The following is a 72089-nucleotide window of genomic DNA, read 5'->3' on the forward strand; positions in this document are numbered from 1 at the left end:
ATACTTATTTAAAATAAAATATTTTTAAAAATACCGACGTCATCAAAATATTTCTAAAACTACCCAACTTTGACCCGTCAAATGCATATGTGAGCAGTCAAAAGAGACACGTAAGCTTTGACTGCTTATGTGTCCGACGTCATCAATACAGTAAACATAGATCGACATGTCGTCTGCCACATCATTATTTTACCGTGTCATCTGCCACATCATTAAATGAAAAAATTGAATAATTTTTTTTAAAAAATCAAAAAATCAGATACATTTTTTATTACCTAATATCTACAATATTGGACATTTATCTTTAGGAAAAGTAATAAATTTTATGTCTCGAAGCCTAAAAATTATTTTAGAGTTTAAAAATACAATTTATTTGTATAATTTTTATCACATTATTTACAAAATATTAAATTATTAAAAATATATATTAGTTAATTAAAAATCTTACAACACCTTTTATTATCAATTAAAAATATTTATTAACTAAAAAAATATGAAAATTTTACTTGAGTTTAAAAAATAAATGTACCGGTACAATTTTTATTACCTTATATTTAAAATAATAAGTTATAAAAAATCTTACTCTTACCATTTTAACACCTTTTTATTATCGATTTAAAAATTATTTTAATAAAAAAATTTTGAAAATTTTAATTTTGAGTTTAAAAATCAAATTTATCAATACATTTTTTTTCAAATTTATTATTACCTTATTTTTAAAATAATTCAAAATAAAATAAATATATATATAATTAAAAAATATTACTCGTACTAATTTAACATATTTTATTACCGATTTAAAATATTTTTTAATTGAGAGGGGGGCATCGAGGGCGAGGTCTGAGGCCGAGCGTTGGGGAGCGGCGGCAGCAGGCACTGCTAGAGGGGAGAAGAGAGGAGGCCGAGGGCGAGAGGAGAGGAGAGGAGGTTGAGGCCAAACGACGACAGCGAGAGGAGAGAGGGCAAGGCCAGAGGAGGCCAAATAGTGGCGAGAGGGTGAGAGGAGAGGGGGCTAGAGGGTGAGAGGAGCGGCTGTGAGAGGGCAAGAAGAGAGGGGGCGAGAGGAGAGGGGAGGAGGCCGAGGTCGAGTGGCGACGAGAGGGCGAGAGGAGAGGGGGCTAGAGGGTGAGAGGAGCGGCTGTGAGAGGGCAAGAGGAGAGGGGGCGAGAGGAGAGGGGAGGAGGCCGAGGCCGAGTGGCGACGAGAGGGCGAGAGGAGAGGAGAGGAGAAAGATGAGAGGGGACACATAAGGCATTTAAAATAACTTATTTTGAAAAACAATGCGGTGGAATATGGTGAGGATTATTTAATTTTTTGTTTAATGACGTGGCAGCTTATGTGGCAGATGACGTGGAAAATAATGATATGGTAGACGATGTGTCAATCTGTGTTTACTGCACTGATGACGTGGCAACACATAAGCAGTCAAAGCTTACGTGTCACTTTTGACTGCACACATAGGCATTTGACTGGTCAAAGTTGGGTAGTTTTAGAAATATTTTGATGATGTCGGTATTTTTGAAAATATTTTATTTTAAATGGGTATTTAAGGGAAATTGTCAATTCACACTTTATCTATCTTTTTAATTTCATTTATGAATAATTATTTTAATTTATGTTTCTTATTCAATGTTTTATTTCTTGGTATTGATTTTAACTAAGTTTAGATGAGGCAAAGGACAAGTAGTGTCCCATTTCGTACCCAATTGCCTTTATTAAACTCTACACTTTCAACCTCCAATGGCCCTCACCATGGCCGTTTAACCAGATTTTGAGCCCTCCTGTAATATAAAAAAAAATGGGTTTTTGTTAAGGGTTCCATAACCCTAGAAAAGAAAAGAAAAAATAATAATTTAATTATTATTATTTCTAAACATAGTTAGTTAAAATGAAATAACCAGAAGATTTTTTTTTTTTATTTTTTAAATAATAATTATTTATTTATTTTTCTTGGGACCCTCAGGGAAAAGAGAACTTGCCAATTATCCATGTGAAGTCACATGGGTCCCACATCTTTGCCTATTACACGTGCATTTTTGTACGGGCTCTACGGCTGCCGGAGACGAAACGATTCAAATGCCGCAACCCAAGTTTCAAGCTCGACGAGCCGAGCCTGAGCCTGAGGCAGTGGTAACCTAGATATTATGAGTAAACACAGGGTCTTTTTGAATTTAACGGTTTTGTTCAAATTGAAAGTGTTTTACGTCCGTCTCTCGGCCAATTTCTCGGGCCTCTCGTGCGAAAGAGAGTCAAGTATGCGGGAAAATAAAATAAAATAAAAACTCAAAAGAGGGCCAAGAGCTACTGCTCGAGAGCGCGAGGGTTCTTCTTTCTTTCCGCCAGACTGTTCCGATTCGCCGGTCTCTGGTCCGGGAGAGCTGCGGCACGCCGGCGAGTACCTCTTTTTTCCGGCTTCCTACTCTTGGAGAGAATTCATGCGGAAGCGCCACCTGGAGGAGGTATTTTGGTTGCGCCGAGTGTGTTTCTGTTTGCTATTTAAGGAGGGTTTTGCCCTAGGTAATGAGCCTACGAGGAACCGTAGGTTTTAAGTTCTCGCTTATTAACGGCTGCGATTTCGTCTCCGGATGGAGGGAGGTAGCTTCGTGGAACCCAACTCTTTGATGTTGCTTTATTTCATCTTTTCATTTCTTCTTCGCTGTACTTAATTTTTATTCACATCAAGGTTTGTAGTTTCTACTACTAGTTGTTAGTAATATGAAAGAGACGAGGCCTTAGGGTCTACCGTTTTGCTTTTGTTAATGGTAAGTTGCGGGAAGTCGCTTCTTTTGGCATTTTCGAGCTGGTTCGTGGATATGTAAGATTGGAAGGATTGTTCTACTAATCCGTTGTAGAGATTGTTTCTCTAGTAACAATTTAGCTTATTTGTGCTCCATGATGGGACTACGGGTTGGATGACATTGTCTGAGCGAAACATTAAGTACTGCTCTGGGATTTCGTAAACACTATTGTGCTTAAACAGTTTTTGGAATTCTTGACTTCTGGAGGCTCTATAGTTCTATACTTCATTGATTTTCGGTCACTTGTAGTGTTTCATAGTGCAAAAACGAAATTTTGTTTTTGTATTTTGGGCTTGTTGTCCTCTCCTATTTACTTTTTTTTTTCTTTGTGATTTTCTTTTAATATGTTTTGCTTTAATGTCTTTTCATTTTAAGACTTTGAAAAGACTATCGAATGACTATATTTCCCTGTAAAGGGGATTTAAGGTCTTTTTTTTATTGTAAAAAAAGATATTTTCGGTGCTCTTCCTTTTTGTTCTTCTGCCAAAAAAACAAGAATATCTCTGATATTTTTGTTACAAGAACCTAGAAAATTTCATGATTTGTCCACACTCCCATCAAACTAGTTTCAAACTTATGGCCATCTAGTTTGGAAGGTGCTTCAAAATTCTCTATGTTTAGAAGATTTTATTTAGTTCAAATGTGAGATTCTGTTGCCATTTTAAAATTCATATGAATAATGCTTTCTCTTCACTGGGTTTGGTATGATAATATTCCAAGGCGCAGAGAGATTTGTGAGAACTTCTATACTTTATTCTGCTATAAAAATAAAAAAGATAGGTTTCAAAGTGTCTGTTACTTGTCATTTGCTGGACTATACCTGATCAGTTAATGAGACAATGTAATTTAGATTCTACTGTCTCAGTTCCTTTAGTGACTGTTCCAAAAGCTTGAGTTCCCTTTGGAGATTACTGAGACTATCTTTTTGTTTATAAAATTATTGTTTTACTTCTGGCATAAGCAACTCAAATTCCAAACCAAATACTGATGTTTCCCTAGGCACTTTTCATCATTTTGAGAAATTGAGGCGTTGAGGTTACCGTCCTTGAATACACTTTTTAACTCAGTTATTATTATCTATTTTTTGTGATGTGAATGTGAGGCTGCCTTTCTTTCAGTCGTTCTCTATGACATGAGAAGTTATTTACTATGAGTTTAGTTGGTGAGTATTGTTAGTCTACTTATAAGGTATGCTGCTTGCCTACATACATCTCACAGTTTTGGATTTTTCCCCTATACTTATCCCTGCATATATGATGGACTACTGTTTCTTGGTGCGAATGAGTGCTCAATGATTTCCTACCTGTGAAAATTTGTTTTAACCATAATATTGTTTTATTTGCTTGTCATGGGCCATATCATGAAAGCATATTCTACCTTCAGCTAATTGTATTTCAAATCAATTAGCTAAAGATGGTGTCTCTTGGAAACCCCTTGCTGTTTGGTCCTCCTTCCCTTGTACTACACCTGGAACTTTTCCTTCCCTCTTTTATGCATTCCAGTTGCTCTATAGTGCAAAACAATTTGCTATTTAAGGAAAGAAAATGATTTCTTACCTCTTTTCCTTCATGAATTGTTGTGTCGCGGTATTTGTATATTGATCAATATGATTACATAGTCCAAGTTATCATTGTTAAGAAAGTCAAAGAACTTTTTTGGAGGCATTATTCCAGAAAAAAAGAAAAGAAAAAGACTGTCATATTATGTGGAATGTGACATTTGGTATGTATATCTTATCCTTTCTTAAGTGGTTGTTGATCCAACATTATCGGTGGAGGCTTTAATTTGGTGTTGTAAATATGTTCTCTTTTGGTTTCTTCAGGGATAAACTCATGGATTATGATGACAATGATTTCCAAAGCCAAAATTTTCATCTAGTTGGAGAAGACGCCAGTAAATTTCCCCCAAGCTTGAGATCATACACACTTCCCAAGTATGATTTAGACGATAATCTTCAGGTTCACCTAGGATTTGGGATAGACGAAACAGAAGTTTTACTTGGAATTCAGAGTCAACACGATAACCATTGGATTGAGGATTTCTCAAGGGGAAGCAGCGGTATAGAGTTTAGTTCTAGTGCTGCTGAGTCTTGCTCTATTGCCAGGCGTAACAATGTTTGGTCGGAGGCCACTTCCTCGGAGTCTGTTGAAATGTTACTGAAGTCTGTGGGGCAAGATGAGACAATCACCAAACAAACCATTATTGAAGAACCGGTTGCTTCTGAGGGACATCGTAGCTTAAACAACTGCATGGATTCTAGTCTGAATAAAGATCAATCTCTTCCAAATACGATTGGGGATCTCATTGATACAGGTCCAACTGTTCCTCCTGACAAATACATGGAAAGCATAGAGAATCCTTGTGATGGACTTGGCAGCTTAGAAAGCCAAATGGATTCCAGTCTTGACAAAGATATATCTAATCAAACCAGTGCAGGAGGCTCTGCTGATACTAACCTGATGGTGCCTCCAGACAGGAATGTCAAATCTTTACCAGAAACCAGTGAAGTTGTTCCAGGAAATTATCCTCAGGTTGAGAATACTTCTCACTCTGAAGATAATGAATCTACTCCTCAAGCCACGATTAATAATGATCAGGTTGCCTCCACGGAATGTACCTTGGAATCCCCAAAGTTAACTTCATTAGTCATGTGTGATAGTGATGATTCTACCGAAAAGAAAGCCGAGAATGGGTGCTCTTCAGGACCTAGTGAAGTGGTTAGTGGAAATCCAGGAAATCTCACTGTAGTGAACGTGCAAATTGATTCTTCTGCCTCATCTATGCCAAGTCAAGGTGCAGGTGTTGTAGATCTGGACGAGCAAAAGTTTCAGTTGCTGACAGAGGGTCCCAGTGGCGTTTTAATCTGTGATAAACCCGATGTCTCTGTTAGCAATGATGCTGAGGGAGGGAAGCATGCGCTTTTAGGCACTGACCAAGTGGACGGTAAACCTGACCAAGTGGAAAGTGTGGTTTATGGCATAAATACTGTGAAAGATGATCCCTTTGAAGGTAATATGAAAGGGGATGAAAAATTTCAAGAAGGTCCTGCTGATGATTTGGCAAATGATTTTTCTGTGAAGCCGCAGGACATGATGAAAATTGTTGATTCTGGACTTGATAATGAGGCTTCTTCATCTGTATTGGAAGATAAGCAAGCTTTCAAGGGTGAAAAAAGTTACACTGATAAGGGTAACCATTTTAGTTCAGTTGTAAAGGTATATTCTCCTGCCGACTTGATTCAGACAACTGGGGAGGTATCCAAAGTAAAAGTTAGTAACAATAACTTGGGATCCCATGCAGCTGAGTGCGCTTCCCAGGATCTGGAATCTCCCATAGTGGTCGAGAAAGTATCAGAGAGTGATCCTCTGGTTACCTTTGATGGGTCACTATTAGACAAACCACTTCCTACAACTATTGAGATGGGAAAGTCTGCCGAATCTGTTGATGACAAAATTGAGAAGGTTGGCTCTTCTACAGAGAAGATATTAGAACCCATCACTCTCGGTGAAGGTGCCAAAACAATGCCACTGGAAATTCAAGGACTGCTGCCTGATGCAAAAGTTGCAGATAAGTCAGGTATTCTGCTTTTCCTATTGAGTGCTAATTCTGGAAGGGAGAACGCACTGGAGTTTAAGATATAGGAATTAGGTTGTTTTTGGTATGGTATTTTTAATCATCTAGAGCATCTGTACCATATGGGTATGTACCGATTACAGAATCAAGATTGTGTGAAAGAGGGGTTACCATCTTACACGTTTTGATTTCTTCATTAATTTTCAAAAAAAGAGAGGGCTAGTTTGTCAGATACTAATGGAGCTATCCAATCTGTAGGTCTCCCTTGTTTGACTCTGTTAGTTTTAGTTGTAAGCAAATTGTAACTTGTTCCTATTTGTGGTTTTTATATAATCACAGGTTTTTCTTTTGGTTCATTTCCATAATGTGGTTTGATTTTTGCCCAGAGTCTTATGATACTGTTTTTTTGCAGTATTTGATGGGGCTGTTTCAGGTGATGTTAAAGAGTTGAAATCCTCCAATGAGCTGGTTGTTGAGCATCAGTTTAATTTAAGAACCAGCTCATATGTGGACAGTACTGAAAGAAATGAACCTGACATTCCAAATTTGCCTGCTTCTGATGTTGTTGATTTTGATAAGAAGCAAACATCACTTGATGGGTTCTCTGGTTCTTCATCAGATCCTGTTTCTAAGGGTGATACCGTTATATCTTGCAGTATTGCTGTAGACTTACCTTCTGATGTTGTTGTTGGGTCTTCAGCTTTGCGGGAGTTCACTGGTAGTACTGATAAATCTCATTTGTCACAAACTACTTTAGATGCTCAAGAATGTGGTAAAGACGTGCCTGAGGATTCAACTACACCTGCTTTTGTTATGCAAGTGGAATGTGCTTCGGAAACATTGGCTTCAAGTACTTTAGGTAATTACTTCAAATAGGCTTTTCTATTAAGATTTATTGTTCTTTAATTGATTTTCTTTGCTCTTTAAATTTCTTATCATTATTTATACATGAGCTTTTTTTTTATTATTGATCTTTGCCTTTGCACCTTGTATGTGCTATGTGTTGGTGTTCTTTGCAGCTGTAGTGGCTAGTAATGATGTTCATATACAAACTATAACTTCATCTTTAGATGGTTCTTGTCGTGATAATGACCAGAGTGCTAGTGCTAAGAAAGATGGTGAAGCTACTGTATCATCTGGAGAGGACAGTGGCAGGCAGGTACTTCATGCAAGTTCAGAAGGTAGGAGGTTTTTTTAATTTGTCGTATATTTATTTTTAATTTAGGTATTTGAGTCTTGTAAGTAATGCAATCTTAATGTGGGATCCTGCAATATGTGATGTGGAAATTATTGAGAATTGTATATTAGTGTAATAGAGAATAGCAAAAGTAAATATTGCAATGAAACTTTTATGCTGTCTTGACAGGTGATATTACAAATAAGTATGATGAAAAGTCTGCTAACCTGTTGACTGAAAATGTCACTGAGCCTGATGCACTTGAAGCTAATAATTGTCCAGAATCTGCTGAAGCTGAATGTGGCTCACCAACTATCATCAGTTCTAATGAACAGTCCCTCATTGAAACAGAGCATCAAGAGGATGGTGGAAGGTCGATAGATAGGAATCGTTCTGTTGGAGATGATCCAGGTTGGGTTGCTTCTACTGTCAACAAGCTGCCTGATAGTAGTAAAGCTACCTCAGCTGATCTTTCTCCTGAAGGTGATAGAAGCTTCACCTTTGAAGTTGGTCCATTGACGGATTTATCTGAGAGAGAAACCAGCAAAGCTTGGAAACCATTTCCAAGTCTTGAGTCTTTTGATGTGGCCCAGGTATTTAAGAACTCCTTTGCTCTTAAGTAACACATGAAAGTCATATATTTTAAAATTATCTTTGTTTCTAGACTCAAGATGTATCTACTACAACATCTGGTTTATCCCAAACAACTACTATCATGTCACAAGATGCTCATAGTGGAAGTACGGAGGTCCCAGACAAACACAAAGTGCAGGATGGAGCTGTCAAAGTTAGTGGGATGGATAAACGTTCTGGTAGTTCATCTGCAAAGGGAACCTCCACGAAGGGGAAGTCAGTAAAAGACACGTCTTCTCGAAAGCAGAAAACTGAAAAAGATGCCAAACTTTCTAGTCCTCCCTCTATTTCTGCTGGGGCCATAAGCATGGCATTGCAAGTTGAAGAGGTTCGGCTGTATCCATATAACGAAGGCATTACTGTGAAACCTTCCAATACTCCAACAGTCCAGGCGTCTAACTTACCAGATTTAAACTCCTCAGCTTCTCCAGTTTTATTTCACCAACCTTTTACTGACTTACAGCAAGTGCAATTGCGTGCCCAGATATTTGTTTATGGATCTCTTATGTGAGTTTGATTTCTCTATTCATCATCAATTTTTCTTTACTGGATTTATGTTTTCAGTATTTCTTATGCATATTATCTATGACTGCAGTCAAGGAGCAGCTCCAGATGAGGCTTGTATGGTATCTGCTTTTGGAGATTCAAGCAGGGGTTTGTACAGATCTACCTTTAAACTCTCTTTGTGCTTGCAGATCTTCTTTTTGGTAGAAAGTCTTACTCTTTTAACTGTTACTTTAAAACAGATGGTGGAAGGAGTATGTGGGAAAGTACATGGCGAATTGTTGTAGAGAGGCTTCAAAGAGAGAAGTCACCACTTGGTAACCTTGAAACACCCTTGTCCTCTCGCCCAGGTTCATGCTTTGCTTTTATATTTAGCTTATTTTTTTGAAGTCTTAAAAAAATTCAGTTGCCTTAGATAATGATGTTTACAGGTACCAGGATTTCTGAACAAGCACCAAGGTCTGAAATCCTTCAAAGTAAACCTCTGAACACCCCAACTGGTCGATCTGCTAGCAAAGTTGGAATCTCTTCACCTGTCTTAAATCCTATTGTTGCTTCATCATCACCATTGTGGAATCTTACTACCCCTTCCCGAGATGTGCTGCAGTCTGGTAATTTGTCTAGAGGCTCGATCGTGGAGACTTATCAGTCACTTCCTTCATTGAATCCATACCAATCTCCACAAATGAGGCAATATATGGGGAACACTACTCCTTGGCTATCACAATCTACAGGTGTTGGGTCTCCATGGTTAGTTTCTCCTCAATCCTCAAACCTTGATGCAGGTCAACAGTATTCGGCTCTATCCATTGCAGAGACAGTTCAAGTAACACCAGTCCGAGAAACTTCTGTCCTACATACCTCCAATGTGCAGCCGGCACCTCCAAATCCATTACCGCCTATAGTTGGCCCCACTAATATTTCCTCATGCCCAGCTGTGCTGATGGATGTAGATAGAACACTAACATCATCATCTGGCAAGCATGTTTCAGCAGAACAGAAATCGAGGAAGAGAAAGAAGAATTCGTCCCCCCTTGAACTTGTTCAGATACCTACAAGCACTCAACCTCGAGCAGAGCAAACACCTGTTGCTGGTGCGAATAAGCATTTGACAACAACTGCAGGCATCTTATCATCTCCTCAAGCTATAACATCTAGAGTATCTGCTGGTAATTTTGCATCTACCGTTACTTCTGGAGGTTCTTCATCCCAATTACAGGTTGTAGCTGGTAGGGATACAGGTAAGAGGGTTAGCTTTCCAGAGGATACATCGAAGAGTGTTGAGCAGGCTAAGCTACTGGCAGGTGATGCTGCAACTTATGCTGAAGCTGCTGTTAAGCACTGCCAAGTCGTTTGGAATGAGCTTTCCCACCAAAAGAACTCAGGATTAATTAAAGAGGTTGAAGCACAGCTGGCTTCTGCTTCAGTTGCAGCAGCAGCAGCTGCTTCTGTTGCAAAGGCTGCTGCTGCAGCTGCAAAAGTTGCATCAGATGCTGCTTTGCAAGCGAAGCTAATGTTTGATGATGCTTTAGGCATTGGAAGTTCAGCTCAAGGTTTTGACAGTGTTTCATCTGATGGAGGGTGTAATTTTGGTCAGCTGTCCCCTTCATCAACTTTGAAGGGCAAGGATAAAGGCAACAATTCAAGTTCGATTCTTGTTGCTGCAAGAGAAGCTGCTAGAAGTCGGGTTGAAGCTGCTTCGGCTGCTGCAAAACGTGCAGAAAATTTGGATGCAGTTGTAAAAGCAGCAGAAATAGCAGCAGAAGCTGTGGCAGAAGCGGGAACTATTATTGCTATGGGAGATCCTGTACCTTTGCGATTGAAGGAACTATTAGAATCAGGTCCTGAGGGTTACTGGAAACTACGGCATCTTTCTGGGGAAAACAGAGGAGAGCAGAGCTTTGTTAATGTTGATGAAGTTGGTAGTGGGAGGACCTCTGAGAAGAAAGATACACGAGAAAAATTAGACGAAGAGAGGGAGCCTCTTTCTGATGAATTATCTAGACTGCCAGGGGAGAACTTAAATGGTCAGGTAAATGGGTTACATTGGGTGCCTGTTGGAAGCGAGAAAGGGTTAGAGGGGCAAAAAGGGCATAAAGTGTCTGAGCTTGCAAAGACCATAGGAGTTGTCCCTGAATCAGAAACTGGGTCAGGAAGTTCTCCCATAGCTCGAAATGATGAATGCGATGGAGACCAGCCATTGGTGGCATCAAAAGGGTGTGGTATTGAGGAGGGGTCTGTTGTTGAGGTATGTGGCTGTGATTGCTCATGTTGATTAATATTCAAAAGGTTTGAAACTTATGATCCACATTATTTAGTAACAGTGATTTTTTTTTCTTAGGTTGTGTCTGATGAGAATGGAGTTAGAGGGGCCTGGTATTCAGCCAAGGTACTTAGTGTGAAAGATGGGAATGCTTTTGTCTGCTATGATGAACTGTTTGTAGAGGAAGGTACTTAAAGATCATGTCATTTAATTTGAGAGGTCATTGAGAATTTAGTGCTGGAAATGCATTTTTCATGTAATGCATCTTAGGATCTATAATGTTCTTTTAGGCTCTGGTCATCTTGAAGAGTGGGTGCCACTTCAAAGTGAGAGTGATAGACCACCCAGAATACGCATTGCGCATCCTATGACAGCTATCATTAAATTTGAAGGAACAAGAAAGCGGCGGCGAGCAGCTATTGGAAATCATACATGGTCTGTAGGAGACCGGGTGGATGTATGGGTGCGTAACAGGTATGTTTTCTGTTCTCTTGACTTATATATTGCTGCATGTGTGGGACCCTGCATGTGCATGTGTGGGTCAACTGTTAAATGTATTCTGTTGTTTAATACAGTTAAGTGCACTTGTAGTTGTACATGCTAAGTGTAAAGATCATCATCCCTTCTGTTATTAAAAAAAAGGATCATCCTGTGTTTTTTGATTGTGCTAGTTTTTGTTCTATAGCAGTTTTTTAGAGGATGTAGGGATCAGCTATGTATTTTGATCTTTGTATAGTCTTTGATCTGCACATTTAAAAAAAATAGTATTTGATCTGGTATTTTTTCTTCGTGAAGTCATAGAGTGATCAGGTATTAGCAGCACTAAACTTTAGAACCACAGTAAGTTGACAACAATACTGATGCAAATGGCATACCTGGAATCGAACAACTTCGCATAGCTTTGTTAAACTGGATGACATTATCTTCCTAGTTATTGAAGGCCTTTGCATTTTCTTTAACAGCATGACCCTAATAATTGAACTACCTAAGCTAATCAAAGATCTTTGACACTCAGAATTACTTGCTTGTGTTTCAAATAATAATAATAACAATAACAATAACAACAACAACAACTATAATAATAATAACAATAATAATAATAGTAACAATAATAATAATAATAAATATAAATAAATAAATAAAGAATAAATAAACAAACACAAAATAAAATTTACTCGTATGTGTAGATTGTGGGTTGGCTTGATGATAGACATTATTTTTGACCCTCTTTCTAGCTAATTTTGTATTTGATTTTGATCAACTTGTCTCTGCACATCTACCTTGCTTTTTCATGTTCTTCTCATCCATCTGTACATACATATGTCCATACATTGATACATAAGTATATACATGCCTACTTGCCTATGTACTTAAAAATGAGTGGTCTCAAGCTCCCATATGTTACATGCACCAATTTTTGAACTCATTTTGTGCTATTCTACATATTTTTTTTCCTATGTATTTATGATTGTTGTTAACTAGAGATTTTTTTCCGGTTATTTTTATTTTTTAATGATTAAATGACGATAATAGTTCTTGTGAAGAAATCAAGTGTTCCATGGATGAATTTGAGTGTAGTCAAGGTTGGCTGGATTCAAGTCCAGCTTTCTTTTCTTTATATGGTGTATGTGTCTGGGTTTGTGTGTTTGTTGATTCTAAGTACCTTTTTTGTCTTTTATACTTCTTTCTCATTTTTGTTAATTGGAAGTGTTATAATGTGGATGTCCTGGTTTTAATGGTGGTTAATTCCATTTCTGGTTTGCTTGAACTGTTCAACTTTCAGTTGGTTGGAAGCAGTTGTAACAGAGAAGGACAGAGAAGATGACACAAAGCTAATTGTTCAATTTTCAGGTCTTTTTTTCTTTTCCAGTTTTTTCCCTATAGTCTGCTAGATTTAATAGCTTGCTGTTATTATATCACTTACTCTTCTGGTTTAAATTATTCATGTGTGGAGATAATATGCCATGCATTTTTTTGATTGCATAATTTGAAATATTGAATTTCTTGTCAGCTGATGGACAATCATCAAGTGTAAGGGTTTGGAATCTCCGGCCATCTCTTGAATGGGATAATGATCTTTGGGTTGAATGTTCAAAAGAAAGGCATCACTGTTCCATAGAGGTTTCTTCCACTGTTTCTTTGATATATTTCTTATTTACTAGATGAATGTTTCATTTTTGTTTGTCAAGTGATTGGGTCTAATGATATTGTGGTAATCAGGGTGATAGTCCCCAGGAGAAACGACAAAAAATGGGTAGGCATGAAGTTGGAATGAATTCTCAAGTAGTGAACAGGAATCATGAAACATTATCAAAGGATATCAGTGTAGAAGATTCAAGAAAGCCTGAAGAGTCTTGGTCACGTATGTTAAGTGAAAAGGATAAAATGTTCACTGTCGGGAAAAATGTGGTCGAGGAAAATAATTCTAATGCACTCAAGGTGAAGCGAATTGGGCTACAGACTGAAGGGTCAAAGGTCATATTTGGGGTTCCTAAGCCAGGAAAAAAAAGAAAATTTATGGAAGTAAGCAAACATTATGTTGCAGATAGGCTTCCTTCCAAGCCAGGTGAGGGAAACGACTCCATGAAATTTGCAAAGTACCTCATGCCCCAAGGGTCGGGTCGTGGGTGGAAAAATGCTCCTAAAGTTGATTTCAGAGGAAAGCAGGCTCCAGCCCCCAAGTCCAAGGTGCTCCGATCAGGGAAAACTCACACCATACAAAATAAATCTGCAATGGAGAAGGATAATCATTTAGTATCAGCTGATCCTGATCCTATGCAAAGTGCCAAGTCTTCTGTTGGCCATGAAGATAACAATGATGGGAGCCAAAGCTTCCTTGAAGTTGGGTCTGTGCCTGCAGCTGTGTTGGTACCAGCAAATGCTCCTGTGTCTAAGAAGAAGTCATCTTCAGCAGCTGAGGCAGACAAGGGAATGAAAGGAAAGCTAGGACCTGCTGTGAAGTTGGCTAGAGATGAGGAAAAATTTGCCACTGGGCATGATCATTCTGCAAAGCCTGTGACTGATGCTGTTGAACCTCGAAGATCTAATCGCAGAATTCAGCCAACCTCTAGGGTAAAAGCCCTTTTCTTTTTAACACCAAACTGTAAATTTTCTGTTACCATTTATTTTTCTTGGCTGCATTTATGGTGCTTTTAATTGTCTTTCTCGTTTTTGAATGGCTTGATGTGTGCTTTGGGTGTTTTACATTTTAGTAATAATTGGAAGTAGTAGTCCTAATGCTACGGAATAAACTAATACTATATAGCATGTTCTATAGTAACTTTGAATGTATTAAACTTTGCAGCTATTAGAAGGTTTGCAGAGTTCTTCTTTGATGGTTGCAAAGATGCCTCCCGTGTCACATGACAGGGTTTCCAAAGCTCGGCAGAAAAATACTTTATCTTCGAAAGGTAGTGAGTTCAAAAGCTTTTACTACTTGATTCCCATTTCATTGTTTGAGGATGACTCTTTTGTTGCAGCAGGGAATAACCAGGGCTGAGAAGATGGCGTTGATGGAGGTTAGGGGGCGTCCCCCCTTGGGAAGAAGGCATTCGAAAGGCTATTTCAATGGGTTAGGATGTAATTTAACTGCTTAGGAATTCCCCTCTTGTAGTGTTAGTGTATATAGTCATAGTACTTGATGAAATTAAACAGGTCGTTGTCATTGAGTTCCAGATGTAATATGTCATAGATGTCAATATTAAAATTTATCCGCTTCACTATTGTGAGCATTTAGTTTTCTCTAATGTTTCTTTTTGGAAGGTTGTCCAGTTTCATGTAGCTGACCCCGGAGTATACGGAAGTAAAGCTGTTATAGAAGGTCAGTATTGTGGGGATCCCTGGTTCACCCCTTTCCTGTTAGATTCTCTTGTTTTAGCCTAATAGAATTTTATCCAGAAGGCATTGCTGAGGCTTTGGGGAGCTGACTCGTCTTTATGCTGCTGGGTGTTCCGGTTGGGTTGCTTTAAATTTGGCCTTCTTTTTAAAATAAGTCGATATCTGTATGACATAGAATTGCTGTTCCGTTTCCATGTTATGAACTGAAGATGAATAGAATCTTAGAGCAAATTGCATGGCCAGGCCATACGCCTTTTTTTGTTTAGGGTAAACTATTGGATTTTGGATGCTTAGGGTCTCTGTTTGGAACCCATAAAAAAGAAAAGAAAAGAAAATGAAAATTTGATTATTATTATTTCAAAATTAGTTAGTGATTTGGAGAATTTGATTATCATCTTTTTTTTATTAACTATTATTAAGTCAAATTCTCATGTTTTTTTTCTTTTCTTTTTTTAGGGGTTCCAACAGATCCTTAAGTGTATGGTAAAAAGGTATTAATCAGATGATTTTATGCAGTCGATGCGTGATTTAAAAATGTGGAACGCAGTTCAGAAAATATGTTTTTACTATTGACCAAATCGTATTTAATTCATGGTCATTTAATACCCCATTTGTTTCCCTGATGTGTTTTTGAGACTCGTTCTGAATCCGTCCCTTGGACTCGAGGGAAGCGACTGGACTGTTTTCATTCAGGTTGTAAAACCTTAATTTAGTTATAAATTAGTATTTGAGAAAAAAATTCTAGTTATACTCTTCATGTAATATGAACCTGGTCAACTAATCAATCAAATGCGTTTTATTGCTCGCCCTGACAAAACTCACATTTTCAGTTCTCAACCTGGTGTAAATATGGTTGCGAACGGTTGGCGGTTTCCGTATGGAGGGAATGGAAAGGTATGATGTGAGGTCTAAAAATGTGTCCATTTATAAAGCTCAAGCTTCAACACTGGAGCGGCATGCAGCAGCAGGCTGTAAGGTAACTGTTGGCCTGAGATGTCAGATAGAAAAAAAGGAAAAAATCTGTTTATGGAAGCATGAATTACCAAAGAGAAGCAATTACAAATCAATGAACAATCTATTTTCTATTGTCATGGAATGATTTTAGGAGGAACAATTTGTAATTTACGAAAGTCACTCGTATTTTACTATATAAACGTTATAAGTCAAAGAGAAGATCATCTAGAAAATTAAGAATTCTTAGTTGATTTTTCGTGTTATCATGGTATCAGGGTAAGTGTTGGACGTTGTTGTCCTCCTCTCTCTGTCATACACAAAAGATCGATCATTTTTTATTGAGATAGACATCTCTTCTTTCCCGTGTGTTCTCCTTGGCATCACCGTCCTAAGAAGACGGATCTTTGATTGAGATAACAGGTATAAAAAATACTTTTCTTTATGGTAACCTTGAAGAGGAGGTCTACATGATATCCTAGTTGTGGTAATAAAGCAATTATTGATATTTCTCATAACCTAGTCCAACATGATCAAACCAAACACATTGAGTTGGATAAACATTTCATCAAACAAAATCTTGAAGACAAGATAATTTGTTTTCCATTTGTTAATTCTGAAGATCAATTGGCAGATATACATACAAAAGTTGTTTGTAGCAAAACCTTCTACTACTCACTTAACAAGTTGGAAGCATGAGTTGTCAAATAGAACCAATTACAAATCAATTAACTATTTGTTTTCTTCTGCTACGGATTGATTTTAGGAAGAACATTTTGTAATTTACGAAATTAATTCCTTGTACTATATCGATGTTGTAAATAAAAAAGAAGATCATCCAAAAAATAAAGAATCCTCAGTTGATTCTTCATGTTATCATGGTATCAGAGCAGGTGTTGGATGTTGTCGTCATTTTCCCTCTGTCGTACACAAGAGATTGATCTAGGCCCTCTTTCATCTTCGACTGAGATAGACAGATCTTCTTTCCCTTCTATTTTCCCGAGCATCACTGTTGTGGAGGATATTGTGCCTGAATCAAAGGCATAACAGAAGACTATGCCGTTGCTGATACTATGCCTGAATCAAAGACATAATAGAAGACTATGCTTCAATCTAAGGCCTAACTGAAACCTAGAAAATCTCTCTATAATATTTCCATTTATACAAGATGTAATCTATACGAAATTATATATAAAATTAAAATTACTCATCTCGATAAAATTATATACGAAATTAGTGGTGATTGCAACAATCTTCTCATAGTATCATGAGTCCTCCTGGATTAACACCCATCGAGATCCCTTCATCTTCCCTTCCAATGACTGTCGAACCCTTCACCACGTCTCTCCCTTTTCACACCTTAATCCACATGGTCACCATCAAACTCTTCTCCACAACGTATCTCCTATGGAGCAACAAACTCCTACCCTTTTTTGATAGCCAAAATCTCCACAACTTTGTGGATGGCACCCTTGCGCCACCACCTCGATTTTATGTTGTTGATTCTCACACATCAACGCCTCCTAAGCCTCCTCCTTTCCTCCCTCATGGAGGAGGCGATGGCCACATCTGTTGGCCACTCCACTGCACGCGAGGTCTGGCTTGCGGTGGAAAATGCCTTCAGTCACTGGTCGAAGGCTTGAGAAATCCATCTCAAAGACGATCTCCAACAGCTGAAGCACGGTACCCAATCTGTTGCCGCTTACACCTATATGCTTTCAAGGGTCTCTGTGATCAACTTCATGCGATTGGTAGACCTGTTGATAACATCGATAAACTTATCTGGTTTATTTATTTTTTCCACCACACAAATGGCGCTCACACCTCTCTCTTGTTTTTTCAAACTCGTCTTCAAAGTTGAGAGCTTTGAGCTCTTCCAGAAGTCTCTTGAGATTGTTCTTCCACAAGCCTCAATGTTCATTACTGCCAACTGTGATCCTGGTCGGTCGACCCAACATAGCTCTTTCTGAAATTCCCATGGCTGAACCAATGGCTCTGGTCGTAATTAAGCCAATCGAGGCCACACCCATTCTGGTCAAGGGTGTTACCTTCTTCACCGCAAAATTCGTCATCTTGATGGTCACTATGTTAATTGTTGCAAACAACGTTATGCCCATAGTGAGTCCAATGATTCTCACACCCATCTTGTTGAGACTTTCACTATATCATGCTCTCTAAATGGATCTACAACCTTTGATTGGTTATAGGAAACTAGGGCTTCGGCCCAAATGTCCAAGGACTCATCCATTCTAGATCAGTCGTGGGTAAAGACTCAGTAATTGTAGGGAATAGTGCTTCCTTACCTATTTTACACACTGATATTTACTCTCCTGCCCCAAATATTTATTTGTTACATATCTTAGTTATTTCTCATCTCACAAAAAATAAGTTAACGTCTGATTTTCCTGTATCTGTTATATTTTCTAAAAATATTTTCACTGTTTAGAATAGTCTAAACAGGAAGGGTGGTGGTAACCGGTAAGAGAGACGGAGACTTATATGTACTGGATCATGACAACTCTGCTTTTATTTTCCCTTTTTCTTAAAATTCAATAGGTTTTTTCTTGTCATGAAATTCGAACCTAGTGCTTTTTAGGACGGGCCGAGTCAGGTTTTCTTTGAACCCAACTCAATGCCAGTAGTCGGTGGATTGATTAACTTGACGGGTAGATTGTGCGATTTGCCATTTTATAGGTTAAACCACACCTATTATTCAACGGGAAAAAAATAGGCCATTTTTGGTGATTTCAAAACAGAAAAACATGTGACCACTGGCACGACCCGCTGATGTGGTCCGAAATTCGCTTGTAATAAAACCCAGTTGGCCATTGCTGTGGGCTCCATTAAGTCAATTGGGTCTGGCTTGCACTTGTCTCCGTCTCCACATTCTTTCTAATAGGGGAGGACACGTGTGAGAGGGGGAAGGCTCTTCAATTATAATAACAGATCATGAATTTAGTTTATTATGTTTAATGAATCTTATTTCAAGTCTGAGTTTAATTTATGTTTATATAAAAACTGAATTAAACGGAGTTTTTTTAGCTGAGTTTGAGTGATTTGGGTATCAATTTATCTCACTCCTATTTTGTTTCAAGGATTGTGAGTTTAAAAATGAAAGACGAGGTGGAATGAAAATCTTTAGAAACGGTAGAACGAGTTCCCTAGTTTGTTTGAATACAGTGGTGAATGGGATGGTTTTGTGACATGATGACTCTGGATTCTAGTTATATTAAACTGTTCTAACTACGTTTTATCAATCTGTGTACAGGCCTAGTCTCCAAGGCGCCGCCTGGATCATCCTCTTATGGGAGAGAAAAACACAGGACGACGGTTTTTCTTCTCAATTAGGGGGAGGGAGCATGATGAGAGTGAAATTTCTAAACCTTCTTTTTGTCTATCGCCTACTCCTATTAATCTTTGAGGACATCCATCGCCCTCTTTTCTTATCCCGGTTGCTCGAACACGAGTCGTAGGATGCCATGGAAGCTTTGTTCGGTTCTTACTGTGAGTTGTTCCTCCTCGTAATTACCAATCTCAGTCTAGGCTAGCTCTTGCTGCGCCCCCCTTTCCCACAGAGGAGAGCGGCGTTCCAGCCACGGCGGAGTCGGCTATCGGAAATGCCCAAGGCCGAGGACTGAACGAATCCAGTGCAGCGGTCTTGACACACATTTTCAAGTAAATGTGTATGTTTGATTAACTAAGAAAGTGGTAATTGATGTACTTAGAATTTTGTACGCACCCATTTTAACAAAAAATTGGTCATCCATTATTATTTCACTCTGCAGGTTCTGGCTCTGGCTAATCCTACGAACACAATGCTCTCATTCTCCTTTCCTGTTGCTTGTGAGCAAGGAAGCTGTTACATTCTCTTATAGGCTTCAATTGCAGGTCTGAAAATTGACAAGTTCTCACGGGCCAAGATGGATGCAACTGCTGATTTAAACCGACTCTCAATTTGTAAGATCGATTCAGCAGGGCAGACTAGTTATCTGCTACAACCACCACAATGTTACATGCATATGCTACAAATTTGTAGTTAACACTGTCCAATATTAAACTCAAAAACGGATCTGTGCACTCTTCGAGATCACTGCAGAACTGGAACAAACTTTGGACTGCCATATGCTACAGAACTCTGGTCCAACTGCCACTTAAGCCATTTTCCAACGTGTTGTAGTTGGAGATATCCGGCTAAACTGGAGTCACGCTGTTGAATGTATACGTCTGTTGTTATCACCGAAGGCAAAAGATGAAATGGTGTCCTATTGAGGGTTAAGATGCAGAGAAACAGGGCAAGTGGACGTCTTGGCACAGCTTTTAACCCTTTCATGGACATCCACTGCATTGAAGATGTCCTCTGCCACCAAATGATTATTCCTAAACACGTGTTACATTCACCACCCCTTCATTGTAAACAATGCTTTGTATGCTAACCATCCTTTCTGGTCTTAAATCGTTTAGTCCCGCATTCAAATTTGTTTGATTGGAACTGTCATTGTAAACACTAGGTGGTGCTTGACATACACATGAGTAAGGAAACTCAAGGAATTCACCTTTCCCTGGTTTCATCTCTTCTGATTCACCCATAAAATCTTTCTGACATGCCTTGACTTTCTTGGAAAATGTCTCCCAGTCCATTGTACTCCGAGCCATGAACAGTGAGCTCAGTTTCTTTGCGTTAGGTCTGATTGTTCTTTTGTGTCCCATGTATCTCCTGAGATTCATATCAACATAGAACATAATCAACTCTAAAGAAGCACATAATTTCACGGAATTCGGGGATAAAAAACAATATCTGATCTCCTGCGCTACCACTCATAGACGAACAAATAATGCTCCTAGAGAAGTAATAGTTTCCATCATCTCTTACTAATCCTTCACCAGTTTGTGAATCTCTCCACAGACAGTAATCTGTATGCCTCATCAGCTCATATAGTGTAGCCACATGACAAAAAAGGGAATTGGTACGAAGGAAACATGGAGCCTTACCTTTGACCTGCTAGGAGCTTGGCCATGTTGCCATTGTTATTGGTCACAAAGACATCACTTTCATTGCAAACAATGTAATCAATGGCGGCAAGTTGGGAAGAGAAGGATAGAAAGGGTTTCATTTCTTGGCCAGCAAGCATTTCTTTTGTGTAGAAATTTGGGAATAGCTCTCGCAGTGGTCTTAGAGTTTCTTCTCCACCATATATTTCTCCAGATGCAATATAAAGAAGTGTATCATTTCCAAAGCCAAGAGCCCTCAGCATTAAGCCCATTTCGTGGGGAGTGAGTGGACACTTGCCACGTTTCCGCTCTTCAGCTGGACTCGTTTCCTTTTAAAGATCAAAATAATGTCATTAACGAATAAGAAGAAAGAAGAGAGATTGCCACTTAGTTAACATGCCACATATTTGAATAATCTTAACCCCCTCAAATACAACTGAATTACTAGCTAAATCTAGAACACAATAAGCAACAAAACTTAAAAGAGATCGAGATGCATAAACAACTAGACGGAAAAAACTAGATCAACCATTTAAAAGCAATAACATTTAAAAAAATAGTATTACTCTAATTAACTTTAGAAGAAGGATAATTATCACAATTTTGGAATACCAGACATTCTTTAAAAAGTTGACTATTCAGATAGGACCATGCTGCCAAAAAAGATAAAAGCTTAAAGTGTTGAACCTCCCTCAACATGGCTACTGGCAGGAATCTGCCCAGACAAGCACATGCCTCCTCACAGGTTAACCTACATGTTGAAAAATAAGAACATGGGTATTTCAGTCAATTTATCTTGTCGTTATTTATATTTCTTGATGTAATCTTGTTCGACATGTCCAACTATGTCTATGGACCACAACTCATGCAAAAGAAGACATGTATAATAGGAGATATAGAGAATTAGGGTTTCAGGGTATTTTGTAAAATGTATTCAACCCTTATTATTAATAGAGGTTGGGGGACGTGCAGGTCCCCCAACGCAGTTCAGTTTCTCAATCTCTCATCTCCACATTCTCTCGCTCTCATTCTCTCTCTTCAACCCTCTTTCCTAATTTTTTCATAGTATCAGAGCAGTGCATCACATTTGGGAAGACCTTTTGTCAAGTTTTTATTTCTTTTGAAGCAGATATCTACATAGAAGGAAGGGATCTTTCTTCAGTTTTTCGGCTATTGGTTAGTAAAAATTCAATTTTTTCTCATTTTCTCTCTACCATAACCCTAGGGTTACTGGTTCTACTATTCCAAGAATAGATTATGATATTTAAACTGTCAAAAGAGGCTTTTTTATGTTGATCTCGAGATGTGCACCAAATTCCAGATCTGTCACTGCTGACATCATCTATTGATGTCAGTCCTAGTGCAGCTTTCAGTGCACTATATCTTCTAAATTTTATCCCTACGTTGGATTTTTTGGATTTCTTGACCTGCACACATCATCTATCTGCCCTAACTGTGATTTTACGTGGTAGGACCCACTTAGCTGGTTGATTTAGAATTTTTTGGAAGGTTTATTTGATCTATTTGGTATTCTTATATATCTGATATGGCTAATTCTGGTGAGGTTTATACTCCATCAAAGGAATCATATAATCTGGATAGTAAAGATATTATTAATATCACTTCTGAAAAGTTTAATAGTGATAATTATCTTACTTGGTCCAAATGTGTTAGAATGTACTTAAAAGGGCAAGGAAAAAAACTGAAATTTATTAGGGATAATCCTCCTGCCCCTCAAGGTGATGTTTGGGAGGCTGAAAACAATCAAATGATGACTTGGATTGTCAACAACATGGAATCTAATATCAAGAGCCATGTTATGAATTTTGAAACTACCAAAGCCATGTGGTTGTCTTTGGAAGCTTTTTATGGACAAGAGAGCAATTTTTCCAGGGTTTATGAGCTATATGCAGATTTCTTTAGCTTAAAAAGGGGTAATAGAACTGTGACAGACTATTATAGTTATTTTCTGAGTATTTGACAGGAAATTAATGTCTTTCATCCATTTACTACGGATGAACGAGAACTCCGAGAAATAGCAAAGCCAACTTCTTGTGAAAAAAATTCTAGATGGTTTGGGTGTTGAATTTGACAAAATAAAAACAAAAATTCTGGCCTCAGATGAGATACCTAACCTCTCTATTATTATTAATATGATATAGAGAGTTGAAAAGACTATTGTGTCAAGAGCTGTAAAGAGAGTTGTAGCTCTAAAACTACAATCCCACCTGGTGCTCTAGAAGAATTACAAAAATTAATCCAGCAGTAGCAACAAATCTCACAACGCATGGCACAACTATCTATTCCTTCTGCATCCTTGGTACATACGACTGCTCCCACAAGTATGTCTGCTAGGGATGGCATCGAATCGAGCCAAACCCGAACCTACCTATGTTTGAGCTGGGTTTGATTTAAATATATTGAATTCGAACTCAAGCCAAGCCCAACCTCAAGCCTAAAATTTTAATCGAGCTCCAACCCAATAATTTTAACCAAGTTCAAGCTCGAGCTCCAACTTCAGGATTTCATAATAATTTAACTGAAATCTATATAGTTGGAGTCCTGCATATATATATATTGGGAATTACTCTATTTAATAAATTGAAGGGCCTCCATACAGACCATTTTGACCTTCACAACAATATAAATACAACTCCCTTCTCATAGGGAAATCATTTTGACCAGATTTGTAAGTGATTAACATTAATCATTCACATCTCTATCATATGTAAGAAAAAGTCATAATTTCCCTTTTTTACAAAGATTCTTTTAAGTCAATTCCACCACAAAACAAATAGTTCACACTGTTTTTGCGTGAACACTAAGACTAATTGATCGACAAAAAATAAATTTGCACCTGCTAAAATAAAATATCCGACTTCTATTAAATAATCAAACACGAAAAAATCATTGAAATAACATAACTACTAAAATAGAAGTCGAACTAACTTTTGATTACGCAAAAATCTTTGACGAGTTTACGAAATAAATAGAGCTCAAGCCAGATATGAGCCACATGCATCACCCGATGAATTTTTCTAAAAAAAAAGCTCATTTTTTATAGTTGAAATATCCATTAAGAGTGGATAAAAACTGATTGCCGGGAACATAAGGAATCTGGCATATGTTTTCATCTCCTCCATGGTATTCAATAAAAAATGGGTTTCTGGGCAATGTGTTCAAATGAATCAATTTTTTTAATAGATAAGAAATTGAACGAATACGAGAAGCAGACTTGCAGAGTCGTCGTCCTATTCGAAACATGCATTTGTTAAAGAAGATGCATCCACACATTTAACTACTCCATCTTTTTCTCATTCAGTAAAATTTTCTTTTCCGCTTTTTTCATAAAGGCTTTCTTATACTGCATAGTATCAGCAGGGATTACATAAGAGACAAATAGAGGTCGGGATTGGAGAACCTCGGAGAAGGGACGTGAAGAAGTGGTTGAGACATTTTCAAAGCAAGAGTAAAAGTTTTAGAAAGATCCAGCTTCGTGCCTTCAGGCAGCTTCCAATCGAATAGATGTCAGAGGAGAGATAATTATTCCAACCTTTTGTACCTTTGGATTGTGGATTTATTGACTCTCGGTCTTTAATTCCAGCCCATCTTCCTCTTCGGAACCTGAAACCTCACTTTCGAATGTTGTTTTGATGATTGCTAGGTAAATGCAAGCAGCAATGGAGTTGGAGTTGGGAAACCAGAGCACCGTAAGCGGAAGGAAGAAGATCGGAGAAGAACATTGAAGAAAAAAAATGCAATCGATTTAATAACCAAAACTTACCTAAACAAGCAGATTTCAGTCCGATTTTTCTCGCCAACAGCAGCTGATTTTCGTTTGATCTTCTCGAGCATGAAATCCCCATTTCCCTAATTCCCAAGCTCGGAGTTGCCGCTGCCTGCTCCATATCTCCCTCATCCCTGAAATTTCTCAAGCCCTCGTTAAGTTAACGAGTTGGCTCGCGAGCTTCTGAACCGAACCACGGTTCGCTCGTGATCTCAAATTCAATTCAAGATCGAGATAAATCAAACTAAACCAAGCCAAGCTTGAGCTGCACACGAACCGGCTTGGTTCAATGCCACCCCTAATGTCTGCACTCTCAGTGTCTCATTCCCCATCTTGGGTCCTTAATTCTAGTGCCACAAAACACATGTCAAGTATGTCCTCACAATTTTCTAACTTAAAAGAGTTCACTCTCGTTAAGCATGTTAATCTTGTTGATGGGTCAGTTTCACAAGTACAGGCAATGGGAAGTGTTACTCCTATTCCTTTTCTTTCCCCTCAATTTGCATTGTTAGTTCCAAAATTTCCCTTAAATTTGCTATTCGTCAGTTAGGTGGCTAAGTCCATGAATTGTTCTCTAACCTTTTATCCTATTCATTGTGTCTTTCAAGATCTCGTGATGAGAAAGATGATTGGTTCCGCTCGTGAGAGAGAGGGACTTTACTATTTGGACAACCACAACCCAGACGATACTTTGCATGCACTACACACTGTTGAAGAGAAAATATGGAAGAATCTTACATGACTCTCACAATAAGAAGTCTTACAAACACACAATTATTATGGAAGGAGATCTCACAGAAAAGTTTCAGTTTAAAGGTGTTTTAGTTATGTTAGTCTTCTATTTATGTTGAGTTATTTAATTATACTAGGACTTATCTTTAAGTGTTAGAGTTTGGATGTAATTTGGACAAGGGTAGTTTAATTTTAATTGGATTCTACTACTTTCCTCTATTATAAATAGGGATTCATGTACTCTTGACACATTAAGTCAATGAAGTATTTCTCTTTTCCATAAATTCAATATGGTATCAGAGCAGGTTCTGTGAGTTGACTAGGTCAACCTACAAAAATAATGTGATCCTTTTCTGATCTATTATCTCTAGCAGTTTAGGTTTGTATCTATTTTTTTTCTCTTTTCAATCCCTATACCAGTTGTTTGCTTAAGAGTTTTCACCTCTATACTGAGTTTTTCATATTGCATATCATATATTAATGGAAAGATATTTGAGTCTACTTTCCATCGCAAAACAAATTTTGGCAATCGGAATTTTCTACAAAAGGAAATCAATATTTTCAATAACAGAGGTCAAACTACAAGAGAGGTTCGAGCAGCAGCAGAAAGTTGTTATCAAAAAGTCCGTATCAGAATACAGAATCATCAACAACTTTGTTATCTGATACAACAGCTATCTGTTCCGAGTTACCTGTGACTTCTACTTTTGTTCACTACAACGGTTGTGTTGCCAACTATTCTGATAGCATCACTAATCATCCGAGACTATCTCTACCGGTATTATCTCCGACCGTTATTGGTATCATTATCTTCCAAGCCAGCTGGTGGATTACATCCTCTTTGGCTTAATCACGATACTGCTAGCTGTTTTGATAAATGGATTTTCAGCAACAAAGCATTCGAAAGTTGTTGGACTTGGCTGATTGATTTCCAAACGTTACTGCTTCTTTGAGATCTTCTGCTATCTTTGAAAAATCTTTGTTGTTTAACCACTGCAAATATAATTTTCTATTATCCAGGCGAAGTATCTACAAATCCGCGTTATTATCTGTTGTTTTATTGTTGATTGATTTCCAAAAATTTGATCTTGATCTTACAACTATTATTTCGAAAACTCCTCTATTGTCTTCTTCGTATCTGCCTGGCCATTAGTCCTGTCATTCCGCTTGACTCTGCTGCTTGGTATCTTGCCAACGTGGCTGATTTCCCGGTATTGTTTGGATGACTGCTATATCTATCAAGATAGATCGAGTCCTTAGCGCCGGTGATTGCGTAGAGTGATCTTTTCTAGAGCCACGATCTTTGCTCTGTTGCGTTGTTTTGAATGTGATCTTCTCTGCTGGTAGGTTTATTTCGGGAAGATTGTCGAGAATATATTTGCTCTGTTCAAGAAGATTTACTACTGGTTCTTCGGGAGATATCTTCTCCGCTATTTTCTGAAACTCTGCTGCTGATTGATCTCCTTCGTCTTTGCAAATCCACGAGATTATTTTGTGTCGGTAATTGACTCTCTATAGGATTGAATTATTTTCAAAAAGATCAAGTTTATGTTAGTGTTGCCATCTCTGGTTTTCTGCTTTGTTTGAAAGCGAGGACGATGACTATTGCTAAATTTAATTTCCTAAGTTGGGAAGCACTGGATTAAATCCGGGGCATGCCTATCCTGACCCAACCCGGACCAGGCCGAGTTAACCCAACAACCCGAGAGTTGATTCCTTCTATTCTGTCGAGTTAACTCGGGCCAACTCGGTCCGGGCCAACCTGACTCGACCCACTTATTTTTTGCCTCGGTTATATGTGTTCGGGTCCCGAGTTCTATATATATTTCTTTTGCGACTCAATTATATTAGTCTATTATTTGACTCAGTTCGACTCGGTTCTCTATCTCCGGCTGGATTATAATCTTGGATTATTACTCGATTCCAACATACTATTTGGTGCAACTTATTTATTGATGGAGTTGTTGCCAGACTATTTCATGTGTCCTTATTACTCTTAAGGACTTTCATTATTTACCGGTTATCTACTACTATACTACTGCAAATTTGGTACATGTTATTTGGGCATTGGCCCATTTCTGTTGCAGCTATTGTGTCTCTTTGATTGAGATATTATTTTTGAAGAAAAACTCCTCAGTTGCTTGCCTTGGGTTCATTATTTGCTGACTATTGTCGGCATTGGTTTGTCTGATGCAGAATTTGAATTTCTTAGAAAAATAAAGCACATGATGGCCTCAACATCTCATCTTCCTCTTTACCCATTACCCATTGGTAATTTGGCAACCTTTCTCCTACCATCCATTATTTGACTCTCACATACCCCTTTGGGCCAACCTCTCGTGTATTACTTACCTTTTATATATATATATATATATATATATATATGTTTATATATTGGTGTTTAAGTTCATTGAGACTTTTTATATGTATCTGTAGGTCTTTTATTGCTGTCTTGTGAATGATAGGCATTACCCATGAAAAATAGGTGATTTGGAGAGAAAACAGAAAAAGGATTTTTGGAAGAGGGGCAGCTTTGCTGCTTTGGAATACGAGCCAGAAAGGCCCTTCCTGCTTTTTTATAATCAGTGTTTAAGTGAAAATTTACAAAAGGACAAAAATGCCCCTCAATACTAAAAATTACATATCTCCTAAAATACATGTCTAAATTGAATGAAAATTTAACTAGAGATAAAATAAGACATTCTCTATCCAATAGCCATACCAAAAGAGAAAAATGTAATATTAAAAATATAAGAAATGACCAAAATACCACTGAACTTGTATTTTAACAACCCACTTATCATCCATTTCTACCTTTGAGAGTCGGTGTCCTGGTTGGGACACCATGATGAAAGAGCTTATTACTACATATATGTTATTTGGTTCAAGCTGGGATCACTAGAGGGGAAAAGTAAACGAAGAAGCACAAGAAAGAAGTATTTTATTCCAAATGTTGTGGTAAGTTTTATGTGACCAAAATATTCAAAAAAGGGGGAGCACAAAAGACAAAGTTTTTGCATCTATAAAGAAATGTAATTATCAAAAAAAAAATTCAGGAAAAGAAAATTGAAGACCAAGAATCCTTTTCATTGCAAGCTGAAGTTATAAACTCCACTTTGAGGGGGAGTGTTGAAGAGCAAATATGGAAGAGTCTTACATGACTCTCACAATAAGAAGTCTTACAGAGCCACAATTATTATGGAAGGAGGTCTCACAGAAGAGTTTCAATTTAAATATGTTTTAGTTATGTTAAAGTTTTCTATTTAAGTTAAGTTATTTAATTATGCTAGAACTTATTTTTAAGTGTAACAGTTTGGGTGTAATTAGTACAAGCGTAGTTTACTTGTAATTGGACTCTACTACTTTCCTCAATTATAAATAGGGGCTTATGTACTCTTATTACATCAAGTCAATGAAGTATTTCTCTTTTCCATAAATTCAACACACACAATTGATTCACTTCTTCAGTGGCATCTCAAACTCGGTCATCCATCTCCCACAAAACTGATTCAAGTAGTTCCAAACTTACCTTCTAGTATTACTTTTCAGTGCAAGTCATGTCAATTGGGCAAGCATTACCGAAGGTCCTTTCCTGTTTCATCTGATAAGACAAATAAACGTTTTGAGCTTGTCCACTCAAATGTCTGGGGTCCTTGTCCTGTGACTAGTCAATTTGGTCATAGGTATTTTATTTCGTTTATTGATGATTTTAGTAGATGTATGTAGATTTATCATGTGAGAAAAATCTAAAGCCTTTGATGTATTTCAACTATGTTATAATAAAACAAAGAATCAATTTGCAATTTCTATCCATATCTTTCGTACAGACAATGGTCTTTAAGTTTATGAACCGTAAATTTGACTGTTTTTGTCAATCACAAGGAATCATTTATCAGACTTCCTGTGTGTTCACTCCACAACAAAATGGAGTTGTTGAACGCAAGAATCGTCACTTACTTGAGGTAGCTTGCATTATGTTAATTCATATGAATGTCCCTAAGCCATATTGGGGTGATGTTGTTCTTATTGCATGCTTTTTGATAAATAAAATGTCGTCTTTTGCTCTTGATGGTAAGATTCCTATTCAGATTGTTTTACCTACTACACCTTTGTTTCCTATATCATCTCGTGTTTGGGTGTGTATGCTTTGCACATATCTTTGATCCTTCTAAGGATAAATTGTCTCCACAGTCTGTTAAATGTATATTTTTGGGATATTCTTGGGCACAAAGAGGGTACAAATATTACAGTTCGTCTATGAGAAAAACATTTGTGTCTACAAATGTTACTTTCTTTGAGGATTTTTCATTTTTTTAATCTTCCAAATCTGAGTCAGTTCCATCTGAACCTTGTGTACGTAGTCCAGTTATTCCTATTCCAGTTGATGAATGCATTTCGACCTCACGTGATGCTCCTACTAAGAAACCACTGTTGATATATCAACGACAACAAATCCAGACCCCCTTCTCACACCAAACCATGATTCTTCATCGTTCCATGATCCTGAGGTAAGTGATCTTCACCTTCCTACAGCCCTTCGGAAAAGTGTTCGCAAAGGTACTCTCCACCCTCTATCTCATTTTGTCTCCTTTGATTCTTTGTCTAATAAATTATCGTAAGTTTGCTCTATCCATCTCCACTTGCACTATTCCTTCTTCAGTGCAGGATGTTTTGTTGACTCCTCATTGGAAGAAAACCATAGATGTTGAGATGAAAGCATTAATTGATAAAGGGACTTGGGAGTTATGTGATTTACCTCCAGGTGTTGTTGTGGTTAGCTGTTGGTGGGTCTATACTATTAAATATTTTTTATAGATCTATTGAAAAATACAAGGCTTGTCTTGTTGCCAAAGGGTATACTCCGACATTTGGTGTGGATGTTTTTGAGACTTTTTCTCCGGTTGCCCGCTTGTCTTCTATTCACATACTCATTTATGTTGTAGTCCACCAAGACTAGTCTCTGTTTCAACTGAATATTAAAAATGCATTTTTATATGGTGATCCTGAGGAGGAAGTCCATATGGAACAACCTCCAAGGTATGTTGCCCAGGGGAGACATATGTATGTCAACTCAAGAAGGCTCTTTATGACTTAAAACAGAGTCCACAAACATGGTTTGAAAATTCTAGTCAAATAAATATATACATGAGATTTCATAGAAGCCATTGTGATCACCCACTATTTATTATGAAATTATCGTCTGGAATAATTACTTTATTGGTATATGTAGATAATATCATCCTATTTGGGAGTGACAGGTTAGGCATTGAAAAAGTTAAATGCCATTTGGTGAATCACTTTCAAACTAAAAATTTGGGTCAGCTTAAATATTTCTTGGGTATTAAAGTTGCAAAAAACAAGGAAGGCATGGCTTTGACTCAGAGGAAATATGTCACTGATATACTTCAAGAGTATGGACTTTTGGGAGCCAAACCTACGGATACACTAATGGAAGTAGGACTTGATCTTCATGATGATCAAAGTCCAGAATTGAAAGATAAAACAATGCATCGGAGACTAGTAGGCAAACTCATTTATACTATGGTTACTAGACTAGACATTTTATTTGCAGTGAGTGTAGTGAGTCAGTTCATGAAGCATCCACGTAAGATTCACCTAGAGGTTGCACAGAGAATCTTGAGATATCTAAAAGGAGCACTAGGAAAAGGTCTTCACTTTAAACCTAATAATCACTTGAAGATTGAGGTTTTCTCTGATGCTGACTATGTAGGTTCCAAGCTTGACAGAAAATCAACCACTGGATACCGTGTATTTCAGGGAGGAAATATAGTCAACAAAAAGAGTAAAAAATAGAATGTTGTTGCTCGATCCAATGCAGAAGCTGAATATAGAACAATAGTCCACACTATCAGTGAGTTAATGTGGGTAAAATCTATTATCCAAGAATTTGGCCTCGATCAGAAGAATCTTATGACTATGTATTGTGATAACCAAGCAACAATTTTCATTGCAAGCAATCCAGTCTTTCACGAAAGAACGAAGCTTATAGAGGTAGATTGTCATATCATCCGAGATGCAGTAATGAGGAAAGAGGTAATTACTCCATATGTTCGGTCTGGTGGTTAACTCGGTGATATATTAACTAAAGCACTGGAAAAATGTGAATTTCTGAACTTCTGCTACAAGCTGGGACTATTCGACATATACTATCCAACTTGAAGGGAAGTATTGAAAAACAAGTACAAGAGTATTTTGGTCATTTTACCTTATCATTATTTATATTTCTTGGTATAATCTTGTTTTACATATCCAACTATGTCTATGGACTAAATTTCATGTAAAGAAGACATATAGATTAGGAGATATAGGTAATTAGGGTTTTTTACTTAAATAAGGGCATTTTTGTAAATTGTACTCAACCCTTATTATAAATAGAGGTTGGGGGATGTGCAAGTCCCCCAATGCTGTTCAGCTTCTCAATCTCTCCTCTCAACTTTCTCTCCCACTCATTCTATCTCTTCAACCATTTTTCTTCTTAACTTTTTCATTATACTTTGCCATGAAATTCAACAGAATGCTTTTAGAAAGGCGCTTTTATATCATCCAACCATAACTCTGGCATCAAAACCCAGATGTCCGAAACAATCATAAACAATTTCAGTTTATGCACAAAAGCTTAAAGTTACTCACAGGCAGATTAGGCCACTGTTTCCGGATTTTAGTCAGCTCACTCCTTTCTTTGTCCCCTCCACCATAATAACAGCCGGAAAATGCAAGCATATCAGGTTCAAACCTGTCAAGGCAAAAAATGAAGTAAAAAACTTGTCCTAAGATCTAATATCATCCACAAGATATGAGGAGCACTGGAACTACATTCCGGGGCTATAATATGCAATTTTTTTCTCAGAAAATTACTTCAGAGCAAAGGATAGATGTGGAATTAGGATTTGGAGGAAGCAAGCAAAACATTCCCAACAGAAAGAAATCTACAGTAAAAAAGTTAAAAGTGTAAACAACAACACTGGATTACGGTGACTAAAATATAAATAAAAAATGTTTTCCCTAAAGTTTCATCCACTATTGGGACAGTCATTGAGAAATCTGTCCGTATGGGTCTATCCTGGACTCGCAAGCAAATTCAGTGACTACGATGCTGCTATCTTACGACAACTGGAAAACAGTGGCTGGTTTTACTACACAGATTAAATCAGAATGTTGAATGGGCACCCCCTCCAGTGGGCATCCTTAAACTCAATTTTGATAGAAGTACATTAGGAAATCCTGGATCAAGAGTGAGACGGGTTTTTCGTAATCCCTTACAAGGAATCATCTTATATTGTGAGAATTTCACCATGCCACTGATTGTCAAAGGCGACTCCAAGATTATTATAAACTGGGTGAAAGGGGAATCTCATCCACCATGGCAATTTGATTGACAATTTCATCAAATAGCAAAACTAACTCAAGCTAGACAAATTAGCTTCATGTATGTACTAAGATCAGGTAATACATTAACTGGGTGAAAAGGGAATCTGATCCACCATGGCAATTTGACCGACAATTTCATCAAATAGCAGAACTAACTCACAGACTAGACAAATTAGCTTTATGCATGTACTAAGATCAGGTAATACATTAGTTGATACTTTAGCAAACGAAGGGAGAACACATCAACAACTTATTATCGCTAGATCCTGATATTGTGATATTCTTTTTGTTTTGATGTGAATGTTAGATTTAGGATCCCATGTAACAAGTAATAAATAGAGAGGAAAGAGTTATAAGAAGAAGAGAGAAAGAGAGAGTGAGAAAAGAGTAAAGGAGGATTAGGGTTGGGTCACGTACCTAATCCTCCCCCTTCACATGTATTTATAATATTGTACAACTTACAAATTACATCAATGCCCTTTACCCTAAGACAGTGGAAATGGACAAGAAATAAATATAATTTATATCATTGCCACTATACATGGATTACATCTTTCAACAGTGAATTTTGTATATTTATTATTAATAAATATCCTGCTATTTAAGAAAAAAAAAAGAGAGAATGATGTCTTGTGAAAGAATGTCTGTACCCAAGACTGCAGCATCTGAATCAATAACACATAAAACACTTGGAATGACAAAAAGACAATAGGAGAATACACATCACATGGAAAAGTGATAAGACTGTTCTTGATGTAACATTCCCTTTATATGGTATGTAAGAATACAATTGGAAACAATAATTGAACTACAAGCACATAATAGTGATATGCGAGAATTCAAAGTCCTCTTTTAATCAAATCCTAACAGAACAGAACCAAATTTCTATTTTCTGAAAAAAAAAAAATAATAAATACCTCAAGTGTACTGCAATGAAACGTGGGCTCATCTTCCGCGTTTTCTTTACGATCTTTTGACCGATCTCTCTTATCGGTTTTACATATCTCAAGGCATGAAAGTTTACTCGGCAACGTAGCTTTTGCAGTTCCTTATCAAGAATGTTTGAGAGCCTGTAATCAAACTTAGTCAATTGCACAACCTGCTAGACAAATAATTAAGGTCATCAGTATCTATTTGTATGCCCAAATACACATAGTACTACAGTGTGATTTGTTTTTTAAGGTAGCATTTAACAGAAGGACATTTAAAATACCAGGCTGCAGAAACAGGACTGCTTCTGAAACTCACATATAAACTGTAAAAAAGTTCAAGCAATTTTTTATTTGATTTACGAAACATAAACTAATTAATTTTCTCTTTGAAGTATAAAAGAGTGAGCAAAAGAATGCAAATTTACACCAGACAAAATTATTGAATGCAAGTCCAAATATGGAAGGGACAAAATTTTCTATTTGTTTATTGTTTTTCCCACATTTATCATTAAAACAAACAGCCTTTTTAATTCTTCAAGCAAAATGCCAGAGTAGCTCTATGGAAATTATATTTTGTGATGCTAATGACCAAGTTAAACAATGAAATGTGATACACCACATCCAACTTCAACAGAAAAATCTGAAATGAAGAGCAGGTAATAGCCTCCTTACAGTCCTCCTCAAAAGAATTGGCAGCACTTGATCTAGGTAATACTCAGGAACTGATCTCCTTGGAACACGCATAGTGTATGGAGGTTTCTCCATAGATCTCATGACCTTATCAGGAACTCTTTTGACAATAGTAACATCCTTCGAGAGGGCCAAAATGAACCAATCAACATCAAAAATGTTCGAAAAGTCGCTGTATGTCAAGAATGGCTTTTGTCATGACAATGATAGCAGTAAAATTACTACGAAGTCACTTTCAAAAGGGAAGCCAGAATACCTATCATCCTTCCAAAAGGAATAGTGATCCAGCTCTGGCACAACTAAAGTGGCATTCAGAATTCGAGCAACAACAACTGCATCTGTTATCTGTATGCAGAAATGCTGATTAACATCATTAAATAAAAAACATGACACTATATAAATTGAAGATGAAAACAACAATGAACATTTTATTGTTGTAATCCATCATAAAAATGTATTTCATGACTGAAAATAACCATTTGAACTTTAAGAGTTGTTGCTTTGCTAACACAAGATGCATAAACATCAATATAGTATTAGTGACGATTGAGAAAGGTTATACTTTTGTAGTCCCATGTGTTTTCCTGAGTAATTTAGAGAATGAATCCACATCCATCATATCATGAGATAAATGTTGGTAAGAGATTGGATTTGTTTGACTCAAAACTGCCGCATCATAGTCAAATATTTCTTTGCTTGTGAGTGTATGAGGTTTGTTTTACTGAAAACCATCTCAGATCAGAAATCTCAAATCTCAAATACACATGAAGTTTACTCACCCCAGTTCTTTGTTGGTTTAGTCCTCCACTTGTTGCAATAAGCAAATAGCCATTGGAGAATCTCTCATGGACAGCAGCTATTAAAGATGATTTATAAAAAATAGGAGCACCAAATGATTATAATTAGCTTCCCAGTAAAGATAGTAAAACATTTAAGTGAAAAAGAAAGACCCAAAAAGCAAATCATACCTAGGATTGCTAATGTGAAAAGAAATAACCTTGAAAACTACCCAGTAAAGGCTACAATAGTGACTTGAGCTTTTAGAGATCTTTCAGAACCGATAGACCATTCACAACTCCGTTTGAACCAATCCATAGATGAAGAGGAAAAAAGTGTTTAATTGGGCAGTCTCCTATTAGAAGAAAAACAATTGAAAGGGATGAATGTGATGAAAGCAAATATTGGTGGTGAAAAAGTATAAAATTGAAGAGTGTAGAGAGAGGAATTGAGAAGGAGAAGGCGAGAGAGATGAGAAAAGGGAGAGGTCTGGAATGACTCTCGTTGGGGATCGTGCTCGACCCCCATCTCCTTTATTAAGTGGATTTAAACCAGATTATAGAAATACCCCTATACACTTAAACCCTTATGAAAAAGTTAAGAAGAGAGAGGGTTGAAGAGAGAGAATGAGAGGGAGCTCGACCCGCATCTCCTTTATTAAGTGGATTTAACTCATATTATAGAAATGCCCCTATACACTTTAACTCATCTCCCTATTTCAGATCTCTCCTTCTCTCCCTCCCATTTCTTCTTCTTCTTCTTCTTCTTCTAAATTATTCTTCTCAATTCCCCTACTTCTCATTCCCAACTCTTCTCTCTTTCTCTCTACTTTCTTCCTTCGTTTTCTAATTCCGTCAATTAATCGACATTTACATACAACAATTAAAATTTGCGCCTCATCCTGCATCACCTGCCTTGCTTCTAACTACTTCAATACCCAAAAAATACTTGAATAAACCCAAGTCATCAGTCTGAAATGATTTAGCTAGATGTACCTTTACCTCCTCAATGCATGTCATATCATTACAAGTAAAGATAATGTCATTTACATATATTAGTAGCATCAAAATACTAGACAATCTCTTCATGACAAAGAGTGAATTATTATAGTGACTTTTGGAAAATCCAATAGACATGACGACCTAACTAAATTTCTCAAACCATGCTCTAGGACTTTGAATGAGGCCATACATAGCTTTCTTGAGCCTGCATACCTTGTCAATCTCCCTAGAGCAAGTTGACACAATGACTACCCCTGGTTGATCGTTACTGATATCAAGCTCCAGACAGAAGATAGTCAGGCAACTAGAGAGAAGGTCTCAAACACATCTACGTGTAGCCCTTGACTACCAACCGAGCCTTGTATCTCTCAATAGATCCATCGGTTTTATACTTCACAGTATATACCCATCTATACCCAACAATTGTAACACCGAGGGGCAGGTCATGCAATAGTCACGTGCTTCCTATTCAGTAGTGCTTCCATCTCAACATCCATAGCCTACTTCCACTGAGAAGAGGAAAAGAGTGTCCTACATAGAAAAAGGAATAGTGCAAGAGGACAATGACAAGACAGACTGTTTATACTGGTCAGAGAAAGAATCAAAGAAAACAAAGTTGGAGAGAGGATAATGAGTACCTTTTTGAACACCTTTCCAAAAAGCAATAGGAAGGCGTAGATCACTTACCTCGAGATCAACAGACAAAGGGGGTTTATGGTTTGATGTGGGAAGGGAATTGTTGATCTTTCTATAGCAGCATCAAATGGGAGCAAGGACAACAATCTCTGGACCTATAGTAGATGGAGACACATCTATGGAGGATGAAAGGAAAAATGGATTATCTTGCGAAAAGTCACATCAACAAATGTCTTCTTAGTAGAAAGACAAAAACATTTGTATCCCTTTTGTGTACGTGAATATCCCAAGAAAACACACTTCACTATACGAGGAGATAATTTATCACTGAAAGTACCAAAATCATGTGCAAACATATGCAACCAAAAACCTGAGGAGACAACGCAAATAATGTGATAGAAGATATTAACAATTGTATAGGGATTTCATCACCTAGAATAGAGGAAAACATCCTATGAATGAGAAAGCAAGCAGTAAGAACCACATAACCCCAATATAATTTGGGTACATTCATATGTATGAACATGGCACAAGCCACTTCTAAGAGATGACAATTCTTACGTTTAGCGATACCATTTTACTACTGGGTAAAGACATAGGATGATTGATGTATAACACCATGATTCTAACAAAATAGATCAAACTTCTGATTCATGAATTCCACGACATTATTAGTGGGAAGTACGCAAATAGAGGCAGCAAACTGATTTTTTATTTCATTATAAAAAAGTTGGAACATATCAAATACTTTAGATTTCTCTCGTAGGAGATACACCCAAGTACATCGACTAAAATCATCAATAAATGAAAAAAAAATACTTATAACCAAAAACACTTGGCATTGGACAAGGCCCCCAAGTATAAAAATGAACAATATCAAGCAAGTGGCTGCTTCTGGATTGACTTATGGGAAACTGTATCTAGTAATGCCAGATGATAGGAGTCACATTGAAAGGAAAGACTAAATGGAAATGTAGGAAAGAACTGGATCAACTTCGCCGAAGAAGGATGACCTAACCATAGATGTCACTGTAAAGGTGAGACTGCATAATGCAACACTTGTAAAGAATCCTATGAGTGGATCTAATAGTATAATCCACCTTTCTCATGCATGAACCAATCCTCCTCGTGAGATCTTGAAAACACAATGAGAAGGATTAAAAAATGTAGAACAATTCAGGATTTGGTAAGTTGACTAACTGACAATAGATTGAGAGGAAATTTACGAACGAATAGCATAGACTGAGGTGAAATGAATGAAGATGGAACTAATGTACCCATTCCTCGAACTGATGAAATGGACTCATCAGCCAAGGTGACATGTGTAATAACAGCAAACTCATTTAAATCAGAAAACAAAGAGGACATACCTGACATGTGGGTAGTAGCTCCCGAGTCAAGAACCCAAGTGGAGGAAGGATGTACATGAAATGCAAACATACCTGAACTAGCCAGAGTGGTTGTAAGAGTGGAAGATTGAGCCATAGATGTTGAAGATGAGGCAACAATGAACTATGCCTTACACTAAACTAGTTGTTGCATTTCACCAAATGCCCCAGGTACAATATTCACTATAAGTCCAGTAGATGCTTTTGTGCTCTCATGAACAAGAGTGTTAGCCCAGATAGGATTTCCTAAATTTGCCCAAAACTTGTCAAAAACATGGTTGGAACAGCCACAATGAATACATTTTTAGTCAGGCCTACTAGCACCCTACCTCTGCCTAGGCTATCTCTTCCTCTGTCTCTAGCATTTCCACTTCGACCTATAGTTGATTCTCAGTTATCCAAAGTATCGACTCTGCATGCAAGACTATGCTAAAGGTAGTGGACTTAGACTATACATCCTCTGAGGCTAATAATTGTGCTCTAACTGCATCAAACTCTGACCCAAGTCATTCAAAATTTTTGCAATGTATAATTGTCCATGTTGTTTTCTAGATTCCCTTTCATAAAAAATAAATGGATAGAAAACGTTTCTTTCCTACAGTATACCCACTAGTTCACTCTAGTATTCTGTAACAAATCTCTTACCTCTCTTGAGGCTAAACAACCTGACATATATCTCATAAACTCGTAAACAATTGTTCTCCTGAGCATAAATAGATTCTAAGGATATCCATATCTCATTAGTGGTGTCAAAATTTATAATCTAATTCCTCAAGTTGGAATCAATATTGTTCACGTGACTATATTCAACTTCCTAGTCATCATTCAAAGGGACAGGAGGATCATCCCTAATGAACTTGGATTTCCTCTTAGCCTTCAAATATATTCCAACTGAGATAGTTTTGACCATTCAATCTCTCAGAAGAAATTAAAATCACATCTTTCCCCTCTAAATTTCTAGATTCCTTTGATGGGGTGCTAATCTCACCAGAATCAGCCATTAGAGTAATCTAATAATCACTTCAATCCTAACTTCACTTCTCACTGACTTGTACGAATACCAGCTAAATGGGCCCCACTTCAAAATTAGGGTTAGGCAAACACTATAATGTGTGCCAACCACAAACCTATGCAGTCAAAATAGCATAAGCCATGAAAACACCAAAAATAGAGTTGACATCAGCCAATTAACAGATGACGCAGGGAGAGAACCCAATATTGTTGTGCACACAATGCAAAGAGGGTAAATTTCAACTCAATGAACCCTCACGAGACAGTAATCAGCCACAAAACTGCTTAATATGTAGTAGGAACTATCAACCCTAAGGTTACAATAGAAGAACACAAAAGTTCAGACTTTTATTAACCAATCAACCAAGGAATTGAAGAATCTCTTTCTTGGAGGTTGTTGGCATCAAAGGAGGAGGATTGATGAAGGATAGAAGCTTCCAAACAAGATCTACTGCTTTTATACAATGAAAAGTATAAAATTGAAGAGTGTTAAAAGAGGAATTGAGAGGGAGAAGATGGAGAAAGAGATGAGAAAAGGGAGAGGTCTGGAATGACTCTCGTTGAGGATCGTGCTAAACCCCCATCTCCTTTATTAAGTGGATGTAACCCAAATTATAGAAATGCCCCTATACACTTAAAAACACTTACACCTTATATCTCCCAATATACATGCTCAAATTCCATGAAAATAAAACTAGAGACAGATCTTATCATAAAGAATAAGATAGTATAAACTCTAGACATTAAACTAATGTAAAAAGACAAAACAAATGCCAATAATGCAAGTGAGAAACATTTCCTTGGGTGGCGCTATGGTTTTAGGGAGTACAGGTAAGGGCCTGGAACTGAACTAGAAAGAAAAGAACGGAATTGTATTAATCCATATTAAAATATTACAAAAAAGTGGACCAACATGATTCACAGCAACAGAAAAACTCTAACTCGATCCAGATCAGTTATTCATCAGGATAGACATCTGATGGGCCAAGCTAACTTCCTATTCAAAAATGTCCAAGTTATCAACCTTCCCATTTTATTGTCTCTTTTAATATATTTATTCAGGATAGGACCAATGTATGCTCATTCGATTCCATTTACACCATAAATGGATATTAAACAATAAACAATTTCATCATTTCTATAGATATTTACCAGTAAATGACACCTTATTTACAATTAGATGGTAAAAGTGATGACTGGATAAGCAAGTCAAATTGCTCCACTGAGATAGTATACTGCCCAAACATGGAAGCATTAGCTGAAGAATACAAGGAAAAGTTGGATTCATCAACAAAATTTGAAGTTTTCTGAAAGAAAGCAGAAGAAAAAAGGAAATATAAAAGAAAACAGCCTATACTTTCTCTTTTTTCAAAGTCGGCAACTATCTAGTTCTTGTTGTTGCTCAATCTGAACATTGACAAGTTTCTATTCGGCAGAGTCTCCAGTCAGAAAGCCTTTTTTCTGGTTTATATGTCAATAGTAGCCGCTTGTTTTAGAAAAGTCTACATCGGCAAGTTTATGATTAGCAGTTTCTTTTCAAACTACTTGTTGGAATTCTTTCCATGGCTAGTTGCTCAAGTTTAGGAAGTCAAAAGTTCAACTGAGAGTAGGTAATTCAGTTTTTAAGGCAATTCCATCATGGTGATATCGCTTAATTTAGCAAATCTAGGAAGATATAAATAAGGGATCTGCTATAACTTAGATCAATCTTTAGTATATAATACAATTAAATCCAATAGCTGAGACAGCTACTTTTGTCTTTTGCTTCTTCTTTTTTCTTATTGTTTTTGGTAATATGGAGAGCAATTTCTTAGCTTTCTACAATAGTGCTAGCTACAGTTAGCTACTGCATAGCCTCTTCAATATCTACCCACTGAACTAGAAACCTAGAAATTTTATGTACTTGAATTTACAACTAGTTACTCAAACAAAAGGTATATCATCCAACGTTGCTTTTAATCACTCTTGTGGTCTAACATCCTATCTGTATGTAGGTTCAGGACTAGTGGGAGACTTAAGTTTATGTACAAAGGTAAAGTAGCATAACTGCTACCAACCAGATGAACTGAAGTATGAATTCTAACTTCTGGCTGAAATGACACAAGTAAAGCACCAGAGACTTCACGACAGGATCGCCCGTGATAGAAACTTAGATTGCACATTTTAGAATGTAGTTGCTTAAAATATGTGGACAGCTAGCTTACAATTCGTTTTCTAGTTGAAGGAATCTTGAAATTTCATAGGATTCAGTTCCTCCCCTGTCATCAAATATACTGAGAATTCTAGAGACTGGTATCATACCGTGAGCTGAATGACATCAGCACAAGGCAACAAAGTTATGAACATCAAGGTTAAGGGCACAATTAAAGAAACAGTTAGAGAACATCTCCAGAGAGAAGATCCAAGACATTATTGATTTCTTGACGAGTCTGTGTGAACCCAAATACCTAAAAAAAGAAAATCGTAACAGTGAAAGCGAAGGATTGATATCCACAAATTTTAACAGCCCAAGACCTTTGTCTAAAGAAAATATTAATAAGTTACAGAGGGATAAAAACTACTTCCATCAACAGATATAGAAGAAAGGTAAAAATCAAACATAAATTGCACCTACAAAATGAGAAAGAGCTTACGAGCAAAATGATGGCTTCTTTCACTACAACCATAGAAGAACTTAGAATGTTTTGATTTCCATATATCAATTTGGGCTCGATGACCACTGGCCTGCAAAATTTTAAATATCCCAGATTTTAAATAGTAATATGGACTAAAATATGACACACCACTAAAATCCATACCATCATAAGAAAATATAAAATAAAATAATGAAGTAGGAATAGTAAAGAAGAAAAAGAAAAGTAAAATTACTGATCGTCTTAATGTGAGTACTAGTCCCTGAGAGGTTACAATCAAGAAAGATAGATATCAATTTCGTGGACTGGTAGTAATGTAAAAAAGTAAGAAATTCCGACAAATGAAATATAAACATGCAAAATCAAACAGAACCAAGAATGGAACAGATGATTGGATTTTAGTGTTTCAGAAAACTAGGTTCTCTAGAAGTAAGCAACCTGTTTCTGAAGGTTAGGGAAAAAGACCAAAAAAGAAAATGGATTTATAGTGGAGACGGAACGATTTCCTACTTACGTAACCACCTCCTACGCTCTCTGACTATAACAAGAATTACATGTTGTCAAGATGGAAAGAGTTTCATCAACCTTCAGCGCTACAAAACTTATAAGGTATTTAGATTTTTTATCAGTTCCATATACCTGTGACAGAGCTTAGATTTTTCGACACGACCGAAAGCATCGTATAAACGAAGTCATGCACTAATCAAAATTATAAGGTAATACCAAAAAAGAGTTCAGAACTCAACTTTATGATTATATCTCATTTATTAATGACAACAAAATAAATAATATATGTTACTTCCGAAAAGTCAGGAGAACATACGAGTTCGCGATAGAAAACTTTTCGGAAATCTGAAAACAACGCAAGCAGACAATATGTTGAGCCAGATTTAAATTCTACAGAAAGAAATAATATACACATCCACGAAGCGAACTTCATTCGACCTGCAATTAACACCTACCGGCGTAGAGTACAGAGGTCGTTCCATCACATGCTGAGAGTACCACTCAATGTCAGAGGCCACATGACCGGTGAACAAAGAGATCAAACCGAGACTGAATAGAAGCAGACCGCACAGAAAAGTCCTCGATGTTGCCCTCCTAGGAAACCTCCAGTTGTGCTGAAAATGATTCCGTGAGGCAGCCATTGAAGAACAATCCGTCTCTGAAAATAGAACAAGTTCGAGAGAAGCTACTATGCTTATTTATCTCAACCGCAAGATGGAAATAAAGAGATCAACTATTCTGGAAGTATAAACGAGATCCACCATCTTTTTCAGCCAGCCATTGAAGGTATCAGACTGTAAATGCTAGAAGTAATGTGGATTCACAGAGTCTGCTTAAAAAAACGTACAGTGCGGGAATTGAGAACTTGAAAGTTGAAACTACCGCGTCTCCGTCTCCTAAGCTCCCAAGGTTGGTTAAGGTTTTGTCGGGGAACGGGCGGGAACGGGGATGAGTCACTGGAATTCTTGGGGGCCGACATATGGGATGCATGTCTTTTGGAATCTTCCAGACGTTTCTTAGGCGGTCAATAAGACCAAATACGAATTAACGGTTTTGATTTTGTATCTAATTAGGTGTTAACTAAAAAATCAAAGTATTTTCTAATAAAAAGAATGTAACAAACTAAACCTCAAATTATTAGGATTTGGTTTCCACTGCGATCTCTGTTTTATTACTTTAATTAAACAGGTGTAACTCGGTTTAAAAGTAATAAATAGTATAAAATGTTATAACACTCGGGTTAGTCCACAATGAACTGGAACTTTAAATTAAGGGGGGGTTAGTCCACAATGAAGTAGAATGAATCCCCCCCCCCCCCTCGTGCATTATTTAGATCATCACAAATAAGGCGTTAGTGTAAAAAAACTTGAATTGAAGTGAGATTACACCATTTCATTTGCCCAGGTAAAAACGGAAGAAAGTTGATTCCTACCCTTTTTCCGAATCATTCACTTACCACGAGCAACGGCGTCGCTTCTTCTCCCCCCCCCCCCCCCCCCCCCCGAAACAAAAAATCCCTCTCATTTCCTCTTCTCCTCTCCTCTCGCTCAGCCTTTGTCTCCCGACGATTTTCTTCCCCTTGTCTTCGCTCTCTCTGCTTTCTTTCGTTTTCGCTCTCTACTTTCTCCATTCGCCCCAACTTCATTCATCCCGTCCCTCTCGCTGTGCAATACCTAGGGTTTTTGCCATTGGCATCAGCGATTCGCGGGATTTTAGGGTTCTTACCGAGTCTATGATGCTTCGGAGAACGGATTGGGACAGGAACCTCATCGGCGCAGAGCAATGGAGGGACATTTGTTGTCGTGAGGTCAGTCTTCACGCCGTAACAGAATTTCACGGCGGTTTCGAAGGTCTCAGAGTTGCCTGGGAAATCCAAAATCGAAGGTCTCGAAGCCGCAGGGCTCTTCGACGACGACGACGACAATGACTTATTTTTTTTATTTTTTTCACTTTTTAAAAGTTTATTCTAATAACACGTAATTAGTATATTAATTTATAATAAACTTTAATTATGAATTAGTTTAATTATAATCAAATTTAATCATGAATTAGTTTAATTATAATAAACTTTAAACCACTAGATTTACATTTTGTGTTAATATATTATTAATTAATAATACGTAAATAAATATATTATGTTATTGATAAATTAATATATTTATTTATTTATTATGTATTTTCATTTTGTATTAAAATAGTGAGTTTTAATGTTAAAAACTATCTTATGTCATTACAAAATAATTTATTTATTTATTATATTTTTATGTTATTTTAAAAAATTTATTTATTTTAAATAATATATTATAGTCACACGTAATTAGTATATTAATTTATAATAAAATGTAATCATTAATTGGTTTAATTATCCAATTGCTATAATTAATTACACCATTAGGTTTATTTATTATATTCTCTTATGTTATTTTTTTATTTTTTTATTCATTTTATATAATTTATTCTAGTCACATGTAATTATTGTTTTAATTTATAATAAATTATAATAATTAAGTAATATAATATAACTTTTCATTAATTAAGATATTAATATATTGTGGACTACACGTTAAATCACTTATAAGTGTAGTAATCACGTTTATTTTGGTTAATTATATGTTTAGGTTTATGTTCTATTTAGTATATTATAAAAGGTTACTAATTCTCTTATTTATATCATACTTTTCATTTGGGGGCACTAACACTGGAATTTGTTTTCCAACCACTTGAACTCGTTTATACTAACACCCAAACATGAGTTGAAGTGGAAGTAATTCATCTTATTTCAATTCAATTTTCCACTTCATTTCCACTTTATTGTGAACTAACCCAAACATATAAGGGGGGGGGGGGGGGGGGTTAGTCCCCCAAATAGATTTTTCAAGTTCAAGTTCGTGTCCAACATGAAGATCATGTCACACATGTACATGAAGATCATCTTCGCACTTGGTGTTAGTGTTGACGACTTCATGTGCACTGGAAAACAGTTTCCAGTGTTAGTGCCCCAACATGAGAAAAACATAAAAAACAAGAGAATTTCTAAACCTTTATAATGCACTTAATTACAACATAATCCTTAAATCCCAAATTTGGTAAAACAACCATTATTACTACATGAATAAGTTATTTAATGTATAATTAAAGATATTAATATATTTATTAATTGAATTAGATATTTTATTGTGCATTAATATAGTAATTACACGAGCCAATGAAATACGTATATGATTAATTAAAAATAATAAATAAATAATGTCATAAATAAAAAAACGAAAGTAATACGTTGAGTTATTAATTTATTAATAACATATAATATTCTTTAACCTAAAAATGAATAATTTAAGAAAAAAAATTGATCTAATCATAACTTGAACACACTATATATTTGTACATAATATATTTTTGTATTATTAATTAATAATATATTATCACAAAATTTAAAACCACGGGTTTAATTAACTATAGCATTCGGATAATTATGCCAAAATAATTTATCAAATATTTATTTTAACAATATTTTAATTATGACTATTAAATCACTATTTTAATATAGTAATTGTAAAATAAAAATAATTATTTTATAAATAAAAATTATAAATTAATGATTTTTATGAAGATAGTTTAATTTTTATGAATGAAATGGCAGAGAGGGTGTGCGGTAGAGACAGCCCCAAGAGATAGCCCCGCCCGAGAGTCATGTAGATGATTCTCAAAATCGGGTGGAAAATAGTTTCCGCCGTTTACTCTTGGGACATGAACTCCTGAGTCATGTATGTTCATGTATATGACATGAATTTCGGCGCTCCCTAATGACACCAGGACATGAATTGCGTAATGCGCATGAAGATCATATCTTGAGTCATGTGCACTAACCCCCCAAGTGAAGATTTCAATTCATCTTAAATGAACTAATTCAACTTCAACTCATTATTGGGGTGTTAGTATGGACAAGTTTAAGTACACTGGAAAACAAATTTCAGTGTTAGTGCCCCAAAATAAAAAATATGATATAAATAAAAGAATGGGTAACTTTTTGTAATACAATTAAATAGAACATATGTCTAAACAGATAAGTAACCAAAATAAGCATGGTTACTATACTTTATAAGTGATTTAATGTGTTGTATTAAAATATATTAATAAATTAATTAATGAAATACTATATTATATTACTTAATGATTACGATATGTGTTATTAGAATAATTATAAAAAATAAAAGTAAAAAATAATATAAGTGAATATAATAAAGAAATTTTTTTTTAATAACATAAGATATATTTTAATATTAAAACCCACTAATTTAATACAGTAATAAAAAAATTAATATATATATATATTATTTTATTAATAACATAATATATATTTTTTGTATTATTAATTAATAATATATTGTCACAAAATTTTAAAACATTGGTCCGAATAATTATAGTAATGGGATAATTAAACTAAAATAATTTATCAAATATATATATTTAACAATATTTTAATTATGACTATTAAGTTACTAATTTAATACAATAATTATAAAATAAATATATTGAATAAATAAAAATAATTATTTTATAAATAAAAAATATGAATTATTATTTTATGAAGCTGGAGTTCATCTCATAAGTAATGCTGCTGAAGTTGATCTCCCCCGTTGAACGTGAATTCATATTAGTCAAATTCGAAGTGAATTTGGGCCGGGCAAGGCCATTAGTGACGTTTTTAACCTATCGACCCACTAACCAACTGTGAAAGAGAAATAGGTTTCTTCAATCGAAGTTCCATCGTCTTGTCGCCTGGACAAGTTACCCATTGCCTCGCTTCTTCTTGTCTATGCGCTTTTTGACCTGCAAATTTTCACCGTGTAAGAGAGACCTCTTATAGTGGCCTTTTCGCGGTATCGTGGTGTTGCAGGTAAATGTATGACTCTGTCTATCAAGTTGAAACTGTTCTGCGGAAGCTAGGGCCCCTTCCCCTTTATTAGGATTTCCTTTAAAGTAAATTTAGGCCATGACGTACGAATTTAAACTATCGTGCGGATGTTGTTGCATTTTTTTATTTTATTTTTATTCTGTGTATGCACTTTAGCTCATATATAGTTACTATGCTGTGCTATTTGATCTGCAAATTTTCAGCCTGTGTATAGGACCGGCATGGAAGTAGTGAAAGTTTGTGGACCTATGAATGTTTGTTGATTATTCATGAGATGCTTCAATTCTGTTGGTTTATGCAATATTTATGGAGCCGTCTATCGAATTCATCGATGATGGCAAAGAATAGCACTCTAACTAGATCTCTACACTGTGATGGTTCGTGTATTCCGGAAGAAAGTCTAGTCTTCTGAAAACAATCACCTATTTTTAGCTCTTTTGCTGTTTACTTTTTTCCATTGCTTATTCTGTCAAACGCATGTATGAGAATATAATCGAAGGTTATTAAGTGAGCAATTTATGGATAATGCTTTCATCAAGTTGAATTCATGTTACTCTTTGTTTTTCTAGAACTATATCCTATTTTTATTTCAAGTAAGATATACTGTAAAGTTCCTTATCACATATCAATTGTCGTATTTGGGTTATAATTCATCTATTTTGCATGTCATATAGCGCTTGCTGTTTGTGACTCTACCCCATTATCTCAGTCGCTTCAATGTGGCTCAAATTTTCTTTTATCTGGTTGAATAGAGCTTTTTTGAGTGGAGGGACTTGAGACAGTTGAGCAAAGAGAAAACCAGAGAACTGTCCTTTTTATTTTTTCCTGAGAGAGAAGGTAGAGTCCAAACTGATGGAGAAAACCAACCATATTAGAGGCAGTTCTGATTATACTTTAGTTGTTTCCCTTTCTTACATCTTTTCATTCTCTTCAATCGGTCCAGGGCCTGAATGTGCATTATTTTGCATCTCATTTTCTTACTCTTTCTTTAACTCTCCTCGATTTACTTTTCATAGTTTTAATAATTGTTTTTTCAAGTTTGGTGAGCAAAGAACTTTTGTGGTAAACCTTCTTCTGTTTCTCAGTTCAGTCACTCTAATGAGTTTGTCTTCTGTGAAAAATGTGTCCTGTACTTTCCGAACAAAAATGAAATATGTCAACTTGAACTAATTTATGACTGAGCTCTTCCACCAAATGAGCATTAAAAGCATCAAAGCCATGATGTTAAGATATAAATATGTATTTATTCTCTTAAGAGTTAATTTTTTATTTTCTTCATATCATATGATGATTCTCTGTTCTCAAAAAAGTTATGATGATTCTCTCATATTTTTTCTCTAATAGTTTTTAGTGCTTTTTAATTGTGATGAGATTGATGCTAATATCTTGAATGTAGAAAGTATTACAATGATACAAGTTTCTTTGTTATACAATTAGATATATTATACAAAATTTGTCAGCTTATGCTAGATGGTTTTTTCTCTCTTCTTTTCTTCGAGAAATTTGACATAGAATCATTTTTCCCTCTTGGTACAATTTCAAAAGGCTTACAGCGGTAGATGTAATGATGGTAATTTCTTTCACCCACGAAGACTCTGACTATATTTTCTGCAGCCGACTTCCAATGGATGATGGCATGAAAGAATTTCAACAAAAGCTCATTGAAGTTGAAACTGAAGCTGAGCATCTTCTTCTGGCACGACATCAGGTGAACTGAACTTTCTTTTGTTTCCCATTGTTAGGATTTTTGACTTTTTTTTTTCAAAGTCCACTTCCAACTTTTTTGTCTATATGCAGCTGATTGAAAATGATAGAGTGAGAAATGCAAATAGAGAGGCCTTGACTGCTCTCAGAAAGAAAGCTAAGACAACAAAAACAAGTGTTCCAACTCCATTTGAATCAATCATGAAAGAAGTAGAGGGAGCTGACTCAAAGACATTGGTGAAAGAGATATGCAGAACATGTGGCAATCATGATTCAATGGAGCATACATGGATGATGTTTCCAGGGTCAGATATTTTTTCTCGTGTACCATTTCACGCAGCCCATAGCATTTTAGAGAAAGGTATTCCATTACATTTGCTCGCATTGGTCATGAAAATTATAAGAAGATTTAAGATAAGTTGTGGTTTAAGTCTTCAGAGTAAAAGAATGATAGACAAGTAAAAGTGGAAAGAATAGACCAATGAATTAAATGATTTTTGTCGCTTTTTCGTTCACTCAACTCTAAGATAGCAACAGCTGCAAGAAAAAGGGCCTAAACTAATCTTCAACACCATCGTTCTTTAGAGGATCTTTGTCAATGTGAAGCTGCTCTGATACAATGTAGCAGCTGGAATGAACAGAGGTGTTACAGGCAAACTAACACAATGTAGCAGCTGGAATGAAAAGAGGTGTTACAGGCAAACTATATGTTGTTACCGGTTTACTGCTACATGTAGTTAAAGCACTTAATTTTTTGTCTCAAATAAAAACAAGAAATTTATTTTTTTATTGTCCATTCTTCAGTTTTTGCTTTTGATTATGCTTGCGTGCCTCTTGCAAGAAAGTGTGATTTCTCAGGAGTTAAGGAAGCTGGTTTTTAAGTTTAACTGTACTATTCGAGAAATAATGTTAAACTTATCCTCTCAGAATCTTTATCTCCTAACTTCCTGTGGCTTTTTCCCTTTGTATTTAAAACGCGTAGCTACTGCCTTTTTCAAGTGCAAACAGGGTACTTCTGTTGGGGTTGTTTCTTTTTGTTGTTCTGTAGGTATTTCATGTTACTTTATTTGTGGTAGTCAGTTTGCTGGCCTCATGTTGAATTTCAGATCAAGAACGACTGGAATATGAAGCAAAAACATTACAGAGCCATGTGAAGGAGAAGTCATTTTCAATTTCAGAAATGGGGGCTCTTGCCGACAAGATAAGTCCTGGTATCGTACGATCCATGGTAACCTTAACTGACACATCAAAGTAGGTAGCCCAGTGTATTGCTTGTATATCTGTCGCAGATGCTAGGCAAGTTGATGAATACTTTGGTCCCTCGCCTACTCCCTGACCATGGTGCTTAGTTGTTCTTTTGCCTCTATAGCTGGTGTTGAAAGTGGTAGAAAATGTTGGCATCTTTTCTTTTTATGGCCCCTCTTTAACTCACCGTTGTCACTGGTCTGAGGTCCTGCTGTGGTGCCTTCTGTTTGTGGATAGCAGCCAAAAGAGCTCCATATGGATTTATAAGGTCTGATTAATTTCAATTGATTTGTAGCTTGTTGAGATTTTGTGGGTTGAGTGTTTCAGTGTTTAGGGTTCATGAAAAGAGAAATAGATTGATGTTTAGGGTCTGTTTGGAACCCCATGAAAAATAAAAAAAGAAAATAAAAATTGACCATTTCTAAAAATAGTTTGTGAAAAGGAGAATTTGATATTATCTCATTTTCTCTAACTATTTTTGGAAATATTAATAATTAAATTCTCATTTTTTTTTCTTTTAAAGGGTTCCAGACCCTTAATCTTCCTACAAATTTGGGAAGTGGGAAGAGGGGGTTTTGGGAGGCAGTCAATTGTGTACAGGCACATATACACACCCAACCCTATACAGAGACATGCCAACGGAAAGAGGATAACTTTCCATGCACAATCAGGATATGATAGCCTATTTGGGTTATAGGCCATGACATAATCTAATATTTAGACATTTTCTTGCCATATTCATTATTAAATAGTCATAAATTTATTTTGGTCTATTTTTTATAAGGAAAAAGGTATGGGCTAATTCTAAGTTAAGCATACAAAATCTTAAATTTAATCATCAAATTCAAATTAAATGATTTAAATTTAACTTCTTCTTATTTTACATGCATTTCTTATCTCATCTATCTATAACAAAATTTATTTTTATTTCTTATTATTACTGATACATATCCTACTAACTATGATTTTTTTTTTTTTAAATCTAGTATACTTCAATTTTCTTTTGTATATCTTAGAATTCACATCAAAATTTAAGGAATAGAATGCATGTAAGGCTTATGCAAAAATAAATTCGTATAATTACATAAATAAATGTAATATTTATATATACCTTTCATTTTGAAGCTAACAAAATGGAAATAGTAGCAATGCTCTTGTAGAATTTTTATAAGTGGGTACTTTGTTTCCTTCAACTACATTAGGTCTAATTAATATAGCAAACATGCAGGACTATGGAGGTATATAGGTTTGTAAGTGCTATCAAAATGAGATACACTTCCTCTAGAGATACACCTTGATATATCTCATTACCACTTATATATGAGACTACTCTCTTTAGATAATTATTCATTTAATAACCTAGAGATTCATCTCCCATGAGGACCCCTTATCAAAAGTTCACGTGTCCTATTAAACCACCTCTATAGGAGGGTATATTGGCCATTATTCCTTATATTGAGTATTCAATTGATTAAGCTACCATATATGAATACCATACCCATAAAGTCATATATATATATTTTTTTATAAATAATTTATTATAATTTATTTGAAACCACAATTCCATTAATGCAAGTTACTCAGAAAACATAAGATATGTTAACTTTCTAAGTTTTATGAGTGAAGGACATTCTCATTATTTGGTGTAACTTCTAAATTTAATACAAGATGGTAGCAAATTTCCATCCGTAACAAGAGGACACACTGTTGCCCTCTCTATTTTCCCCTTAGTTCCTATTTCTATTATTATGTAATTTTTAGTTTTTACATGTTGTCTGAGCAAATTTGATTTAGGTAAGGTTCTCATTTTTTTGTGGTCCTTCAACCTTAAACAACAATAAAATTTGAAGAGGAAGCTTTCAAATTTGAGGTTTTTATAGACACGGGATAATACAACTTCTATTTTTATGGCACCACAACTTGTTTGGTTGGTCATTTATTTGTATGGAATGATGAATTAAATTATGTTGTGGAGGTGGGTTTTGTGAGAGACAAGGCGTTTGTTGTTGAAGGGAAAAGTTTAGAGATGAGTTTTTTGTAATTCGAGAAAAGACAACTTTCAATTTTTTGTAGATTGACTGATTAATAGGGTTAGTTAACAATGATTGGTCATTGGATGTTGATCAATCATATGGAGTGAAGTTTTGGGTTGATCAATCAAACAAAGTGTGATTTTTGTTGGTTGATTTGATAATTTTTCGTTCAATTAATCAATCAATAGCAGGAGGTTGATCAATCATACAATGTAGAGTGATGGCTTCATCTAATTATGTTGTTGTGGTATATAGGAGTTCTCATGGTGATACGTCTTAGGTCCCATGAAGAATAAACATAGAAGGGTGGGTGGGGATTATCTGTTTTCACTCTTTTATAAAGTTGTAATGTGCAATATCAATTTCAATTAAAGATCAAACACAAGTTGCAAATCATACAAAGAAAACACAAAGATTTATAGTGGTTTACAACCTAAACTTAAGTTGCAAATCCACTTCTAAAGTGTTTGCACTTCAAAATTAATTTACTATGTTTAAGAAGTCAAACAACATTTATACCGAATTATCTCAAGTGTCAAATGCAATGTTGCCCGCACAAGGACTTCACCATTCAATTAATCACAATAACAAAATTATAATGCATTTCCTCACATAGATTTACAACAACAGATGACACTTCTAGCCTAGAACTAGAAGGGATTTTCTAGCTATAAACTTGGAACTCTTGCCTAGACCTACAAAGAGATTTTCAGCATAGCTTACCTACACAAGGACTTATAACTCTCAACAATAGACAAAGTTTACCGACCTCTACTCTTAAGGAATTCAACAATCAACTAAGTGGCATAGCTTAGACATGCAAACGACTTATCAACAACTAATCTACAACCACACAAACATCTCTCAATCTAGTTAAGATGAAGGTCGATCTTGCCTACATAAGACTTAGCTTATGCTTGCAAGGGTTACTTGATTGTAATTCAAACTTTTACAAAGGTCCCTCAATCAAGCATATATTATAATACAAGAACAATCAGATAAGCCCAACAAATCTTATTTGCCTCTACTATGTAATAGTACTTCAATAAGTCCTTAATGATTTTTATTTCAAATTTAAAGCTTAAGATGAAATCGGATTGATTTTGAAATTGTTAAAGAACATGTATGGAAAAGTTTTACAAGAATCTCACAACAAGAAATCTCACAAAACCAAAATTAATATGACAGATTCTTAGACGAGTCTCATGGAAGGAGGTTTCACAAAAGAGTCTCAGTTAAAGTTGTTTTATGAACATCAGTCTTCTATTTATGTTTAGTTGTTTAATTGTTATAGGATTTATCTTTTAAGTGCTAGATTGTGGGTGCAATTGAGACAAGGATAGTTTAATTGTAATTAAATTCTATTTGTTTCTTCTATTATAAATAGAGGTTCAATGTACTCAAATTACATCAAGTTAGTGAAATATTTATCTGTTTTAGAAATTCAACATGGTATAGTGGCGGGTTTTGTGAGTGATTCGGTCAATCCCGAAAGATAATGTGATCTTTTTCCGGTTTCTCATCTCCAATAGTTTAGGTTCATATTCTACCTTTTTTTTATTTTTTTTCTTGTCCCAATACCCATTTTCCTTGGTATCTACACCTCAATACTAAAATTTTAATATTAAAATTATATGTTGACATAAACATCATTGATTCTACTTTCCAACACAAAATGAATTTTGGCAATCAGAGTTTTGTACAAAGAGAAATATGTATTTGAAGTAGCAAAGGTCAAACAATAAGAATTTTTTTTGATTTTTTAGGCATTTTATGCCATAAAATACGAGACTTTATATGAAGAATTATGTGTTAAAAGAAATATATGTAAGCATATTTTCTAACCTACCAAACCAATTCTCAATTTGAGTTTTCTAGTAGGAGATATCAATATCGGAAGAGTCAATGGTCATGCTCGCTAAAAAAGAATGAGTACTCAGTTGGGCCAAATTACAGAGTACGACATCTATTAGATTCTTTCTTCCAAAAGAAGTATAATTCATTAAGAATTATTATGCTTTAATAAAAGATATCTAAGTATAGTTTCGGAAGGAATAACTTTCATGTCAATCGGATCTATGTAAGAAGATATTCTCAATTGAATCGGTATGGGTCATGAAACATAATGAAGCAAATGAAGTGGTCATAAAATATTCAAGAATGAAGTTTTTTATGTCGATCTAGGTATCAAAGTAAAAATATTTGAGTTAGTTTCTTTAGAAACAAAATTTTTATTCTAGTTATATGTTGGGAGATATCAATATCATAACTATTGAAGGTTAGTTAAGCCAAAAATCTCTCATTTTCCTATTTTTTCTTCTATTATTTCTCCATGCATTAACATGAATTGAGTTTCATTTTCTCAAGCCTTAGTTTTCTAGGTAAATTTCTCTTCTAATCAAAGAGTTTTGGCCAGACTTAACCATTGCATGATATACTTTTTTAAGGTATGCAATATCCTACTTCGATGTTATTTTCAAGTTTTGTGTTTTTGGTATATGGTTTTGTATCTTTCGTACCGTTAACTCTGAAAAATTCAAATTTATTATTTTCTGTCATTATAATCTCCAAGATTTTTTTTGAATTGTCTCGTATAAGTGTTCCATAGTCACTTCCTTTCGATTAAAGTTGTTTTCCTATAACAAGTATTTTTTATCATCTTGTGTTTTCATCACTTCAGTGCAATGCTTAAACCTACTATCTAAAAAGTATATGTGTGTCCAATATCCAACTCAAGTCAAGTCTTTTATTTTTGACCTAAGAGGTGATTTGTGTTTGAACTATTCATAAAAAGTGAATAGTCGTTTTATTGTGCCCTAAAGCTGGGCGGCCTTTCCACCTTTGAAATTGAGCAAAGTGTGTTTTAAACTATGATTGTTTTGACTAGTGTATGGAGCTTTATCATATGGTTAAGAATGATTTTCTTCTCCCATATTGTGTTTTGTCCAAGTTGGGTCTCTATGTTTTTTTACCCCAACTTGAGGGGGAGAAATACAAGAAGAAGTACAAGAAAGATATATGTTATTCTACTCGTTATGATAATTTTTATGTGATCAAAATATTCAAGAAAGGGGGAGAACAAAAATGAAGTTTTTGCATCTACAAAGAACTTTTTCAAAAAATGAAAATAGAAGACCAAAAATCTTTTTCATTACAAGCTGAAAAGTTATAAACTCTAGCTTGAGGGGGGAATGTTGAAGATCAGATATGGAAGAGTATTACATGACTCTCACAAAAAAAAAAAGTCTTACAAAGCCTGAATTAATATGTGGAGTTTAAGACGAGTCTCTTGGAAGGAGGTCTCACAAATGAGGCTCAATTAAATGTGTGTAGTTATGTTAGTCTTTTATTTATATTTAGTTGTTTAATTATTTTAGGACTTATCTTTTAAGTGTTAAATTGTGGTTGTATCTGTGACAAGGGTGGTTTAATTGTAATTGGATTCTACGTGTTTCCTCTATTATAAATAGAGACTCTTGTATTCAAATTACATCAAAATAGTGAAATATTTTTTTTCAGAAATTCAACAAAAATAGTGGGACACATAAAAAACAACTTTATTCAAATATTGTTTTTATAATTTAATCTCACAAGTAATAATTTAAACTTGCTAACTAATTTGTAAGTGCAATTGACCCAGTTTAGTTATAATTGACTAAGGCCAATCAAAAGATTTCAAAGTAAATGCACGTTGATACTCAAATTTTAAATTTTGTCCACAATTTATTAAAAATGTAAATGCCAATTCAAATCAGTTACAATAGATAATTTGGTCCTAGAGTAAGATATTAATATTTTTAGCAAGGTTAAAACTAAGAAAATAAAGATTTCAAAGTAATAACTTAAAAAAATAATTAGCTCCTTGGAAAGAGGCTTGTCAAATATTTAGATTTAAACACCAAAACTCATTTTCAGAATTAAATTGCTTTAGAGTGGTCATGAGAGCCTTTTCGGTTAAGCATTTGAAATTAGGGGTGAAATCTACTTAAATAAATAAGTTATCAACATTCAAAAATGGAACCATTGAGCTTGGAAAGTCATAATTTGTCATTTTGTAAAACTTGGTGAAATCTCAAGTAAAAATCATAGGAGAATATAAAAAAATTCTTTATGAGTTGCTAACCACATAGTTAAGTCACTTACAGATTTTAAAGACCTTTTTGGTCGAATTGAAGCCTCAAATCTCTTCGCACAACTTTCTATAGAAGATGTCATTCAAATGGTTTTGGTCTAGTGAGATGATCTTCAATAAATACCTTTTTATATTCTTTAGTCCATTCAAATACTAGTCGAATGGGTTTAGCACATGCCTTTTCTCGCTCTTGGGTATTTAACTTCTTTGCCTAGCTATTTTTGTGGTTGCTCAAACAAGCATTGCTAGTGGTTTTATCTCTCAAGTCCATTTGAATTGTTTCTATCCAGTCAAACAATCTTTGTAGGACCCGTTTCTTCTTGTTTTCTCTTCTTGCCTTTGTTGGGCTTGCTGTTAGGTCATCTAGGCTAAGAGACTTCAAAAAAAATTTCCCTCCCTTCACCGTTCGGGCTATTGGTTTCATACCTGTTCGGATGGATAACTTGGTTTTGTTGTTTTGTTGAGCATTCATCTAGGCCTTTCAATTGTTGCTCTAGCAATTACTTCATGAGAGTTTAAAGGGTTGTTTGGATGATCCTTTGTCAATGGAACGATTATGCTACCAAAAATTTCTTTTGGAGATTTTTGTTCTATTAAGACATACTTAATACACATAATTAATATCTAAAGTATTTTTATTATCGAAATTAATTTAATGGAGATCTCCAAACCAATAATTCTAATGATAAAGGAGTTATACATAAGAAAATTGCAAAAGGAAGTCTTAAAATTACAGTCTCATGAAAGTAATTTATCTAAATTTTATGAAATTTATTCTAAATTGTCCAAGACCCAGTGTGGGTAAAAGTGTGATTGAGTATTTTAGTGTGCTCAATTGCTTGTTGCAGGAGTTTCAAGTTTACCATTCACATACTATTGATGTTACACAGTGAAAACAACAAGTTGAGCTTGATGTTCCATGGTTTTTACATGGGTTTGGACTAAAGTATGAGAATATACATGCCCATATATTGTCAAGTGTTCACAATCTCTGATTAACAAATTCCTATGCATGAGTTATTAGGGTTGAGAGTATAATAAACAACGTTGGTGATTCGATGCTTCCATCTTACTCCTAGGACAATTTTGCCTTACTTTTCTCCACTACTAATGCTTGTCAAGAGGCTCTAAAGGATGAGGAGTTAGACATAGAGGTGGTGGTCAATGCAAAGATGGTGGCAGAGGTTGAGGTTGAAAGTAAGTCATATTTTTGTACAATGCTAGAAAAAATTCTTAAGCCAGCTTGGGCTAACAACAATGTGATTGGAGTTCCAAACGATTCTGAAGATGATGGTAGATGCATTGATGAGTTAAGTGGAAAGGGGATCATATTGCATGAGTAGAGTTAGTGCATCAAATCACCCTGGTCTTCTATAAAATACATTGTTTGCTCACTCAAGTAAAACTATTCAGGTCACTCCTACAAGTAATTAGGTCCTTGATTGTGAGGGTTTCATACATATGACAGGTAGCAAGTGTGTGTTTTCTTCTCTTAGTCATTCTTCTTCTATGGGTTTGGTTTCTTGATGGGTCCGAGTCTTGTGTCAAAAGGGAAGGTGCTCTTAAAGTGTCTCCATCTATTTCATTGTATTCAGTGTATTTTATGTTCCTGAGTTTCTTGTAATTTTGTTATCTAGTAAAATAACTTCTCAATTAAATTGTTCTTTGACTTTATTTCCTTCACATTGTGTGTTTTAGGATCTGCAGTCGAAGAAGATGATTGGTGCGGGTTGTGAATGAGGTAGACTAACTATTTGGGTACAAGTTTGGGAACTCTCTAGGTTGCCATAGCTAGTTGTACTTCACTATATGACTAGCATAGTTGATTAGGTCATCCATTTGTACACAAGCTTTATTATATGTTTTCATAATTTTTATTATATTTAAGATTGATTGTAAGTCATTTTAGTTGGGAAAGTATTACAAATCGTCTTATTCTAGTAGAGTTGATAAACGAAGTCTTTCTTCTTTTGATTTGGTACATGTAAATGTATGAGATCTACATTAGATTCCCAATATTTCTGATTTTCATTCTTTTGTTACATTCATTGAAGACTTTAGCGAAGTATTTATAGGTTTATTTGTTGAAATATACATATAAAGTATTTTATGTGTTTGTTAAATTCCACTGAGAAATAAAGATTCATTTTGGTGTTCCTACTTAAGAATTTTGCACTGATAATGGTCTTGAACTTTTGAACTCTCATTTTACTAGTTATTTCTCATGGAGTTGTGCCTCAAATGTTTTACAATTTTACAATTCAACAAAATGGGGTGTTTGAAAGGAAAAATTGATCTATACTTTATGTTGTTTGTACACTTCTATTCCATATAAATGTTCCAAAATTACAATGGGGAGAAATTGTGCTTATTGCATTTTATTTGGTTAATAGGTTACCATCCTTAATATTACTTACTAAGCTTTCGTTTAAAATTGTTAAACCTCATTTGCGTTTGTTTGATCTCCATCCGAGTTCTTTAGATTGTTGGAGCTCCTATTGATAAGTTGTGACTATATGTTGTTAAATTTGTCTATTTGTGGTATTCTAGAACTCTCAAAAAGGTTACAAGTGTTGTGATCCAGTTTCTTAGAAATATTACGCAATTGCGAATATAAAGTTTTTTTAATGTACTCTATACTTTGCTTCCTCTTCTACTACGAGTTTTGAGATTGATTGGTCTACTTTGCCTACATCATGTCCCATTTTTGTGAATGATATTTTTAGTCAGGTAGAGCCATCCTCACAAGCTGATTTGCAGGTGGTTACTACATCAGCTATTCCAACATCTCCCTCTTAACCCATTCTAGCATCGTTACCTTTAGTTATACATCCAATGAGTTATGATCCTATTTATGTTAATCTTGATATTTTTTTGCTTTTTGTGAACCTCCCAAATCCTAACTTGTACTATTATCCTTTATTTGAGTTTGTTACCACTTATTTATAATTTATCTCCTTGGTTTGATGCTTTTGTCTCTTCTTTGTTCTCTATGTCTATTCTTGAGTCTATGAAGAAAGCATTGGTTTATAGCAATGGAAGCATACAATGGATGAAGAGATAGTTGTTGTGGTTTTTCGACTTACTTAGAGGTGGTGTGAGTTACTTGTTCATGGCATGATGGTTGGAAGTAGATGGGTATATTTTATGAAGTAATATGCATGATACTATTTGTAGATACATGATTTAGTTGGTTGCAAAGGGCTTATATACAAACATATGATGTAGATTATTCAGAGACTTTCTCTCTTGTAACTACAAGAAATTTAATTTTAGAAGTAAAAATTCAATGAAGGAAACTCTTAATGAAAATTATAAGAGTTAGATGGTGTGTTTCTATTGCGATAGATTCTGCTAGAAAGTTTCAAGAATTTGTTGCTACAATTTGAAAAGTCTAGCAAGGAAATCCAATTTCACAAATAGAGAATTCAAAATCCCTACCAATGAAATTATATTTCATTGGTAAAAGCTCTAAAACGCCACAGGCGAATTTTACAATTCCCTGGAAAAGGTTCAAATTCTAACAATTAAATGTAGTAATGTATTGTAAAATAAAATAAAAACTAAAACAAATTCTACCAATGATGTGATAGCAATTTATTATTTTTTAAAAATATTTAAAAAAATATAATTTAAAAATCTTGTTGCTGTGAATTTCTTATTTTTGCTTGTAGAACTACTTATTATATTAATAATTTTTATTTTAACATGATTAATAATAATAATAAAAGATATATTAAAAATTCTAAAAAAATTATAAAATGTAAAATAAATAAAGATAATTAAAATACACAAAAGTATAAATAATAATTAATTATAAAAAATAATTTAATTACAAAAATGATACAAATAGAAAACATAAGTGTACAAAATGTTAAAATAAAAATAAATTAAAACATATAAATTTTAAAATTACTCAACAATATGGGGGAGGATATGAAGAATGCTCATTGTAATGCTTTTCTTGAACCCAGTGGCAGCTCATCATCTTTTCAAGATACACAAGGCATACAACTGAGACATTTGGTTGATCATTTGAAGCATCTTAACTTGCTCAACCTAATCATGGAAATTTCCAGGAGACATGAGTACTTTGGCCAAAGCTTCACGTGATTGGATTGGCAATTCCAAGGCATCACAAACACCATTGGTTGTGAATACCTTCTTTAAAAATGTTTGTGGATTATCTCGATACCCATATCTTCAAACATATGCAAAAAAGATTTTACTAGGTCTTGTGGTGCGACTTTGCCTAATGGAAGTTGCAAGCACAAGGTTACCATTGCTAGTGCTTGTGCTAAAAACCACATGCATATAATCCAAAAGTGTGATCTTTTGCCTTTGACATGATTTTATCTATGTCTTGGAATAGTTTTGAATATCTTACTTTGTTGCACATTTTGGATTGCCATGTTTTTCTTATGCAATTGCTTCGTTGACAATCTTCTTCGATGCGTCAAGAATATCCATCCTTCTACATTGTCTCTACTCATAGTTTCAATTAGGCCTTTGGAACTGACTCATGTGAACTTATTTCATTTCTTTAATGGTTCAATGATCATGACTTCAAAGTTTGCCTTTGTGAGACATGCTTTTGAATATCTTACATTGTTGCACATTTTGCATTACCATACTTTTCTAGGATAATTGCTTATTTGGCAACCTTCTTTGGTGTGTCACAAATGTCCATCCTTCTTCATTGTTTCTACTCGTAGTTTCAACAAGCCCTTTGGAACCGACTTGTTTGAACTTACTTCATTTCCTGAAATGGTTCAACGATCATGACTTCAAAGAATCAAACTTTAAAAAATATGATTTAGTTTCCTTTGCCACTACCCTATTCTGGGCTAATATTACTTTCCCGTGAAACTTTTCCAATGTTTTTATAAACATTAGGTTCGAGACAACTAGAGTTTCTTCAATATCAATAATGATGTGACCTTGTGTTGCTAATTCTGGACTTCATCTTTCTATACAAGACACTTTTCCTAGGATGCCTCACTATACAACTAAATTTGACATAGTTGGGGTCATTACTTTTTATAACATTTTCTATTCTCTTTGGCTCTGGAAATTGCACCATTTATTCTCAAGCAACTGTACCGACATCACATGCACATCTGAGTCAGGATAGGGATTGTAACATTGGTATTGTGAGATTCTTCGGCCAAATCCTTCGAGGGAGGTTTCAAATCCTTGTCCATCTTAATGTTTTTTGTAGCATCATTAATGGGATCCTTCCCTTCCCCCTTTTGCTCAATAAAAATTTCCATTTGGTGAACCTTTGTAGCAAGTTCTTTGAAAAAATTTGGGCTTTTTGAATTGGTAAGAAGTAAAACAAGCCTCAGGGCATTCCATCAATGCACATATCAATTTCAATATCGGTCGTTAGATTAGTGCTTTCTTTGCAAATGAGGCTGAAATTTCGCCAATATTAATCACCTTTTCCCTCTTCCATTGATTCATATTAGTGAGCTCAACCAAGGTTGTGATGCAACGTGTACTATAAAATATGCTCAAGAACTCATGCTCCAATTGTTCCCAACTATTGATTGATTCTTGTGGAAGTTCAATTAACCAATTGAATGTATTCCCCTTCAAGGATCATTCAATCACGATGAGGTCTCGATAAAATGGGTGATTGATTCTTGTGTTGGATGAGACCTTTGACTTACGTTTTATAACAAGAGTTGAAAGTTATGGATTAGTAGTAAATTTTAGGTCTCTGAATATATGTCTCAAGTAAATAATATTTGCAATATTTAAAACTACTTGTATAAATGTAATGCCCTCATTTAATAAATGCAATAATAATGAATAAAGCATTCGGGATTTGGACTAAGAGTCTTATAATAGACTTGAGTGAATTTTTATAATTGACTTTACTTAGTTATAACAGTGAGGGACTATGGATTCCTTTAAATTAAAATAAATAAATAAATAAATAAATAAATAAATAAATAAATAAATAAATAAATAAATAAATAAATAAAACCTTAACATTTGGACCCTTGGCATTTGAGGTTAAGCATATGCTTACAAGTGAATGTGTACCCCAACTGCAATGGGGAATTTGGGCCTCAACTGGATAACCAAGAGGGGAAAAATAGTGCGCCATATCTGCATAGAGTCTTGGCCTTAATTGGGTGACCAGGAGAGGAAAAATAGTTGTGCCTCAATTCTAGTAGGGAGTTTGGGCCTCACCTAGTTGTTTGGAGTGGGATTTTATGGATTTTGCTTGGATACTAACAAGATGATGTGGACTTCACTTGGGACGTCAAGTGGGCAATCAAGACCTTAGGCGGGACGTTGACTGAGGGTATGGACTGGCCAATATTATGATTATGGACCTATTAAGTCTATCTCTAAAATTATTGTGCCCCATCTATAATGAGAAGTAAGGACCTTGTTGGGTATTCAACAAGGATGTGTGTATGAGTAGAATAGTTACTATATGAACTCTGGAAATGTTGTGCCTCATCTATATTGAGGAGTAAGGACCTTGTTGGAAAATCAATAGGGATGTGTATGTGTGAGTAGAACAACTACATTGTAAACTTTGGGAATGTTGTTTCTCATCTATAGCGAAGGGTAAAGATCTTGTTGAACAATCAACAAGATTAAGTGTGTGTAAAGGAATACAAGTACTTCAAAAAAATGTTAACTAGGAATAAGGAATGGAATTTGACATAGGTTGTAAACATGGGTATAATAAGCACCCAAGTACAGGGTAATGTGCCTCAAATTACTGAATGTGCACTTGAAGGAGTATTCAGTGAGAATAAAAAAAATCTTACGTTTCACAAGATTTAGAAGAAGGTATATATGCACAATTGAAAAGTTGAGGATGAATTGGGTTCATGTTTATGCTAAATAATCGTCTTGAGATATCTATGCGGGATTGATGTTATAATTAGACAGTACCGATGGTGTTAATGGAATGATACTTGTAGGAGTGTCTATATAGAAATGCCCGATGATTGAAGTATGCAGGAATTCTAAGTTGGGTTAAATGGTTAAATTTTATAGAAGCATGTATATGTTTTAAGTTTGAATATGTGTCAAATTCTATAATGATAAATAATATTTTATTTATGAGATTCCTATTTGTGTTCGAAGTTTTTTGTGACCAGAGTAGGATATATGCGCAATAGCTCAACACATATGTGGACAAATTTTCAAGGGAATAAGAGAGTTGGATAGCTAGTTTCATACACGATAGAAGCACTTAAGAAATCATAAGTAGGAGATTGGGTGGGTGGGTGTAAGAATTTGAGTTTGTTAGATAATTATATGTTTTTAAATTACAATTGGAGAGTTTATAATTGTTGGAAGATTGGCCCAAACCCACACAACCAAGGAAGGCCCACATATCTAAGAATGTTGGAAGATCGGCCTAAACCCATAATACAAAGACCCACATAAAATGGGCCCAAGTCCACACAACCAATGAAGGCCCACATATCTAAGAATATTGGAAGATAGGCTCAAACCCATAAGACATGGACCCACATAAAAGTTTCAGTTTAAATGTGTTTTAGTCATGATAATCTTCTATTTATATTGGGTTATTTAATTATGTTAGGACTTATTTTTCAGTGTTAGAGTTTGGGTGTAATTGGGACAAAGGTAGTTTAATTGTAATTGGACTCTACTACCTTCCTCTATTATAAATAGAGGTTCATGTACTTTAATTATAATCAAGTCAATGAAGTATTTCTCCTTTCCATAAATTCAACATGGTATCAAAGCACGTTCTGTGAGTTGACTCGGTCAACCCACAGAGGTAATGTGATCAGTTTCTAATCTATTATTTCTAGCAGTTTAGGTTAATGTTTATCTTAATTTTATCCCTACACCCATTAGTTGCTTTCTATTTTTCACCTCTATACTGCTATTCTATTTTCGGGAGTTTCTGGTTCATGACCGGCGATAGCGATGATCCCTCTCTCTGAAGCTGCTCTCCCTCTCTGAAGCTTGATGGCATAGGCCATGGTTGCCGCCTGTTCGGACTTGAATGTCCCGAGCCAGATTCTTTGGTGGTTGGCACAAATTTGGGCTCCTATGCATCTTTCATCCTTGGAGAAATCCAGTCACTAATTTTTGTCATCAGAAGGTCGCAACTAGGGGTGATATCGAGCCGAGCCCGAACTTGTCTATGTTCGAGCCGAGCTTGATTTAAATATTTCAAACACGAGCTCGAGCCGAGGCCAACCTCGAGCCTAAAATTTTTATCGAGCTCGAGCTCAATAATTTTAGCCGAGTTCGATCTTCCACCTATATTGAAAACTTTGCATAAAATACATATCAAATAAATTATATATAAAATTATCTATACACTCTGCATAAAATTATTCATAAAAACTGCATAATTATACAAAAAAATTATTCAAAAATAATATTTCATCTATAAAAAAAGGAGCAGTTTTGCATTTCCTCTCTCTACAGTCAAATCCTTGCCATGGTGGGAAGGTCACATGTGGCTGCAGATCAAATGAGGCTATTCAGATCTCGAACTTAATAATTTAGTGTAGTGTACTGTTTATTGAGTATTGTTTAAACTAAGAAACACTGAAACCACCACCTAACATATCTTATGGATCTTATGGTTTCAGCCCTCAAGGCTTCCACAATATATTTCACCCATACATGCTTCCGCTTTTCCCAGTAAGAATTTAATGGCTTAGAAGGACAAACTTACTTCTCTCCTTCATGTCTGCCCCAAACTCACTATGATCTTAATAGTTTAGGTCAGTTTTTACCCCACTTCAACTACCTTCATCCCTATAAAACATTGTATACAATCTCTTTATATTATTAAAAATAATCATGAACTGTTCATAGACATGATAAAATAAGGTTAGGGATCAATGTAATATCAGTAAGAACCGAGCCATACTGCAAGTAAGTCTGGGTAATTCTTTTCTTTTACGAAAAAAACAAATACAAAGCATCAATATTAAAATTGGTGCTCAAAGTGCCAATTGTCATGATTATACCACCTCATTGAACCCTCTTTGCCAGATACGCCTCTCTCCTTTTCCCTAGTCATCCCCCTCCCCGCCCTCGGACGAGCGAATGAACATTCTCTTTTTGTCATTCTAGTTCTTAGAAAAACCAACATTGGAAGTTGCAGATCTTCTTTCTCAGCCTGAAAAGGAAAAGAAACAAGGGTGTGAGAACTTTGAAATTTTGATCGATACCCTTATTTTTATTCTTGCTTGCTTGTGATTGCGGTTATTTCTTTCTTCTTGAGGGTCTTTTCTTGATAAATGTGATTATTGTGATATGAGGGTCGTGAGGATCATCGTTGCTTGCGCGATTTGTTGATTTGTGTGGGAATCGTCAAGATTTTGGATGGTCTGGTTTTGTTTAGGTTTTCGCCATGGTTGACATCGTGAAACAGATCTTGACGAACCCATCTAGTTGGCGGACCAGGTGACCAAAGGGGCACATGATATCTCCAATTTTAAGGCGGAGTGTGTCGAGGTCAAAGACAAGACAGAGAAGCTGGCGACGTTGGTCCGGTAGGCAGCCCACGCTGGGTCTGACCTTTACGAGCGACCCTTAGCACTGGATCATCGATGAGACGGAGTAGGGTTTGGACAAGGCGCTCACCCTAGTTTTCAAATGCTGCACCAATAGCATCATGAAACGACTCTTCACCATCATCTCCACTGCTCAGTTCAAGAAGGTTACTGCCCAGTTGGGGAATTCCATCAGGGAGTAGCGAAGGTAGTGGCTACCAAGACAACGCTGGGGTAAGGGAGTCTGCTACGAAGGTGGTCTGCGAGCAGTTGTCGACGGTGCTGGAGGCGGCCACAACAACAGACGGGAGAGGCTCAGCGGTGATAAGGATCAGCAACAACAGATGAGGGGAGGAAGAAATCGAAGGAAAAATCAAAGTTGAACTCGAAGATGACTCTCGCTCCTGGAACCTGCCTCCCGGTCCTGAGCTCGAGCCCTCATTAAGTTAATGAGCTGGCTCGTGAACTTTTGAACCGAACCATGGTTCGATCGAGCTTTACTCATTAACTCAAACGAGCCTTATCTGGATCTGGAATTCGGTTCGAGATCCAGATAAATTGAATTGAACCGAGCCGAAACCGAGTCAAGCTCGAGCTGCTTGCGATCTAGCTATTCGATGCCATCCCTAGTTGTAGCCTCTGCTCCGCTAAATTATCATCAACATTCATCTTCCGTTACTGATCCTTTGCTGTCAACCAGAGGTACCTTCCGTCTATTCTCTCGAAAAACATGTTGTTGATATTCTGGTTCTGTCTCATCGTCGTTGGGTTGCCGTTTTGGGAGGACGAAAGACAACATTCAAAAGCCATCAGAATCGTCTTCCTAGACTCGCGCTGTTACTGGCACTAGCCTCGCTAACAAAATTTTTCTAAGCACGTCTGGTATTACTCTCTGCTTCACTGGTTGTCAATCTGGGATCATATATTTGTTTCAGAAGTTATCTAACGAGTTGTTGTTTCTGTCTTGGTATCATTTCGAAATTATTTTGTTCGATTATTTCCTCTGCCGGATTTATCTCTGTTCTCGAACCAACGAATTATCTCTACTCTCATCAAACCATTTACTTTTGGAAGTGTTGATCTGGTTGGAAGTTTTATCTTTGGACGTTATCTTCGAAAAATATACGTGACATCCAGCAAGTTATACATCCATCCGAAGCATGCAATCATCTCAAAAAATATTTCGGAAACTTACTGCTATTGCTGCTTCTCCTGGATTTTTCTACGATCTTCGAAAATATGCATAGATCATTCGGCTGGAACATTTATCCTTTGCTGGCATTTTTTTCTTCTCTGGTGTCGCCTCTCTGGTTTGTTGCTGTCCTGTTGTTCAGGAGTTGGTTCCACAGCGAAGACGACCCACCGTTACCCAAGAAGACTTTGATAAAATTTTCCTAAGTTAGGAAAAATTAAATCTTGGTTCTATGTCTTGTGCCAGCCCACATCTGTTCTGACCAACCCAGACCGAGTCGAGTTCCTAGCAAACCAGCGATCACTTGATATTTCAAATTCCATTGAGTTAACTTGGGCCACTCGGTCTGGGTCAACTCAGTGAGTCAACTCATACATGACCCACTTATTTGTTGCCTCGACATATGTGTCCTGGACAAAAGTTTATACATATTTCTGCTGCGACTCGACTCTATTGGTCTACTATTTGACTCAACGCGATTCGATACTTTTTCTCTGGCTGGATTATTATTTTGAAGTATTGACAACTTATTCCTTGGTCAGCATATTATTTGGTATAGATACTTGCATTGGATTATTTCATGGGTTATTTTACAAGGATTTTATTATTTTGGTTTGTGTTATATGGGCCCAGGTTATTTTTCAGCAGATACTATTGTGTCTCGCCTCAATATCTTTTCTCATGCTATCCTTTATTTGACTCTCACATGTTTATTTAGGCCAACCTTTTGAGTGTTGCTTCGGTTCGGAGTTTAAGTCCATCACGTATACATATGGGTATTTTTAATTCCATTGAGACTTATATATATATATATACCCATGAGTCTTTTATCGCCATCTTGTGAATGACAGCCATTACCCACTTATCATCCATTTCTAACTGTGAGAGTCGGTGCCCGGGTTGGGACACCGTGATGGAGGGGATTATCACTACATCTATGTTTTACCCTCCTTAATTGACATTTATTACTCCTACCACTTGAGACTCGTTGTCATGTGGAGGGACATAGTAATGGAGGAATTTTAGTACACTTCTGAGTACTGCGTATAGACAATGTCATATGGCTTAAAGTGATTTTACTCTCACTTAACTTATGTTAGTTGGGCCTCATGGAAGAAACCACTAGCGTGAGGGAGGAGTGTTGGAAGATATGGATGACTACCATTTTATACAACAAGATCCTATACATCATTTGCAGCAAGCTGGAGGTTTATGATGTTCTCTTACCCCCAACTAGAGGGGGAGTGTTGGAATATGAGCCCAAACCCACACGACCAAGGAATACCCACATATTTAAGAATGATGGAAGATAGGCCCAAGCCCACACGACCAAAGAAGACCCACATATCTAAGAATGTTGGAAGATAGGCCCAAGCCTATAAGATATGGACCCACATAAGATGGGCCCAAACCCACACGATTAAGAAAGGCCACATATCTAATAATATTGGAAGATGGGCCCAAACCCATAAGATATGGACCCATAGGAGAGTTTCAGTTTAGATTAGTTTTTGTTATGATAGTCTTCTATTTATATTGGGTTATTCAATTATGTTAGGACTTATCTTTAAGTGTTAGAGTTTGAGTGTAATTGGGACAAAGGTCGTTTAATTGTAATTGGACTCTATTACATTCCTCTATTATAAATAGAAGTTCATGTACTCTAATTATAATCAAGTCAATGAAGTATTTTTCTTTTCCGTAAATTCAACAGTAACTAGGATATCCGGAACATGTACAATTATGTTACGTAAAATAAAGAGTTTAACATTAGGGATATTTCTTTGACAGTATGATAATATGGTAGGTATCAGAATGTTAAAATGTTGTAAGTAAAAAAAAAAATACCACCTTAAAGAAGAAGCATTATGTCCAATGTTCTATGAGTTAGAATTGTGACAAGTTCCTATTGATTAACATAATTTAAGTTGGATGGGGGATTGTAATCCAGAGTAAGATCCCTGCACACAATAGCATTTGCTTTTTTCTCCTTCCCTTTCACAATTATTGAAACTTCAACCAAGTCTTAATTATTTTTACGCCAAAAATTAGAAATTGTTCTTTATTTTGATTTTTGGTTTCTTTGGTCCTCGACCACACCTGTCGCTTCACCATTTTCCATTCATAAACATGCATTGGATATGAGCCTTCTCTTTATTCACGCCTTTTATTCGTCGAGTATTTTATTTCGCCGTAATTATTATTTTCGTCAACCAACCTAAGAAATCTGTTGGATGCTGCAAGGCAGACCAGTCTCCACTTTCCAAGATGCTTCAAGAAAAGTTACTGAAATGGACTCTCCAGTCTTGATCCAATTCTGAGTTCTGATCCTACCAGAAAGGCGCAGACTTGCCTGAAAACCCAACATGGGTTGCTTATTTTCAGGCCTCAATGCTCTCTATGACGCCTTTAATGGAGCCGGGGGCGTTTGGTTGGATTAATGTGAACCGTTTTAGAATCGTGAGGCAGCTTGGTGAAGGTGGATTTGCTTATGTTTATCTGGAAAGCTTTGCTTCTTCTGGTGGTACCGGAAAGAAATTCAAGGATCCATCTCATGTGTCGGGTTGGTCATTTCTTGAAGCTTGTATGATTTCGTTTTCTTTTCTTTTTTAACAAGAGTGAAGAATGCGATTTTGGTACAATTTGTTAGTAGATGTTGTAGTGGTTCGATATTAATTTATTCTCTCGTATTTTTCATCTTCTTTTTGTCTTTTAATATGGAGAATACATCTGTAGTTGATATTTAATCCGTTAATGGCGGCTGTAATATTCTTACTATTCTTCTCATAATCATTGCAGTCTATGTGAATTGTGATTTTTCTTCCCGTGTGTGAATTCCGAGACTCCGAGCACTGGTTCAGCCCGCCGAGTCGTAGCTTTCGCATTCAATAGAAGAAAACAGAATCCAAGGATCCAACGTAAACTGTCCTTCTGCGGTCTCACCACTCGATCCGTCACCAGTACTGTTCCTGTGCCGTCGGGATTGAAAAACAGGCATTGTTCCCCCTGTCTCTCTCCCCCATGGAGCATTCGGCGTTCGCGTCTTCTTATTCTTCTTCCGTTCCAGCTCGTGAAAGGAAAAGCGGAACCAGGTTTCAGAAAGCGCAGAAACGGCGGGACCCAAGGAGGAAAACGGTGGAGATCGGGCTGGACGTCCGCATCAACGTGCGTGTCTGCTGGGAAGTATCATCGTATGGTACGTGTCCGTTTCGTACCCGTCTTTGTTTTAGAGGATTGAAGCTCGTTAAGGAGCAGCTGCACCAGAACATTTCTGTAATAACGTGTTCACTGGGTGTTTCCTTATCTCATCTGAATAACTGAACGTGTTTACTTGATCTTTCCTTGTGTCTGCTCTGATAAACTGAACGTGTTTACTAGATCTTTCCTTGTGTCTGCTCTGATAAACTGAACGTGTTTAGTGGAGTATTCGTCGTCTAATCTATTTGTGCTGTTTCTGGCATTCTCCTGATCGTTCTGAAGTGTTTGGTGATCTTTGTTTGTGGAGAGTTGAGATGACTTGAGGGATTTTTTACAGGTGTGATTGATTCCAGGACGGGAAGTTGGTCGGCGGTGGCGGCTTGGAGATAGCAAGGAATAGAGGAGATCCGCGGGGCAGGGAGGGGAGAGATCAGGTAAGATTTGAAATTTTCTGAACGGGATTTGATATGGATTATGCTTTTTCAGATGAGATGAGATGTGGCGCATTAATGCGACCCTTCTCTCTCTCGTCTTGTCACTTTCTCAGCAACATTTCTTACTGATTGACTCTCTTCCATCACGTCAGGACACGTGTCGTCTCCCTCTCGGTCCCACTAACACGTGCGTTCCGTCACCGTCACGTGATACTGCTATGCTTTGCCTTCTGTCTCCCCCGGGCCTGGCTTGGCTCTGCCTGCAGCCTTTTTTTATTGTTTTTTCCTCCTCTGCTCCTTCCCGATTGGTTGCAAACAACTCTCTGCTCTGCTCTGCTCTGCTCTGCTCTGCTCTCTGAGTGTTCCATTTTTGAACTAGGCAGTTTTTACCTCAGTCTTGGAACAACCAAGAAAAGTGGAAAGGAAAACTGGGAGAGTGAGGCAGGGGAAAGAGATGGAAAACGGGGGTGATTATTGGGACTTTACTGCTTTCAACACGCCGGCGTCGTTCAACGAGATGATGTACCAGGGGAGTAGTAATGTGCAGCACCACATTCTTGCCGCCGCCGCTGGGGGTAACAATTACGTTCCGACGGTGGACCCCCACTTGACGTTAGGGAAGCGTCACTACTTTGAGGACGGAGGAGAGAAGCACTTGGGCGGGTTTCCTTTGGTGAAGAGAGGTAGAGGTTATGGCGTGCAGTCGTCGTCGTCGTCTCCGGCGGCCATGGGGTCGGTACCGAGATGCCAGGTGGAAGGTTGCAATGTGGCGCTACTGACTGCCAAGGAGTACCACCGAAGGCACAAAGTGTGTGAAATGCATTCGAAGGCTCCTAAAGTAGTGGTGCTCGGGATCGAGCAGCGGTTCTGTCAGCAATGCAGCAGGTAAGTTGAGCTAGCTACTGCAACCTCTCTTCGACAATTCTCATGGTGTTGTTAACTACTGCAACCTCTCTTCGACAATTCTCATGGTGTTGTTTCTACTAGTCTACCCTCAGCCCACTCTCTTCTGAATGAACTATTCAATATTCCACAGCCGATGGAGAAGACTTGTACTTTGTCTTGTCTTCGTACCTTACCTTTCTTGGTCTTTACCCTCTCTTTCTTGTTTAGCCCTCATGTCTCAAGAAGGGAACTCTTAGCTTTTACTCTCAAAACTTCAAAGATATTCCCTTAGCATGAAGCTGCTAGTCTGAGAATTCTCACTACTCGGTCGGAATTTCAGGTTCCACGTCGTTTCCGAGTTCGACGACTCGAAGAGAAGTTGTAGACGGAGGTTAGCAGGGCACAATGAGCGGAGGAGAAAGAGCTCTCACGACGCGATGGCTAGAAATCCCTCTACAGGTAATTCTCTACATTCTCTCTTGTATCGCCTGCTATTTTTATCGTTCTCCCTCAGAACTTTCGTTCTTTGCTGCTTGATTGTACGAGAAATTCAGCCCATCCCTTTAAGTGTAGGTATTCACTCTAAGAGTTCGTACGAGTTTTAGCTAATCACTGT

General features: G+C 36.2%; 4 protein-coding genes across 12 annotated transcripts in view; 3 read left to right on the forward strand and 1 right to left on the reverse strand.

Annotated features, from left to right (window-relative positions):
- The first annotated feature begins 2275 nt into the window (after positions 1-2275).
- Positions 2276-15034, forward strand: LOC137947569 (uncharacterized). Of its 5 annotated transcripts, none has more exons than XM_068793365.1 (16): positions 2276-2595; positions 4621-6374; positions 6784-7230; positions 7391-7552; positions 7738-8141; positions 8213-8688; positions 8777-8835; positions 8928-9035; positions 9117-10933; positions 11027-11135; positions 11239-11422; positions 12732-12799; positions 12960-13069; positions 13169-14020; positions 14253-14358; positions 14428-15034. In XM_068793365.1, exons 2-16 carry the CDS (start codon positions 4631-4633, stop codon positions 14445-14447), a joined length of 6666 nt encoding a protein of 2221 aa, XP_068649466.1. In that variant the 5' UTR covers positions 2276-2595; positions 4621-4630; the 3' UTR covers positions 14448-15034. The 5 variants fall into 5 exon arrangements, with proteins under 5 accessions (XP_068649466.1, XP_068649469.1, XP_068649467.1 ...); XM_068793368.1 differs by having other exon boundaries at positions 14431-15034; XM_068793366.1 differs by having other exon boundaries at positions 14442-15034.
- Positions 15035-19600: 4566 nt separating this feature from the next.
- On the reverse strand, positions 19601-42880 carry LOC137948233 (O-fucosyltransferase 29-like). Its single transcript, XM_068794239.1, has 9 exons — positions 42664-42880; positions 41702-41792; positions 35035-35111; positions 34512-34600; positions 34238-34427; positions 33551-33732; positions 31896-31998; positions 20726-21054; positions 19601-20450 (listed from the first exon to the last, which is right to left on the reverse strand). The coding sequence occupies exons 1-9, from the start codon at positions 42847-42849 to the stop codon at positions 20114-20116; spliced, it is 1584 nt and encodes a 527-aa protein (XP_068650340.1). The 5' UTR covers positions 42850-42880; the 3' UTR covers positions 19601-20113.
- A 4070-nt stretch (positions 42881-46950) lies between these two features.
- Positions 46951-50375, forward strand: LOC137948848 (uncharacterized). 5 transcript variants are annotated; one of them, XM_068795030.1, is made up of 4 exons: positions 46951-47111; positions 48738-48831; positions 48921-49188; positions 49934-50375. In XM_068795030.1, the coding sequence occupies exons 2-4, from the start codon at positions 48748-48750 to the stop codon at positions 50080-50082; spliced, it is 501 nt and encodes a 166-aa protein (XP_068651131.1). In that variant the 5' UTR covers positions 46951-47111; positions 48738-48747; the 3' UTR covers positions 50083-50375. The 5 variants fall into 5 exon arrangements, with proteins under 5 accessions (XP_068651131.1, XP_068651129.1, XP_068651128.1 ...); XM_068795028.1 differs by having other exon boundaries at positions 46952-47105; XM_068795027.1 differs by lacking the exon at positions 46951-47111 and adding an exon at positions 47177-47206.
- Positions 50376-69368: 18993 nt separating this feature from the next.
- LOC137947594 (squamosa promoter-binding-like protein 8) overlaps positions 69369-72089 on the forward strand; it is a 5277-nt gene continuing 2556 nt past the window's right edge. The window contains exons 1-5 of the mRNA XM_068793402.1: positions 69369-69519; positions 70024-70229; positions 70508-70588; positions 70968-71473; positions 71814-71932. Of these exons, the coding sequence (XP_068649503.1) occupies positions 69369-69519; positions 70024-70229; positions 70508-70588; positions 70968-71473; positions 71814-71932 (1063 nt within the window). The remainder of the gene's footprint in view (positions 69520-70023; positions 70230-70507; positions 70589-70967; positions 71474-71813; positions 71933-72089) is intronic.

The sequence above is a fragment of the Aristolochia californica genome, unplaced genomic scaffold (genome assembly GCF_029961685.1).
Source record: "Aristolochia californica isolate CCGP_79_NKW_82.1479 unplaced genomic scaffold, dmAriCali1.0.hap1 SCAF_13, whole genome shotgun sequence".
In the NCBI taxonomy this organism is placed as follows: domain Eukaryota; kingdom Viridiplantae; phylum Streptophyta; class Magnoliopsida; order Piperales; family Aristolochiaceae; genus Aristolochia; species Aristolochia californica.

Excerpts from the sequence above, each read along its gene's own strand:
- LOC137947569 (XM_068793365.1), top strand. The coding sequence starts at position 4,631 with ATGGATTATGATGACAATGATTTCCAAAGCCAAAATTTTCATCTAGTT. Across the intron at positions 7,231-7,390 it reads ATTGGCTTCAAGTACTTTAG|CTGTAGTGGCTAGTAATGAT; the intron begins GTAATTACTTCA and ends TGTTCTTTGCAG. Across the intron at positions 10,934-11,026 it reads AGGAGGGGTCTGTTGTTGAG|GTTGTGTCTGATGAGAATGG; the intron begins GTATGTGGCTGT and ends TTTTTTTCTTAG.
- LOC137948848 (XM_068795027.1), top strand. Across the intron at positions 48,832-48,920 it reads TTCTTCTGGCACGACATCAG|CTGATTGAAAATGATAGAGT; the intron begins GTGAACTGAACT and ends GTCTATATGCAG. Across the intron at positions 49,189-49,933 it reads CCATAGCATTTTAGAGAAAG|ATCAAGAACGACTGGAATAT; the intron begins GTATTCCATTAC and ends GTTGAATTTCAG.
- LOC137948233 (XM_068794239.1), bottom strand. The coding sequence starts at position 42,849 with ATGGCTGCCTCACGGAATCATTTTCAGCACAACTGGAGGTTTCCTAGG. Across the intron at positions 34,428-34,511 it reads TCCTTTTGGAAGGATGATAG|CGACTTTTCGAACATTTTTG; the intron begins GTATTCTGGCTT and ends CTTGACATACAG. Across the intron at positions 20,451-20,725 it reads AAGCTCCTAGCAGGTCAAAG|GAGATACATGGGACACAAAA; the intron begins GTAAGGCTCCAT and ends TATGAATCTCAG.